The 60948-nt window shown below is 49.4% G+C and overlaps 7 protein-coding genes across 7 annotated transcripts; 4 read left to right on the forward strand and 3 right to left on the reverse strand.

Annotated features, from left to right (window-relative positions):
- Positions 1–501: 501 nt before the first annotated feature.
- EI90DRAFT_3130990 (uncharacterized protein) lies at positions 502–1209 on the reverse strand (the record flags this gene model as incomplete). The annotated part of the gene is made up of 3 exons (XM_039064355.1): positions 502–743; positions 796–1006; positions 1051–1209. The coding sequence occupies 3 exons, from the start codon at positions 1207–1209 to the stop codon at positions 502–504; spliced, it is 612 nt and encodes a 203-aa protein (XP_038910885.1).
- An 888-nt stretch (positions 1210–2097) lies between these two features.
- On the reverse strand, positions 2098–4840 carry EI90DRAFT_3249408 (uncharacterized protein; the record flags this gene model as incomplete). Its single annotated transcript, XM_039066574.1, has 5 exons — positions 2098–2556; positions 2605–2993; positions 3200–3481; positions 3532–3594; positions 3709–4840. The coding sequence occupies 5 exons, from the start codon at positions 4838–4840 to the stop codon at positions 2098–2100; spliced, it is 2325 nt and encodes a 774-aa protein (XP_038910886.1).
- An 18095-nt stretch (positions 4841–22935) lies between these two features.
- Positions 22936–23591, forward strand: EI90DRAFT_3130996 (uncharacterized protein; the record flags this gene model as incomplete). Its single annotated transcript, XM_039064356.1, has 4 exons — positions 22936–22977; positions 23030–23197; positions 23255–23308; positions 23376–23591. 4 exons carry the CDS (start codon positions 22936–22938, stop codon positions 23589–23591), a joined length of 480 nt encoding a protein of 159 aa, XP_038910887.1.
- Positions 23592–35676: 12085 nt separating this feature from the next.
- Positions 35677–36829, forward strand: EI90DRAFT_3020075 (uncharacterized protein; the record flags this gene model as incomplete). Its single annotated transcript, XM_039057469.1, has 7 exons — positions 35677–35702; positions 35752–35928; positions 35978–36112; positions 36155–36201; positions 36249–36329; positions 36476–36519; positions 36722–36829. The coding sequence occupies 7 exons, from the start codon at positions 35677–35679 to the stop codon at positions 36827–36829; spliced, it is 618 nt and encodes a 205-aa protein (XP_038910888.1).
- Positions 36830–38355: 1526 nt separating this feature from the next.
- EI90DRAFT_3020076 (uncharacterized protein) lies at positions 38356–38706 on the reverse strand (the record flags this gene model as incomplete). Its single annotated transcript, XM_039057470.1, has 2 exons — positions 38356–38435; positions 38484–38706. 2 exons carry the CDS (start codon positions 38704–38706, stop codon positions 38356–38358), a joined length of 303 nt encoding a protein of 100 aa, XP_038910889.1.
- A 2711-nt stretch (positions 38707–41417) lies between these two features.
- Positions 41418–41733, forward strand: EI90DRAFT_3077913 (uncharacterized protein). The gene has a single exon (XM_039061748.1). It carries the CDS (start codon positions 41434–41436, stop codon positions 41602–41604), a length of 171 nt encoding a protein of 56 aa, XP_038910890.1. The 5' UTR covers positions 41418–41433; the 3' UTR covers positions 41605–41733.
- Positions 41629–43033, forward strand: EI90DRAFT_3077915 (uncharacterized protein; the record flags this gene model as incomplete). The annotated part of the gene is made up of 5 exons (XM_039061749.1): positions 41629–41733; positions 41777–41989; positions 42039–42150; positions 42218–42435; positions 42473–43033. 5 exons carry the CDS (start codon positions 41632–41634, stop codon positions 42809–42811), a joined length of 984 nt encoding a protein of 327 aa, XP_038910891.1. The 3' UTR covers positions 42812–43033.
- Positions 43034–60948: the final 17915 nt, after the last annotated feature.

Genomic DNA, 60948 nt, shown 5'->3' on the forward strand with positions numbered 1-60948 from the left:
CATGCGTTTAATTTGGCGTGTTATACTGAAGACCGACGACTGCACTTGTGGTTTGCAGGCTGAACATTTGTGACTTAATGGAGGTACGAGATTACATGGGACTTTTGTTCCGCGGAAGCCGGATTTTAGCGTTCCATGGCTAATTGGGTCAGGATGAAGAGCCTGTATATTGACTCATCCTCGGCCTCATCGGTCTCAGGTCAGTTTGCCGCTCATGCACAGCCCTACGCGCGCCGCTTCTTATAGTCCATTCCCCTTCAGGGCCGTGTTGTGAATGTATCGGTCTTGCAGTGGGTGGAGGTACTTGCGTCCTTCAGCTGAATCTGAATATGCCAAATACACACTTATGTGAGTCTGGGTCCTGAGGCTGAAGAATCAGTTCGTTCAATTAGGTGTGTCCCATGTCGCAGCACTGCTCTTAGCCATACATGGTTGCGCAAGCAGGCTGACATCCCTGGAATCCCACCTCGCTCTGTGGGAACTATGCCTCCGACAGGGCTCTTATATCCAAAAGATTGACTTAAAGACAAATGGAGGACTCATCAAATCTATCCCAGGACTAAGTCCGCCCAACACACCTCGTATGCAGTTGGATCCTAACAGTTGTTCGTCAGTTTTATTACGATCTGAAACGAACGGCCTCATTTTTTCTTCGGGCCCAAGGGGTGCTTCCAAATCGGTAAGGTTCGGAGTGATTGGGAGTGAAACGTTCCATTTATCGTACAGCTCCATTGAAATATCGACTGCAGACAAGTGAGGAGTTTGGCCATAAAATACAAAGTCACAAAGACCTACCCGGATCCTCATGCTTCCTCTTTCCGTCATGAGGCAATTGGACGATGAGATGGAGATGCCTTTTCTCGGGATCTTCCTGCCAGTATTTGGATATCCTGTCTTCAGGGTCGAGAATCTGCACGGGGCCGTTTCCCTCCAGTGCCACGTCGCATTCAGGATCAGGGAACTCATCCTTTGACGGAAAGCTATTTTTTCGGCTCCTGTAACCTCCCTTGGTATCGGCGATGAGAGCTTCCACAAAACCAGCTGGTTTACATCCAGATGATCCAGTTGGTGGGCTAATTTAGACTTGATACTGTCGCAAAGGAAGTCAACAGATTCGCGAGGCGACACATCCAGAGAAAAAAACACGGCACCGAGATGGTTTCTTCCACCGTCAACCGCCAAGCAAGTAAGAGTAATGGAAGTGGCCATGGGCAACTATTCTCGGAAAACCGGCAACAGCCGTTGTGATGGTACTTTTAGTAAACTGTGCCAACTTCACATAATCATCACAGAGCCGATGAATGCTGACGTCACAATAAATGACTCAATCGGCTTGCACGAGGCGCGAGGATGCCGATTACCATCATCTCAAACTAATCTCTCACGCCAGGAAGACCGCACCTGCAGAAATAGATCCATTCTCCCAGCCCAATCACACTAGTACGATTTCTGACCATGAATATTTTTGCGTTGTGCCGGGATATGAGTTTGCCCAACGACCATGGCAACCTGTTCCGTGGGCCGATTGGTGGCACGAAATCAAACAAGATGCCTGAGCTGCATGAAGTGTTATGGCTTCTTTCACTCAGTGGGCATCCGTGAGCACTGGATGGTGTTGTGCTATACATTCCATGTTACGCTGACAATATCTCTGTGACCCAGCCGGCTGCAGGCCTCGCTCGTGTTGCTGTGAATTTTCGTAAAACAGATTTTTCGCGCTGTTTAACTTCGACCGTAGGCTTGTTGGGTTACCCAGCACTGGTGCCGTCGAACCATCATCAAAGCAAGATTACCAACGCAGCGCAGGGCTCGACACCAGTGCAGGGAAAGTGAGGAGAAACCGATTGCAAACACTCCATCATATTTGGCGAAACTAATGAAAATTCGCGGTTTTCGAGCAACGGTGGAATGTGTACGTGCGATTCCCATAGACATTGACAGCCTGTTTCCAAGGCGATCATAACTCGCCCCTGCTTTAAGTAATAAGTCTGCTTGAGCGCTCACATGAGCGCTGACAGCTCATGCATTATTCATGTAGAATGGGTAATCTTCCTCTAAACACAGTGAGGATCACAGAAATACAATCCGAGTCTTTATTTAAACACATGATAAGGATGCAGCCTGGATGTGCTGGTAATGCTCCTTTATAATTTGGACAAAGTCTGCAACCCCACGGTAGGCTAACAGGTCAAATTGTACCAAGCGCAGAGTCTCTTGAAATTCATCCTGGGAGGATTCGGAGTATAAATCCAACTGCGAAAGCTTCTTTGACCAATCATCGAGAACAGGGAGCATTCCAATGGTGATCGGAGTGTATGTTGGACGAGGTCTGAGACGGTCACGCAGAAGGGAAGCCACACTGACATCACGATCAATCCTCCGTAGGCCATTACGGATAGGGTTTTCATCCTTGGAATGGCCTTTGTTGATATTCCACATGGTCGCCCACACCGCAACAAAGAAAAACGAATGTATGTCATCCACTGGAGTGTGGAGGTACTTGGCATCCCTGATTATGGCATCACGGACGCGAGGGGACATAAACTCATAGGTCCCCTGGAGAATGTTCAGTGCATTGCACAGTAGGCTCAACATGTGACTTACTGAGATCGACTCTGCAGTGACTGTCCTGGTCAAGTAGCTGGGCATGTACGATGCAAGATCCCCATCTGAAATAATGGCCTGGCACTCCATCATATCGGCAAAGAGCCCGAGTTCCGCAATCTCCCTCTCCAGAGCCTCGGCAGCGGACATCACCTCCTTAACTGCATCCTTCAAAGCTGGTCCTGAATGTCCTTCCAATGCCTTGACTTTGTCTCTCACGGGCTTGCTGAGTCCCTCCATATTTGTATTGACGCCCATGATAACGTCATGAAAGTCTTTCAATTTGTTGATGTTGAACGGTGCCATTTGTGTAGGTTGCACCAGCTTGAGAACATTCCCAATACTGACGTCTCGTTGCAAGTACCCACATTGATACGTCGAAAGCCACCCTACAAAGATCAGCATGGTCCTGGATAAAGGAGAAGCGAACCACAATACGAACCGAGCATGGCATGCAGAAGACAAATGCACAAATCCCAGGGGGTATCGCAGCACTCAAGGCTGCGGCCTCGATCTCGAAGAAGTGTCACCGTCAAACTACGATAATCCGGGATACTTGGACAGGGTAAACCGATATCTTTTAAGTGAAACTCACTCGCCTCCGACTTGGGACTTGGAAGGAAGTACGAATTGGTCGATTTATAACCTCTAGAATTGAACGGCTCATACGACGAGAGGAGAGTCGCAGTTCCAAATTCACCCTTTGAATGTCGGTACATGTTGCACTCCACATCTTTCTTCTCATGAGGAGGCCAAGAACCTTTCAGGATTAATGAAGAATTTGATACCTTTTCGTACATCCTTTGCTTTCGAGTCGCCTGGTGGTCATGGAATCGAATACCGAATGAACCACTGAAGTCGTATGGGGATGGGAATACTAAATTGTGTTGATCACGTTTTGCCTAGTATAAATAACAGTTCTCTCACTTGAATCGTGCATATCGTTGTTCTTGTCGTTGGGGACTTGCCCCAATTTGGGTTTCTTCGACCCTATCATTGACAAGGTTAGGACGTCATTCACCAAAGATTAATTAATTCGCCTTGCCCGACAGAGATTCTTCCTCGACCCCCCGCTTCGCGACTGCGCTTGTTTGATCGGTGGACAAGCGTCAATGGGAGCCGGTATTTGACTCTTGGGTGGCTTGCCCGTTCCTGACACCAAAGGAGTTTGGGGAACTGCTTTGTTGTTCGACGGGGAAAGCTGCATCAATGCCACGAAAGTGTTACGGCCACGGGACGATGGACGATTGTAGAGGACTTCCTGGTGAATCGCTTCGACGGTGTCGTCCTCCCCAGAGGGGAAAATGAACTTCTTCCCATCCGTGAACTCTGGAAACCCGGCATCACCAGGTGTCTGCCAGAGCAACATGCTCAGCAAGATCTTCATGAACTTGCGAATATCATGGGCTTCCCCATCTTTCGTCATGAGCCTCAATTCCTTACTTGCAGAGAGGCCACCACGGTGGAAGATGAGGACACGAAGGGTTTCGGTAGCGTGATTGACGGCGATGGTCACAGTGAATGAACGTAACGGAGTGTCGTTAAATTGAGCACGACCATAAGTACCGCTCTGGAGCAGCAAGTCCTTCCAGCGATCCTTTACTTCCACTGCCACAGCGATCCTCTGAAGATCCCGTTCGCAGGATTTGGGTGGTTTGCTCCAGCAGGCAATGAAGTCCCCAGATGGTGTGTCTTCAATGACCAATCCAACGATGTCTGGTTTCAAAGGTGCGGCGTTTTGCACCTTGTCGAAGGTTGGCTTATGGTATTTAACGAACCGGAGGGCAGGCCAAAAGGCTTTGCTGAATTCCTGCAAATTGAATTCCGATGCCTGGAGATCCGTCTGAATCGACTGATATGTGTCAGTGCAAAGCTTAACACACTCGTTGAGGAATTTGGTGATATTATCGTAGTTCTTCGCTTCTTCTTGATGAAATGGGCTGGGTTTTGGCATATTTTTGAACAACTTCCGCATGGCAGACTCAATGCGAGGGTGATCAATGAGGATATCGAAGTGACAGAGCTCCAGTAAACCGCCATTTTCAGGTTCATGTTTAAGAATCTTGGGGGACAGCATGCGAGCGATATCATCTGGACCGGACTCCCATGCATGACCAGAAAGCTCTTCTTCAACGTGTTTCTTCAGATCATGTTGAAAGACCTCTGGAGGAGGTGTCATTGTCGTTTGGACGCTGGGATGACTCTTCTTCTGCGGACTAGAGTGGGTTGCCGACATGGCATGCAGCAGTAGGACTCAGGCGAAAGTAGGAAGGTTGACTGGTGGTGTCGGAGAACCCTGCTCGAACAACACCACAGAGTTAGATACATAATGGCAAATGTGAAAACATGTGTTGGTCTTCACATTTTCAAAGCTGGCAAGCTTGAGTCAATGACTCTGAGTCCCACGGAATGATAGTCAGTTGGTTCCAGCGTCGAGTTCTGGCAGAAGCATGATGCCGCAAAATTGGAGGCAAATCATTGCTAACCTCTTGGTGCTAAGAGCATGAGAACGGACTTGAGGGATCAAAAGCATCTGAGCCCACCTTGGACAACCACTATGTGAGCCTTTATAGGGGGGACCTCAGGATGCTAATCAGTTCTGACCAACTTAGTGGACATGGCCCATGATGCAACGTGGGCCAGCGCAAAATGGGATTGCAAGAAAAGAAAAAATAAATATTACAACGGAGACAACAGAACCAGTCACAAAGGTGGAGTTGGGGAAGGTGGAGGGTAGGCAGAAGAGAGAGCAGCGCAAGCGAGGTTGGAACAAGAGCTGAGAGCAGCAATCACGATAAAGAAAACAAGAGAGAAAGATATGCTTACAGAGAACAGTAAGAAGGAAGCGGAAATGCAATAACTATGCAATAACCAGAGGGGGTACTGGCAAGCGAGCATGAGTTACAAGCTCTGCTGCGCTGGGGGAAACATACCAGTAACTCCGAGCACAAGTGTGAAGGCAAGCGAGCAGGTGGGGGAAAGGAGCAAACCTCCCCCTTCCTCAGCAACCCTCAGCCATGCTTGAGGCAAGTTAGGACCCAGGCAGTTGGTCACCCATCACGATCCATCAGCACTGTGGCAGCGCAGAACGAAATGGACTGCTCCAGGTCGCATGTGCCCGGCCCCGATTAGTCCCATGAAATAGGATATTAAACTGGAATTTGCATGGGGCCTAAAAGGCCTTTTTCACTATAACGTCCTAGGACATCCTGGCCATTCAGTTTTATTCATTTATTGCAAATGTCCTCAGATGTCCTAATTCAGTTTGATTCAATGGTTGCAAATGTCCTCAGATGTCCTAATTCAGTTTGATTCAATGGTTGCAAATTGTCCCGGAATGCCATGCTCGTCCATCTCATGCATGGTCTGTGCACATGCTGACCACTGTCTAGAGGGATGTCAAGACTGTTTCCCATGGTCTGAATGCACTTTACATAGTTGAATAGCCCCTTTAAATAGCTTCCAGAATATATATTTTGAGACTGAATTGACCAATAAACTATTGAGAAAAATACAAAATACTTTTTTGGACGCGAGTCTTTTGATGGTGGCTGTCCAACTTAATGTCTGTGCACAATGCTGGTCACTGTCTGAAGGGGTGTCAGCACTGTTTCCCATGGCCCCAACACACTTTACACAGATAGATAGCCCCTTTGAATAGCTTCCAGAATATATATTTTGAGACTGAATTGACCAATAAATCATCGAGAAAAACACAAAATACTTTTTTGGACACGAGTCTTTGGGTTAGTGTGGCTGTCCACCTTGCACAGTGCCAGCCACTGTCTGGAGGGGTGTCCAGACTGTTTCCCACGGTGTCAACACACTTTGTGTAGTTGGATAGCCCCTTCAAATAGCTTCCAGAATATATAATTTGAGACTAAATTGACAAGCAAGTTATTGAGAAAATGCAAAATACTTTTTTGGACACGAGTCTTTGGGATATCAGTGACATATAGTAAGAAACTGAATGGGTCAGGTGACAAAATGAAACAAAAGGAACAGAATAAGGGCCGGCATCTGGGTCAGAATGCATGGTTGTGACACTCCGGAATCCCGTTTGCATCTCTGTCTCGGAACTCCAGTCTTAGCTCCAACCTCGGACTTTGACCCCACCTCCGTTTATACCCATTGTATTGGTTAGCTGATTCCCTTTGCCAATTTAACTTCCAAGTTTGGACTTTCCGGACTTACTTCAGACCTTGCAACTATTGCATTGTCCCATTTCCGCTATTCTCCCTCATTCCTATTTGGGCTGCTGCTTCCTTTCTATTCAGTCAGCTAGCCATTCCTGACTCCCAACCTCCTTCCTTCCTCCTTGGGCCTTGGCCCTTCACTCCTCCTTTGGGAAATCAAACCCTTGACCCTCGGTGTTGTTCCTCCTTCCAGCTCCCTTGGTCTCTTTTCATCCTACCCTTGCTCCATTTGATTTCGGACCCCTCCTTATATACAATGTACCTAGTAACTTGTAATCTCAGTCCAAAATCAACTTGATTCCCCCTAAGAGACTTCCCCTCTGCTAGATCCAAAATTAGGGACCCCCAGGACAACCAGCAATGGCACAGCGCTCCACATGAGTGGCTGAGGCTGAGGTCCTTCCATGCAAAGTCTCCGATTCTACTCCGGAGTTGTCCGAACTTGCCATATCTAACAGGGGGTGCCGAATATGGCATCGTATCTGTCGATGTTGATGACATTGAAGTAATGTTTCTCAATGTGGTTGTTGATCTTGATGCCCACGTTCATTCCAAACAAGATTTTTAATCTTGTTCCTTTTGTCCCCATTTGGAGGATGACCAGATTCTCCAACTGGAGAATTGGGGTGTGGACTGCATGGATGAAATCCGGTGATATTGTCAGGACATGGTGAGGAGGGAGCAGCATGCCTGGACCTTTCCCCGGAAGGAAGGCCAGAGGTAGAGGACGGGCAGAAGGGCTGTGGCCTCAGCGACTCGGAGGGGAGTGTTGTGCCTATGTTTGGCATGAACTCTGGGGGAATAGTCGTTATTGTTGATTTTGCACTCAGGTGCCATCAACTACAGTACAGGACTTATATACATTATACAAGACAAATGGGAACAAAGTGAAAACCCAAGATGGACTTACCCACTTGCCAGGTTGGTGATCTCATGAGAAAATTGCCTTATCAAGCATTGTGGAGTGAGTAGATGAAGGGTGGAATTAGTGACAGCTATTGGAAAGTGGGAAAACCTTTGTGGGGTTGATGGAGGTCCTAGGAGGTCTGTAGTAATATTGGGTAGGTAGAAATATTAATAAACATCTAAGATGAGGATAAGAGGTACTGGAGAAGGTACCAGAGATTGGAGGTGGAGGTGGACTGGAGGTATACTGGAGGGTATGGTGGAGGTGATGGAGGTGATGGACCGGAGGTGGACTGGAATGGTGGCGGAGTAGGTTGGAGGTTAGGCGGAGTTGGTATGGATATGACAGATATCACATCCGTTTTGGCCCCACTGTCAAACAGCAGGTAGGCTTTTATGCCTGCTATTTTGATGTGGGCCGTCAGCATTCTCTTACTGGAGAGCGGTCTGTTTGCAGGATATTTCCCCACATCTTTTGAGATGCAAATTTTCGCATCGAATAAGGGGGTTTGGGTTTCGTCAGACTTCTGGTCCTTCTTCCCTTTCCCCTTGTTCTTCTTGGGTTCCTTGGCATAGGTTCCCAAGGCATCTTTCTTTGGTGTTTCTACCAAAGCCTCTGTGACTTTCTTGTCTGCAGATTCTTCTAACTGGTGTGTTACTGCCAGTTTGACTCTGTAATTGATCTCATTGTGGTCAACGGCGGGCATTGGGCCCATTCTTATGGTCCCAATATTAACTTCCTCACCCTCTGAATCGGGTGAGTATTGAGGTCCCACATATGGGTCCTCGACTTCGAAGCTTGACACTTCAGAGTCACCAGAGTTATTCTCTGGTTTACCTTCCGATGAGTCCTCCAACTCTTCTTCTGATAGTTGGAAAACTTCCATGGCAGCTATGCGCCTTGGTTTCTTGTCGCTTATTGTGTGATGTTTAGGGCAATCTTTTGTTTTCCCTAATTTGCCACACTTGCTGCAAATTGAAACTGATTTTTGGTCAGTTTTCCTCGAATATTTCAATGATGAGTCCTCTTTCCATCTGGGTTTGGGCTCCTCAGCCCTTTTCCCTGATGAAGGGTTCTACCACAGCTTGTGGTTGCTGTGGTAGTTGTTTGGGTGTAGTAACCTGATTTGTATGCTGAAGACATCCTCAGCCCATCAATTATCTCATCTACATGAGATATTGCTTTTATCATCTCCTCATTTGAGGAGAAGTCCACTCTGATTCTGTCATGAGTGATCATTTCCCTCTTCCATTTGAGGGGAATGTTATTTAGGAACCTGGCATTGAAGGACGCCTGGTCTGGCAGCATCACAATTTGGGATGCTGCTTTTGACAGTTCTAAGTAGAACTGTTTTAAGCCTTTGCCCACCTCATATTTTATGTTGTGGTACTTCTTTGTCACGTTTAACACAGCAGATGCTTTTATGAAAGTTCTCATCAGTATGTTGAGAACTTCGAGGAACATGCCCTTGCCTCCTCTGAGGAGAGTTTCATCTTGGAGTCTTATTCTGAGGTCGAATGTGGGTCCCCCTAGTCCATGAATTAGGCAGTCCAAATGAACTTTGTTGAACTGGGGGCCTTTGCATCCTCACGAGGTGAGGAATCCCAATAGTTCCGTGAACCATTGCCAGAATGACTCCATGTCATTCTCCCCTGACCATTTCTTGTCAGGGAAAGCCACGCCATTCTTCAGGGCCTCCGGCTTTACTCCCTCCAGGTATGGAGTGAGTATTTGTATTCTTACTTTATGGCCTTTTTGTACCATTTTTCCAGGTACTCCTCTTGTTCCCCTGCCTTAGCAGGGTCACTGTCCAATGGAGATTTCTCCTTTGGGGGGTTTTTCGCTGGGAGAGACTGTTCTCTCAGCAGTTCTTTTGTTTTGGGTGGTTGTACCTAGGCTGGATATCAATTCTCTCATTCTTTTGAGAGAGCAGTGTAGGAGAAATAATGGTCACCCTATGAAAACTCATCATGGAAATATTACCTTGCTTGCAAGGTCTCTTTCACATACACAATTCATGGGAACTTTTACTTTCCCACATGTTGATATTGGACCACATATGCTATCTGTTCCCCTGCTCCTCCGAGATAATAAACATATGTAATTTGTCATAAATTGTGAACAACAACAGCATCATTGATCCAATAGGAATTTTCCCCACCTCCTACGTCTAGTTGCAAAGTAGTGCCATGTCATGTGCAAGCAAGGTCATGGTTGCAAAGCAACCTTTCTAGTGCCAGATACATCACAAAAACCCCCATACAACAAGTAGAAATGATCTGAGACCCGATATTTCGCCTGTTTTGGGGTGTCTGTGACCACCACCCCTACACCACCCCCATTGCGGGCAAGTGCTTTGCCCCCCCCCCCCCTCTCCCCATACACGGATCCGGAGCTGGTGCGTTTGACCCTCTTTGTTATGAGGATGGGGAGAATTCTCCCCTTCTCGATCCGTTCTTATATAGGGATGAAGATCATTGTATCTAGTCTGTACCATAATGGGATGTGTAATCGATGAGTGTTCCCAGTCTTGCATGAGAACAGACGATTGAATTCCCATCGATCGTAGTTCGTGATGGAGTGAGCTATTAAGGAATTGATGGTGTGTAGTCGGAGACAACAGGATGGATGGGTCAGCCATGGGTACTTGGCACTCAATGGAGCGTACTGTGTGCATGGTCGTGACTCGTAAGCTAGGTGAAGATTTTGTATCATTGCCATCAGTTACTTGGCGTTCGTGGTGCGAACATACCGGTAGTGGGTTGTTAACAGGAGTGTACAGTAGGGAACGACTAGTGGGGCCTTCGGTGACTTGGCATTCCCAAAGGGAATGTACCATTGGTGAGGATGTACAGTGACCAGTGTTGGGCAGACATGGTCCCAAATGGTCGCATGGTCCGAAGTCCGAAGGTCTGATTCAGTAGACAACGTCTTTCCCATGGTCCGAATTGTCCCATCAGTTGTCTATCGGCTAAAGCTGGGACCTCGCTAGTTCAATGTCGGCAGTGTCGGCAACGAGTTTTGCGGAAATAGCCACAAGGTGATCACATGAGGCTCGGGTTATCCCTCATCTGGTTGGAAATTGGCTACTTCCGTATTTCGGACCTTGAGACAATGGACCCTTGTCGGAAGCACAATCAGACCAAAAATGGTCTGATTGGTGGTCTGATCGTGTCAATGCCAACACTGCTGACAAGGGAGGGAACAGACAATGGATGGGCGGCTACTTGGCGCTTGCGTAGTGAGCATACTGGCATCACAGGAATATGGGCCTCAGAGTATTCACGATCTCCATGATCGTTGTATGATGTTGTCCGTTGGGCACTGGAGGGAGAGTTGAGTGATGAAGTCCCGTAGGATATAGGTTCCATAGGATGATACACAAGTTGAGAGTCTTCGACTCATGACTTCGAGTTCCCATGGCGAGAACTGCTAGAGAACTCGATATAACCAGACTTATAGGACATGTTGTGAGTTGTACAATCACACAGGTTCAGCTGAGTCACAGGAAGGGGTTGTTACAAGGGACGGTACACAAGACAGTTGTAGAGAGTAGTTGTAGTTAGCGGGAACCGCCTTCGGTGGTTTCCATACATGATGTGTGACTATCTACAAATGGAAAGGTCGCAGGGAATCCCGCAAAATACAAACAACCTCGGCCAGCACCAAAACCCCAATGGGGAAAGCTTTGCATGAGGAGGGGGAATGGAGTAGAACGGGTAAAGATAGTAGGGTATCGGGATAGAGAGTAAAAGAGAGAGAGAGAGGGAGAGAGCAATGGAAAAGGGAGGTCTTTGACCATGTGACGGATATGGTCATGGGAGACTCTATATCCATAACACTCTTCTTACCTTATTGCCTCTGCCGACATTCTGTCAGGGCACACCTGCCTGACTGTCAGGGTCGTGCGTGCTCGCAACAAAGGATGCCCCCAAAACCAAGTTGATAGCAAAGCTGGGGGACATGCCCATGCCAGCAAAGGATATATATGTACACGGTAGAGATGGTAACTAGCCAACTCACTAATAACCGGTAGAAGCAGATCAAAGATGATAGAAGATCACATGGCATCATAACCAATACCATGTGACCAGATCAAATAGAAGATCAGAAGCGGAAAAGAAGAAGAACCTGATGGGGATACAGGCCATGTGGTGCTGCGCTACTTACGCTAGCGACCCGAAGACGTGCCCTGACACTGACCCAGCTCCACCTGGCCCCACCTGACCCAGTACCCCACTGTCCACCCTTCCTCACCTCCTCCCTCTTTTCCTTTCTCTCTCCTCATTCCTGCTTCCCCTCTCTTCCTATTTCACCTCCTCTTTATTCTCTCTTTATTTTACATGGATGACCTTTCTTTGTACCAATGTACCATTGACCCATGACACACCTGATCTGGGCACCCTGGGTGGCTTCCCACTGTGCCCAGCACACGTGCTCGCACCGGATGCCCTTGGGATCTCCCATGGAGACACCCGGGTGGTTACAGCTGTGTGTGAGGGTGATGTGGCATCTGTCATGTGACCCAAGCCGCATGTATATAAACATACCTGAAGTGGGAACCGAAGAAGTAGCCTTCTTCTCATCTTTCCACTTCAGTCTAAGTGGCCAGGGACTGTTGTCCCACATCGGGCCTGTCAGTATGCATGCCCGATCTGCCCTCTGCCAGGCTCTCAGCACCAGACACTACACCCTGGCTTCCTTGACCCTGGACAAGTCCCTGACACGTTCTGATGTTCTGATGTCTACTCATCAGACTTGACTTATGTGCAGTGAAATTTCTCAATATCGGCAGTGTTCATTGCTCACCTCTCTGCTCGCTTTGACACAGCCTGCCCAATTCCCCCTTCATTGTCGCTTCCACTGGCCAATATAGTTGTGATGAAATCACCACATGTCAGCAGCGTTCATCTCACCTCTTTTCTCGCTCCACACACCAGCCTCCATCCCATCATCTTGGCTCCATGCACCTTTGGTGGCTCTCACCACCTGCCCATCCTGGCACACCTCGCTTCCAACACCCTCATTTTTGCGAGCTCCTCCCAACATCATCATTTCTGCCAGCGGTCCCAGTCTTTTTTTTCTCATGTACAATATTAATATTCAACACTCCCTAAATACAATTGAAACAAAAGTCAATGTGGGTTTGAGAAGAAAAAGAAATGGAATGAAAAAATTTTTCAGTGAACCTCATTGTGTATGTGTAAGAGCGATCACAAGGACTGGGTGCGTAAATTCAAGAGAAATATTGTATGAACGGTATTCAACAATCCCAATTCCATGAGCCTGTTATTTGTAAAAGAAATAATCAATATGTGCGTTGTACATTATTGTCAGGGCACACCCGCCTGACCTGCCTCCACCCGGGCCCACCTCACCCGGTTCCCCTTCTCCCACCCTGCACCCCTCCTTCATACCCCTTCCCCCTCTATCCCTCTCCCACTTCCACTTCTATTTCCATTTCTATTTCTATTTCTATTTCTACTTCACACAGACGACCTTTCCCTTATATCCATGTATTATTGACCCGCCCACAATGCACACACGACGTGCCTAGCCCCGGACGACCCCGGATGGCTCTAGGGCGCAACCTAGTGCGCACGCGTGCAGCATACGCCCTCAGGATCCCCCACAGGGACACCCAGGTGACTGCGGCTGTATGCGGGGTGACGTGGCGGACCTCATGTGACCCAAGCCGCATGTATATAAACACACCTGGGGTGGGAACCGAAGAAGTAACCTTCTTCTCAACATTCCCACTTCAGGTAAGTAGCATAGCTCCCCTTTTAATAACAATTCAACATTCCCACTTCAGGGATCGCCGTCCCACATCGGGGCTGCCAGTACGCACGCCCGATCCACCCCCCGTGAGGTCCTCAGCACCGGACGCTACGCCCGGACCGCCTCGACCGCGGATGCGACCCTGACAGCAGAAGAAGGTTTCAACTACCCTTCCTCTACCTCCTCCCCTGCCATGGTGTCAGAAGAGCAGTATGACAACCTGTTGGCCCGGTTTGAAGAACTACAGGCCATTGTCGAAAGTCACACCCTGAACCGGGCCGCACCTGCACCCGCCCCCATACCCGCTCCTGCCCCCCCACCTATGCCAACACCCGCGCCCAGACCCAAGGGCCCCAAGGTTGCCCCTCCTACCCCCTTCTTGGGAGCCAGCGAGGATCTCGACCGCTTCAAAGCCGAATGTGGTATCTACTTCCACGTCCGCGCGGCCGAGTTCCCCAGCGCCCTCTCACAGATCCTCTTCGTGCTCTCCTATATGAAGGGAGGGACCGCAGGAGCGTGGGCCACGCAACGCACCATCACGTTGCTGATGGCCGGCTCACCCGCACTCACCATGGACGAGTTCAACACAGAACTCGATGCCATGTTCCAGGATCCGAACCGGGAAGCCACAGCCCGGCAGAAACTGGCAAACATCCGACAAGGGAGCGACTCCGTGGATAAAGTCATCCAGGAGTTTGAAATACTAGGACCTGCCTCGCGGCTAGGTGACGTTGGGCTAGTCGACCGCTTCGAGCAAGCAATCAACGCCTGGCTCTGCGAGAGCATTTACCGCCTCCGCCCCATGCCCACCACTTTGGGCTGAATGGAAACGCGAAGCCACCCTCCTAGATAACCAATGGCGACGTTTCCAGGCAACACAGCCCCGCACACCCCCACTCCCGCCAGGACGACCCCTACCAACTACCACCCCCTCTCACCCACGCCCCACGCCCGCACCCGTACCCCTACCCCCCGACTCCTATAGCCCGCCATGCGAGTGGAGCAGGCCCGCAGCCAATGGACCTCGATCGCTCAAGAATCGACCAGAGGAGGAACGGGCTGTGTTACAACTGTAATGCCCCAGGGCATGTTGCCCGGGAGTGCCAGCACCCCAAAGTCCATCGGGTACGACGCCTCCACCCTGAAGACCTCCGGGCGCTGATGGAAGGACTGAAGAGCCAGTTGATGGGAGAGCCAGAGACGGAGCAGAGAGGGCCGGAGGAAGGTCCCCAAGAGGATTTTCAGGAGGGCGACCGGTGAGGGATGCGTCCCGGCCGCCTGTAGCGGACAACTCGTGTAGATACTGCAGCACGTGTAAGCCAACACCAATGCAGAAGTTCCACCGAGTTATCGCAAAGAAAAAGAGGAAAAACGCATCCTCAGCCCGTGAAAGCAAGAGAGACTCAAGGGTAGCACCCGAAGTAGCGGTATCCCCACCCGCTATCTACGTCCTCTCGAAGCAGTCCCCCAGGTCACTCAACCTTACCGTGAAGCTGACCACCCTGACCTCCCTCGCCTCTGTATCTGTGTCCGCCCTCCTAGACTCCGGGGCCACCGGGAACTTCGTGAGCCCCGAGTTCATTCGGAAGCACAAGCTCGAGACGACCCCGCTCCCACAGCCCATCCCCGTCCGTAATGTTGACGGGACCCCAAATGAGAATGGAGCTATAACTGAGGAGCTAGAAGCCCTCCTAACATTCGGGAGACACACAGAGCGGGCCCGTTTTGCTGTTGCGAACCTAGGACGACAATCCCTCATCATTGGGCACTTGTGGCTACTACACCACAACCCGGAAGTGGACTGGGTGCGACAGAGGGTTATCATGTCCCGCTGCCCATCATCCTGCCAGTCACCACGGGTGCCGGACGACCAGGACCCCCTGATAGAACCCGGGGACGGGATCTATGCTGCGATCATCCCCTTGGGGTGGGGCCATGACTTAAGGGCGACTACAACGCCCTCCCAGCGAATGGCCCAAGAGGCTCGTGAGCCGGACGCAGAGCCCGCATCGTTCGAGGAGTTAGTGCCAGGTCATTACCAAGACTTCCGGGACGTGTTTTCGAAAGAGGCTTTCGACCGACTACCCCCCCAGAAGCCTTGGGACCATGCCATAGACCTGGTGCCAGACGCTAAACTGCCCAGAGGGAAAACTTTCCCCCTCTCACGCCCTGAACAGAAAGAACTAGACGAGTTCTTATGCGAGAATCTGCAGAACGGGCGCATACGGCCGTCCAAGTCTCCGATGGGAGCCCCGGTCTTCTTTGTCAAAAAGAAGGATGGGTCGCTACGGCTGGTCCAAGACTATCGAAAACTGAACGAAATCACGGTAAAGAACTCGTACCCCCTCCCACTCATCTCAGACGTTCTCGCCCGCCTCCGCAAGGCCAAGTACTTCTCGGCCCTAGACCTACGCTGGGGGTTCAACAACGTCCGGATCAAAGATGGTGACGAGTGGAAGGCAGCGTTCGTGACCAACTGGGGGCTATTCGAGCCCATGGTGATGTTCTTTGGCTTGTGCAACTCCCCCGCAACCTTCCAAACGATGATGAACGACATCCTCCGGGACTTCATCGACCGGGAGGTTGTCATCTGTTATATGGATGACATACTCATCTTCACTTCCACCCTGGAGGAACACCGGAAGGTCGTCCGGGAGGTCCTAGAGACGTTGCGGATGCAAAAGCTCTTCCTGAAGCCGGAAAAGTGCAAGTTCGAGCGGACCCGGATCGAGTACCTCGGTCTCGTCATTTCTGAGGGCAGCGTTGCAATGGACCCGGTGAAGGTCCGTGGAGTTCTTGACTGGCCGACCCCAACCAAGGTGAAGGAGGTACAATCTTTCTTAGGGTTCGTGAACTTCTACCATCGATTCATCAGAGACTTCTCCGAAAAGGCACAACCCCTCCACGCGCTGACCCGGAAGACCAAGGCCTGGAGTTGGGGGCCGGACGAAGACAATGCCTTCCACGCCCTTAAAGAAGCCGTCACCTCTGCCCCCGTCCTTTCCTTCCCCACAGATTCGGGCCCTCTCAGGCTCGAATGTGACACCTCCAACTTCGCAACTGGTGCGGTCCTCTCCCAGCTCCAGTCGGATGGAGAGTTCCACCCGGTAGCCTTTATGTCCAAGAGCTTTACGGACGTAGAGCGGAACTATGAGGTGTACGACAAGGAAATGCTCGCGATCGTCCGGGCCCTCGAAGAATGGTGGCACTTCCTAGAGGGTGCCGAGGAGAAGGTCGAGGTTTACACTGACCACTGCAACTTGGGGTACTTCTGCACGGCCCAGAGACTTAACCGATGTCAAGCACGCTGGTCCCTCTTCCTCTCCCGCTTCTACTTCACCCTCGTCCATCGCCCAGGGAAGCTCATGGGGAAACCGGACGTGCTCTCCCGCCGTCCTGACCACCCGAAGGGAAGGGATGACAATGAGGGGCTGACACTCCTCCAACCAGCCTGGTTCGAGGCCCGCGCGACGGAGGCAGTCTCAGTAGAGGGCGAGGAGGCGGATATCCTGAGGAGGATAGGAGAAGCGAAGGATCAGGATGAGCAGGTGGTGAAAGCCATGAGAGAACTAGGGGAGGGGACGCTGAGGTCGGACGAGTGGGAGAGACAAGGAGAACTAGTCCTCTACCGGGGAAGGGTGTACGTCCCGAAAGACCTGCAACTCCGCCATGATCTGGTACGGCTCCACCACGACGCGCAGGCGACGGGGCACCCGGGATGATGGAAAACCCTGGAACTCGTCTCCCGCGACTACTGGTGGCCTCGGATGGCAGAGTACGTCGAGCGGTACGTACGCAGATGCGACACCTGTAACCGTGTCAAGTCCTTCCCCACACGGAAAGTTGGAAAACTTACCCCAAACAAAGTCCCCACCCATCGCTGGCAGGTGATCTCAGTGGACATGGTGGGAGAGCTCCCAGACTCGAAAGGCTACAATGCCATCCTGGTCGTAGTGGACCGCCTGTCGAAACGTATCCATGCGGTCCCCACTGTGACGTCCGTAGACTCAGCTGGGATCGCCCGGCTCTTCCTGGAGCACGTCTGGAGACATCATGGGCTCCCTGAAGAGATCCTCAGTGACAGGGGAAGCGCCTTCATCTCGCGCTTCTCAAAAGAACTCGCAGACCTCCTGGGAGTCAAGCTAACCCCTTCCACACCCTACCACCCCCAGACGGACGGACAAACAGAGCGGGTCAACCAAGAGATCGAAGCCTACCTCCGGGTATTCGTCAACCACCGCCAAGACGACTGGGCGGATTGGCTCCCGCTAGCAGAGTTCGCTTACAACAACCGAGTCCACTCCTCCACCCGCCGGACTCCCTTCGAACTCGACACTGGACAGCACCCCAGGATTGGGACAGAGCCCACACGCACGTCCGAGGTGGAAGCCGCTGACGCCTTCTCATCTAGGATGATGAAGATGCAAGAGGAGGCGAAAGCAGCACTGGAACATGCAGCGGACGAGATGGCCCGCTACTACGACCGGGGTCGCGAGGCAGCCCCTAAGTACCAAGAGGGCGACCGGGTCTGGCTCAATGCCCAGAACTACACGACAGACCGCCCGACCAAAAAGCTGGACCATAAATGGCTAGGCCCCTTCAAAATCGTCAAAGTCGTCTCCCCGGCCGCTGTCAAGCTCCAGCTTACCGCCTGACAGAAGGGGATACACCCAGTCGTGTCCGTGACGAACGTAAGGCCCCACCACCCAGATGAAATCCCAGAACGACCCCCTGACCCCTGCCCAGGCCCAGAACTCGTAGATGGAGAAGAGGAATATGAGGTGGAGAAAATATTAAACTCTAAGTGGTTACGCCGGAAACTCTGGTATTTGGTAAAGTTCTCTGGCTGGCCGAACTCCGAAAACGAATGGCTCCCCCAGAACCGGCTGACACATGCCCCTGACCGAATCGAAGAGTTCCACCAGGCGCACCCCCAAGCCCCAGGGAGAGAGAGGGAAAACCCCCTGGCCGCTTCGAGGCGAAGCGGCTTAAGGAGGGGGTGATGTCAGGGCACACCCGCCTGACCTGCCTCCACCTGGGCCCACCTCACCCGGTTCCCCTTCTCCCACCCTGCACCCCTCCTTCATACCCCTTCCCCCTCTATCCCTCTCCCACTTCCACTTCTATTTCCATTTCTATTTCCATTTCTATTTCCATTTCTATTTCTACTTCACACGGACGACCTTTCCCTTATATCCATGTATTATTGACCCGCCCGCGACGCACACACGACGTGCCTAGCCCCGGACGACCCCGGACGACCCCGGACGGCTCTAGGGCGCAACCTAGTGCGCGCGCGTGCAGCATACACCCTCGGGATCCCCCACAGGGACACCCGGGTGACTGCGGCTGTATGCGGGGTGACGTGGCAGACCTCATGTGACCCAAGCCGCATGTATATAAACACACCTGGGGTGGGAACCGAAGAAGTAACCTTCTTCTCAACATTCCCACTTCAGGTAAGTAGCATAGCTCCCCTTTTAATAACAATTCAACATTCCCACTTCAGGGATCGCCGTCCCACATCGGGGCTGCCAGTACGCACGCCCGATCCACCCCCCGTGAGGTCCTCAGCACCGGACACTACGCCCGGACCGCCTCTACCACAGACACGACCCTGACAATTATGGTGCGAATATTCAATAATATCAATTCAGTGAACCCTAGTTGTCCCAATTGTGAGACGTTGATGGCAGAAAACTTTGGCTTGCTTACCTGGAGAGAGAGTGGTTGATTTTTGGCTGGAAGACAGCAGCCTAGGTGGTGTGATCCTATCTCTGTCAGAGTCAGCCCCAAATATGCCACATTCAAGCCTATGGACAGTGTGCAAGAATAAACTCAATACAATAGCTGGACAGGGGCACGACTATTTGGGCGTAAGAAATTCATGTCAATTTTTGGCTGCCTGATAATTTACAGGAGGATGCAAGGTAGGAATATCTATCCTACATAATCGGTCTGCAAGGAATTGCATGGCCCCATGTCCTCAATAGAAGTGATAAGTACATATAAGTATTGTATAAGTGGATTATAAGCATCGATAGAAGGCCAATAGAAGGAGGATTTAATAATACATTCAAACAAATCAATGGCAGATTATTTGGGGGGAAAAAGAAAAGGTGGAAAGAACTATCGGACATTGCCAGGTTTGTCGCTCAACAACTCTCTGTGTTACAAAAATGGGGCCAGAGGTGCCCATTTTCGTCTGTTCGAGGCACAGGGAAAGGGAAAGGGGAGGGGAGGTGGTTCATTAGAGTTTACAGATGTTAGCACAGCGGGTTTTTTGGTTGTAATTGATTGGTTAAACTATATTACTATATAAATCACATGATACAGAACCCATAAGAGTCTAAAATGGGAAATTCCCATTTCCATAACACTCTGCCATGTGGCTGTCGTGCTATGGTCTCATTGTCTTGCATGCCCCAGCAACCATGCAACTCTGGGCTTGAGGAATCAGTCGTATCACTGTAAGGGGTTGGTGTAGGTTCCAACCCCAGTTCTCCTCAATCCTCAGGTTGTCAATAAAGTTGAGCTGTATGGAGCTTTAATTATCAATGATGGGGAGGAAAAGGAGTTCAGTTCCTTTTCCCAAATTCCCACATTATTGTATATACATTGTTTATACATGTTTAAATCGAGACAAATATACAATAAGATAATGAATGAAGGGTGGGGTTACCACACCTTACAATCACCCTGAACCATTTTCTCTCCACTTCACGATGTCCATCACACCTTCCTTGCTTCCCTAGTACTAGTGAGCGAATTTCAGCCAGATCGAGCATCTCCAAACAAAGCCTGGGCCAAGCTTTCTGGGTTGCCAGCACAAGAACTCACCTGCTGTGAAAGGCCTTCGGCTATGCACTCCAATGGAGACTGTGGGTTGGCCACAATATTTGGGTCACCATGACCAACCTCCATCCAATTCCCACTGTCCTGTTATGGGAGTGTCTGGCATTGTATCGAGCAGGCACTGTCTTAGCCCTCTGTCAGGGCACACCCACCTGACCCGGCCCCACCTGGCCCAACCTGACCCGATACCCCACTGTCCACCCCTCCTCAGCTCCTCCCCCCTTTTCCTTCATCTATGTTTTCTCACTTTCCTCCTATCTTACTTCTTCTTTTATTCTACACGGACGACCTTCTTTGTATCAATGTACCATTGACCCATCTGCAGCATGCCCACCATACACCCAACCCAGGCACCTTGGGCGACTTCCTGCTGTGCCCAGTATGCACGCCTGCACCGGATGCCCTCAGGATCTCCCACAGAGACACCCAGGTGGTTAGGGCTGTGTGCAAGGGTGACGTGGCACCTGTCATGTGATCTAAGCTGCATGTATATAAACAAACCTGAAGTGGGAACCGAAGAAGTAGCCTTCTTCTCAACTTTCCACTTCAGGTAAGTAGTACAGTATCCCTCCTTTAATGACAATACCAACTTTCCACTTCAGTCTAAGTGGCCAGGGACCGCTGTCCCACATCGGGCCTGCCAGTACACATGCCCGATCTGCCCCCGCCAGGCTGTCAGCCCCGGACGCTACACCTGGGCTCCCTCGACCCTGGATGAGTCCCTGACACCCTCCAACATGAAACATATTTGCAGATATGCTCGAAATGGAAGGGACTTCTCAGGTGGGGCACACAGTGCACATGGTCCTAACGGGATACCTGGAGAGGCTGACATGATTGCTGCTTGTTTCGTCGCTGTTGTCCAAGCAGAGGGGGCATCACTCCGTCCCAACCCTATCGACTTCTCCACACATGTAGCTGGCCCTTACCCTGTGAGTCACTGATGAATGTTTTTGGGATATTGATGTCATAGCCGAGTCTGTGCTAACCCCTATCCCCAACTCTTTTCACCTTGTTCATAGTTCATCCCCATGTCTGAGACCCCTCTCATCTTATTTGGCCTGCTTGAACAATATACCCCCACTACAAGGAGCAGAAAATCGCTTGCCAAGGCCACAAAATAATACCCTCATTAAATGTAAGTGTTTGTGTGTTAAGTTACATTTGACACCTGTTGAGAAAGTCCACCAGTTTGACGAATCCAATTCTGAAGATGCTTACATGTGTTTTCATCAACAAGATGTCAAGTCAGTCCATAAGTGTTACGAGGATGGGGAGAATTCCTCCCTTCTCGACCCATTCTTATAGTGGGATGGCGATCATTGTATCTAGTCTGTACCATAACGGGATGTGTAATCGATGAGCGTTCCCAGTCTTGCATGAGAGCAGACAATCAAATTCCCATCGATCGTAGTTCGTGATGGAGTGAGCTATTATGGGATTGATTGTGTATAGTCGGAGACAACAGGATGGATGGGTCAGCCATGGGTACTTGGCGCTCCTCAATGGAGCGTACTGTGTGTGTGGTGGCGAGTTGTAAGATGTGTGAAGATTCCGTATTGTTGCTATTGGTTACTTGGCATTCGCAGTGCAAACATACCGGTAATGGGTTGTTAACATGAGTGTACAGTGAGGAATGACTAGTGGGGCCTTCAGTGACTTGGCATTCCTAAAGGGAACGTACTGTTGGTGAGGAGGTATGATGACTGATGAGGGAGGGACCAGACGATGGATGGGCAGCTACTTGGTGCTCATGTAACGAGCATACCGGCATCACGGGAGTATGGGCCTCAGAGTATTCACGATCTCTAAGATTGTAGTATGTCATCATCCGTCGGGTGCCAGGGGGAGAGCTGAGTGATGATGTCCCGTAGGATACAGGTTCCATAGGATGGTACTCAAGTCGAGAGTCTTCGACTCGCGACTTCGAGTTCTCACGGCAAGGACCGTCAGAGGACTCGATATAACCAGACATATAGGACATGTTGAGAGTTGTACAAGCACACAGATTCAGTTGAGTCACAAGAGGGGTTGTTACAAGGGATGGTGCACAAGACAGTTGTAGAGTGTTGTAGTAGTTAGCAGGAACTGCCTTCAGTGGTTTCCATACATGACGCATGACTATCTACAAATGGAAAGGTCATGGGAAATCCCGAAAAATACAAACAACCTCGGCCAGCACCAAAACCCCGATGGGGAAAGCTTTGCACAAGGGGGGGGGGGAATGGAGTAGAATGGGTAAAGATAGTAGGGTATCGGGATAGAGAGTAAAGGAGAGAGAGAGAGGGAGAGAGCGATGGAAAAGGGAGGTCTTTGACCATGTGACGGATATGGTCGTTGGAGACTCTATATCTGTAACAGTAAGACCCATCGGACGGATACAATGCCTACTGAAAAGGTCTCATGGCTATGGCAGGAGCTTATCAAGGTGAAAGATCTTGCTAACTTAACCATTTCGTGTGAGGTCAAGAAGTTGGAGCTCAATAAGGATGCACATAGCGTTCTCGAAGCAAGGATCAGGTTTATCGAATTGAAGAGGAAGCATCCACAGTTCTTGTTGAGCACAGATGACCAACTACTTGTGGACCCCAAATGCGTGTTGGCCAAGTGGCTGAAGATGATGTTGGAGCAGAAGTAAGTCGACAAGGATGGAACTGAGGGTATTTAATTTGCTAACATGAAAAAGCGCTGTGTCGCTGAAAATACCGCGATGAAGGATCCTACAGACTTAAATTCACCCTATCTGGCCCTTGAAGAGCAAGTGCATCCATGTGAGCGTGCCGAGTTATTTGCTAAGGAGATCAAGTGCCAATGTGAGATGAGAAAGAACTTGGGCTGGGAGGATTATTTAGATGTCAGAGTCAAGATCCACATATTAATTGTCTTCTTTCTGATCGTCTGCCTATGTTAGCTCCCGACAGGTTTACCCATCTCAGCTCACTTTTTTCATGCTCTTTCCTTCACTGTATCACTTTCAAAGCCCTTGGTAGAGCACACAGGATGTTCACCATTCTCGATCCGAATACATACAGGCCGAGGTGGGCCCACCCCCAGTTCCACAATTATTTTCATCAACTCTCTCATCTGAGGGTGGACTTCCGTCCCACTCACTGAAAGAGTTGACTGTTAATATCAAGTCGGATGAGGGTGATGAAGGCTCTCATGATGAGCCAAAGGAAGAGTATGTGCAGAAGATCAATGAGCAGTGGAGGTTCGACGATGATGCAGTAGTGATGGAAGAGGAGTAATGGGTATTGGACTTTGATGCTCGGTATGGTGTTCATTTGCATGCATGGGTCTTTGGGACTCATCTGCCATGATAGGTATATTCCCTTGCATCTTTCTCTATTTGGGGAATCGGAGCTCATTGCGTTATCGGTGGACAAAGGCCACATCCACAACGCTGAACTGTATGCCAACACTAAACAGGAGTCTGGTCAATGGGCACTTATGGCAGCATGGCACCAGTACATCGCAATGAAGGGAATGGCGATTAAAGAATGGATGCATCAGCAACTTATAACAGCTGGGGCAGCATGGTGTTACTCCTAGTCAACCTGTTCCTAACGGCAATCTTCTTTCAAAACCGACACCGGACCAGATACAGAATGCGGTGCTCGCCATGTAAACATCAAGTCAACTCCTCATGAACACCTCTGCCCTGGCTGCAGTTACACAGCACTACAGCAATCCGGCATGATCCCCATGTATAACAGGCAGATGCCTCAGTCGGCAGCACATTGGAAAAGAAGCCTATGCTAGCACCACAGCAGTGAGCTGGATTTAACATTTCCTAACATTTCCCAAACCTCTCAAATGGCTGTTAATAGGAATTTTCCCACCTCCAACTCCAACAACCTCCAGACAACATCAGCTTCATCGCAGCCCCAAATCTCTGCAGGCCCAGCGCCTCCACAACCTACTCCATCATACAACCCCTCCCCTCATTTGTCCCCAACTTCCATGCGTCCACCCACTCCCTCTGTTTCACCCATAGATCTTAACTCAGGTCTTATGCAAACTCTCCTACATGTCCGCCTTCTCAGATCATGCAGTAGTCCCCCATGGTCATGCCTCAAATCACTGGCATGCCATTCCACAGTGCATTACCGTTCAACTATACACCGGGCCCCCAAGGTGTACCGCAATATCCCATCCCAACTTAATAGAAAGTATGCCTAAAAGAGTACAAGCTGTAATTAAGGCAAAGGGGGGGTATACCAAGTATTAATATAGTAGAATTATTGCCTGCAACAAAACTGTTCACATGCAATGGGTGACTTCATCTGACAATTACATTGCCATAAATGGGTATATGACCTTGGGCTGATGGAAGCAACATTTTGTGATGTCAGAGCATCTTCTATGAATTTCTCAGGAATTTCAGAATTTTTCCTAAGCCTGTATGAGTGTGTCTTTTCAAAACAGCAAAACATGTGAACAGTTTCGTTGCCCACTGTATCAATGAGTGTTTTGTTGTTGCCACTTTAAAGTGGGCGATTTTGTACATGTCGGTGAAGGAGAGAGAAAGGGTTTAAGGAATAAGTGAGTGTGGGCTGTCACTTTGAAGTGAACGGCGATACATGGGTATTGCAGGGAGAAAAGTAGTGGAGTTTGTTGAAAATGACTTTCGACCCAAAGGTTGTATGTCTTTGGTGTTCCTCACTTGTTCTGTGAGGGTTTGTGTGTAAGTGGTGTTTACACATGAGCGGTGGTGGATGTGGGTCTTTTGATGGAGTAGAGATTTCCACACTTGTTACTTGTGGTTCCTCGCATACAGTATTGTGTGCAGGGCCTTGAGTTGGGGGAAGGTGTTTTCACAGGCGCCTCGATGGCATATTACCGTGTCACTTTCCCTTTTCTCAAGGGTGGAGTCATTGCCCCAGAGGAGGGTTTTCCTCCGGGTTGTTCATCTGGACATCCGATTGCTGTGTCGGATGTGATGATGTAGCCTGGGCTACATTGTCGGGCTGTGGGCTCGACGAAGTGGGCGCTCCCTGGGTGGGAGCGGGTTGTTGTGTTCCTGAGCTACTTGGCTCAGTGTCAGGGACGCGTCCGGGGTGGAGGGGGCCCGGCTGTAGCGCCTGGCAGAGGGACCCTCTCGGGGGACGAAGCAGGCGCGCGTACTGACAGGCCCGATCTGGGACTATAGTCCCTGGCCACTTAGACTGAAGTGGAAAACGTGAATTGTTATTAAAAGGAAGAACTACACTACTTACCTGAAGTGGAAAACATGAGAAGAAGGTTACTTCTTCAGTTCCCACTTCAGGTACATTTATGTACATGCGGCTTGGGTCACGTGACGGGTGCCACGTCATCTGCGGAGAGGGCTGCAGCCATCCAGGTATCCCCGCGGGGGATCCCGAGGGCATCCGCGCATGCTGGGCGTAGCGGGAGGTCGCCCGGGGTGTCCGAGCCGGACGGGTCAACAGTACAATGATACAAGGGAAGGTGGTCCGTGTAAATAGAAAGAATAAACAGAAAGGGAGAGTGAAATAAAGGAGGAAGAGGAAAGAGGGAAGAGGGAGGAAAGGGGAAGAGGGAGGAAGGATGGGTAGCGGGGAGCGGGTGAGCAGGTGAGCGGGTGAGGTGGGCCCAGGTGGGCCCGGGTGGAACCGGGTCAGGCGGGTGTGCCCTGACACTCAGGTGTGGAGTACAGTAGGTCTACCGTTCTTCCCATGGGGAAGGGTGGTCATTGGGCTGGTTGTCCAGTGCGGAGACTTGCGTCTCTTTCCCAGTATTTGGAAGCTTTCGCTTCCCGTTCCGCAGTTCTTGCGGCATGTTCCTCAGGAGTCCTGAGTGGTTTGAACTGGGACTTTAGATAGGTGGCTTTGCCTAGACTTTCCCAGGAGATTTTTCCCTTGTTCTCTGGGGAATTATACTCCTCCATGAGTCTTGCAATACTCAGGAGTCCCAAGAAGTATTTCTCAGTTTCCTTCGCTTTTTTGCGAAGGACTCTGTGTACCTTGCCACTTTTGAAGGCAGCTTCGGCCTGTTCGTACCAGTGTACGAATTCTTTCCCACTCATGCTTGTCCACCAAGTGTATGTGGCGTCGTGTGCCGCTTCTGAACCCGCTATTCTCCTCATGGGGAAGTTGGGTTCAATTGTTATGTCGACTGGAGCTTTGACTTTGCCGAACTCGTTGAGTTTGGCAGTCTCGTATAGCATGTGGACACTTCCCTGCAGGGTAGCTTGCCCATAGGGTGCTGAGGTACTCAGCGGCCCGCCACCTCTGGCAGTGGTCCCCGTTTTAGGGTCTGCTGTCGGTTGCCTACTGCTCTCCCTCTTCCCCTCGACATGGGTTTGCCCTTCTGAGGGCGGGCCCTTATGCAACCCGGACAGGGTCGCCTGCCCATGGGGTGGTGGGATAGTCGGTGCCCCACCCCTTGATGCGCTAGTCCCCATGTGGGGTCGCACCTCATGAGGCCCGGAACCATATCCCCTCCCCCTGACCTGGGAGGCCCCCGTCATAATGGGTTTGGCAGCGAGGTCTGCCAGTGCGCGTGCCTCTCTGAGCTCGCATTTGAGTAATTTGATCTCCCTTTTTTGGAGATCGACCTCTCTCTCTGTGTCTTTCAGAGAGTCAAAGATGCCCTCGGCATCTCTTCATGCTCTATTGTATTCGCACCTCGAGTGGGCGCAATGGTCGCAGCGTCTTCTGATGCCCTCGAGTTATCAGACCGTGCCTGTTTGGATGGTCTGGATGAGGAGCCGCTGTCGCTCCCTCATCTCCCTCCTACAAGGGACTTCATCTCTTTCAGCTCCTCACGGAGCTGACCTGTCTGAGCAGCTACCACTGACACAATGGCTGATTCCCAGCCTGCGTTTGGCTGGGGTGTTGTTGGACCTGGGCCGAATTGGCCAATCCAGGGGTTGATCTGGCCAGGGAAGTTCCCTGGGGAGTATGCCTGGGGCTGCAGCAGCAAATGCTGCCCCTGGAATGGCGCTTGTTGCGCCATTGGTGCAGTTTGCACCGCATATGGTTGGAAGCCTCTTTGAGGAAGCTGGGGGTATGCGGTGCCTGTTGGCAACGCGGATGGTTGTTGGTTTGCAGCACTCATTTGTGCTGCGTGCATCGTGTAATCCATGGCACTTATCTGCGCCTGGTGTTGTTGTTGTTCCAGGGAGCCTTGCTCCCCGGGTTGTCGTATTTCGATATCCGGTGGTTTGTTTGGATCGAACCGAGGGTTGCCTCCCCCAGAGAATGACATTTCGTCGTTATGTTACTCATGGTGGTGGGAGGGGTTTTCGTTCTTGCGTGTTCTTTTGCACGTGAGCCTGTGGTTCACGTGGTCTAGGCGGGTTACTCGCCTAGCCCATGTGATTTCTCGTACATGGTGTGGCTGTCCGGGCGAGTTACTCGCCCAGAACTTTCCCACGCTCTTGGCTGTGGGCCATCGTCCCTCGGCTTTACTTCCTCCGCCTCCGTTTTTGGGGGCGTAGTGATGCCGAGAGTTCCCTGTCTTCTTTGATAGGGAGTTTTTCTGGTTCCCTTACATTTTGTAAGGTGAGGTACTCGTCCAGGTAGGCGAGGTCATTGCAATTTCCTAGGGGTTCCCATGTGGTGTCCCCTAGTTCCCATTTGACCTTAAACCAGAGTTCGTTGTGAACCCATGCGTGGTTTAAGATTTTGCGAACTACTGCTTCATGATCGGGGTCTTCCCCAAAATCGTAGAATATGTTTACTTCCCTATTTGGGAAGATTTCTTGGTCATTCAGCTTGTGAGGTACGAGCTGGGATACATGGAATCTTGGGTGGATTCCGCATTGTTCAAGTTGTGGTGGCAACTTGAGGACGTAGTTTGACGTCTCTGGAAATGTTTCCAGAATTTCGTAAGGCCCTATGTATAAGGGCTTTAGTTTTCCTGCCCTTCCTTTGGGTAGGTTCAGCTTATCCGTGGATAAGTATGCAAGCTTGCCTTTTCTCAAAGGCGGGTCCGGGTGTCTTTTCTTGTTTGCCTGGATTGTTTGAGCAGTGCGATTGTGTATTATCGCGTCGTGTGCTGCCATGAGGTTTTCCTTCGCTTTTTGGGTGAAGTCATTTACTCCTGGTAGTCCGAGAGTGGTGCTGTTAGGCACATCTTTGGCATATGGCCATAGATTAATTCAAATGGGGCAAATCCTGTCAATGTGTTCGAGCTCGCATTGATCGCGAATTCTGCCATCGACAGTTTCGCTGCCCAGTCGTGTTGATCTGGTCTAACCATCGCACATAGTATTTGTACTACTTTTTGTATCATTCTTTCCACTTGGCCGTCACCTTGCAGGTGGAATGCAGTTGTGAATTTCAACTGCACACCGAGTATTCGGTGTAGTTCACACCAAAATTTTGACGTGAATTTCGAGTCTCGATCTGATATGATCGAGTGTGGTAGACCATGGAGTCTTACAACTTCACAAAGAAATACGAATGCGAGTTCTCGTGCATTCATTGTTGTCTTTATTGGAATTAGGTGGACATTGGACGTCAACCTACAAATGATTACCCAGAGGTAATCATATCCCAAGTGTGTTGGGAATGGACCTGTGAAGTCCATAGCTATTGATGACCATGGTGTCTCCGGGGTCGGGAGTGGGTGAAGCATTCCGGGATTTCTCCTGGTGCTTTTCTTTGTTGTTTGACAAGTTCCACAAGACCTGCAGAACTTGTGGGTATCCTTCCTCATCAACTTCCACCAGAAGTGTCAATGGAGGGTTTCCACTGTTTTCTTGGATCCTAGGTGTCCAAGTGTTTCATGGATGTTTTCGAGGATTATTCCTCGAATGGACTTCCTTTCGTAGTTCCCTTTCGGGACTACTATTTGGGTCGTTCCTCCTTCTCCAAGTCGGGTTATCAGCCCATCTTTTACGGAGAAGTTTTTGAAGTTCCCTGGGTTCTCTAGGATTTCCCGGTGGATCTGGCTTTTCGAGTATCCAGATTTTATTGCCTCAATGAGGTCTTTCTCTTTGAATTGTTTTCGAAGGTTCTCTTCTGGAGTTATGATTTCTTCCAGATTTTGGGCGCTCCCCCCTAGAGTTTCCTCCAGGTTATCGCTCCCCCAGTATTTCTCGTGCATATCACTGCGAGTCTCTTTCTCTCTGAGTTTTTACTCAGGGTGCTGCTTAGTAGCAGTTCTTTGTATTCCTCGATTCTGTCGGGGATAATATCTTCTGCATTTTTGTCCAGATGGATGACCACTGACACATAGTCATCGAAATGCAGATCCTCGTCCATTGACGAGTCGTAGTACCGTGAGAGTGCATCTGCCACTTTGTTCTTGTGGCCTTCCACGTATTTTATTTCGCAATTGAAGCTTGCGAAGAAGGCTTGCCATCTCAGGTGTCACCTGAGTTGTGGTTTTTCGCTTAGAAATATTCCAAAGCTTTGTGGTCCGTGATTACTGTGAATTCATGGCCTCCCATGAGATCGTCTTGCCATCTCATGAGTGCTTCGAGGACACCCAGTGCCTCGAGCTCATAGGCAAAGTACCTACGTTGTGTGTTGGTGAACTTTTTGGACATGAATGCAGCCGGGCGGCAAGTCTGCCACTTTTCGCCTTGTCCAATTAATGCACCCATGCCTGCTGGGCATGCGTCTGTTATGACCCAGACATGGAGTTTGGTCCTCTCTTCTTCTGAGAGGCTTTCTGGTGGGTTCCACTGGATGGGCTTCAGGATCAGAGCCCTGCATGCTAGATGTTTGATCTCGTCGAAGCATTTCTGGTGGAGTGGTGTCCACCTGAATGTCTGCTTGTTTGAGCAGATTGTTTGCAGTGGTCCTGTGTAACCACTGATGTTTGGCATGAATATCGATAGATATTCTACCATTCCCAGGAATCTTAGGACTCCTGTGTGGTCTACTGGCTCTTGCCAGTTGCGGATTTTTTCCATTTTATCCGCTTGAGCGTGGATGCCCTGTTCATCCACACGGCTTCCTAGAACGTCTAGGATTGGGGCAAATGGCTGGAATTTTTTCCGGCTTATGTAGAATTTCGCCCCCTTTAGGCGAGTGAACAACCACAATAATGCTTTATTGTGGTTCTCCACCGAGCTTGTGCTGGTGAATATATTGTCGAACCAGATGTGTAGGCGTCTGCCTACTTCTCCTTGTAGTTCCCAGGTCAGTGCATGCTGGAAAGTGCAGGGAGCGTTGCAGTCTCCTTGCTGCATCGTGTTTGAGTTGTACATCCCATGGGGCATAGAGAATGTCGTCCTATGGACGTCATCTGGATCCACACATATTTGTTTGTATGCGTCCAACATATCGATCTTGGATCGGTATGTTGCTCTGGCGACTGATTCTTGGATCAGTCGCATGTCTGGCATTGGTGTGACGTCGAGGATCGTGTTTGAGTTACGATTCCTCGCATCTATTACCGTGTGCAGAGATCCATCTGCTTTGCGGATACACAGTAGTGGGCATGCTCGCTCGCTGTTCACGGGATACCACCATCCTGCTTTTACATAGCGATCTATTTTGGTCACTAGTGCTTCCTGCAGTGCTGCAGGACATCTCGGGGTGTTTTCCCGAAATTTTTTGTTCGGATCCTTCAACAGGATTCGATGGTTCACCTCCCTCAAGGGAGGCATTTCTAATGGCGCTGGCGCCATGATGGTTTCGAATTTCTCTCTCCACCACTCCCTGAGTATTTCGAACTCGGGGTTGTTCATGGAGAGACCTTCCAGATGTGGTACGTCTGGAAGTTCTAGTCCTTCCGGACTAGGATTGGGCCAACCTTCAGGGTACTTTCTTTTGATTACCCTGAGGTGTGTTTCAATCCTGCCTCCCTGTCAGGGGGGCCTCTTTTTTGGTTGTTCTCGAGCTCTTGCTCGAGTTTTCCATCTGTGTGATCTTGTCACACGGTCTTCGCTTATTCCAAGGGTATCTATGTTGCCCTTGTTCACCATTCTCACTTTGTGGGACCGGAAGTCTAAGCTTACCTGGTTTTTGTTTAACCAGGGGGCACCGAATATGGCGTCATATCTATCGATGTTAATCATGTCGAAGTAGTGTTTTTCCATGTGGCCGTTAATCTCAATGTCCACGTTTGTTCCGAACAGGATCTGTGATCTTGTTCCTTTCATCCCCATTTGAAGGATGACTGGGTTCTCCAATTGGAGAATTGGGATGTGGACTGCATGGACAAAGTCCGGTGATAAAGCGTCTGTTTCGGCTCCACTATCGAATAGCGCATAGGCTTTTGTGCCTGCTATTTTTATGTGGGCCGTGAGCGTTCTCTTTGTTGAGAGCGGTCTGTTTGCGGGGTATTTTCCTGCGTCTTTTGAGATGCGGAATTTCGCATCAAACAAGGGGGACTGGGTTTCGATGGACTTTTGGTCCTTCTTCCCTTTGTCCTTGTTTTCCTTGGGTACTTTGGTGTATTTCCCCAAGGCGTCTTTTCTTGGCACTTCCACCAAGGCTTTGGCAACTTTTTCGTCTGCCATGTTTTCTAACTGGCGTGCTACAGCCAGTTTGATTTTGTAATTTATGTCGTCATGATCGATGACTGACATTGGGCCCATCCTTATGGTCCCAACGTTGACTTCCTCACCCTCTGAGTTGGGTGAGTATTGAGGTCCTTTGTATGGGTCCTCTACTTCGAAGCTTGATGCTTCGGAGTTACCAGAGTTGTTCTCTGGTTTCTCATCTGATGAGTCTTTCGACTCTTCTTCCGTTGTGATCACGATCTCCATGGCAGCTATGCGCCTTGGTTTTTCATTGCTCGTTACATTGTGTCTTGGGCAATCTTTCGTTTGCCCTATTTTGCCGCATTTGCCGCAAATTGGAACTGACTTTTGGTCAGTTTTCCTCGAGTTTTTCGAGGATGTATCCTCTTTCCATCTGGGTTTCAGCTCTTCAGCCTTCTTTCCTGATGGGAGGGCTCTACCGTGGCTCGTGGTTGCCATGGTAGTTGTTTGGGTATAGTAACCTGATTTGTAGGCTGAAGACATCTTCAGCCCATCGATTATCTCATCTACATGAGATATTGCATTTAACATCTCCTCGTTTGAGGAGAAGTCTGCTCTGATTCTATCATGAGCAATCATTTCCCTCTTCCATTCGAGGGGAATGTAGTTTAGGAACCTGGCATTGAAGGACGCCTGGTCTGGCGGCGTCACCATCTGGGACGCTGCTTTGGACAGTTCTAGGTAGAACTGTTTTAGGCCTTTTTCCACGTTGTATTTGACGTTGCGGTACTTCTTTGTCGCGTTCAATGCGGCAGAGGCTTTAATGAAAGTTCTCATCAATATGTTGAGAACTTTGAGGAACATGCCCTCATCTCCTCTGAGGAGAGTTTCGTCTCGGAGTCTTATTCCAAGGTCGAACGCAGGCCCCCCTAATCCACGAATCAAGCAGTCCAGATGGACTTCATCGAATTGGGGACCTTTGCATCCTCGCGAAGTGAGGAATCCCAGTAGTTCTGTGAACCACTGCCAGAACGATTCTATGTCATTCTCCCCTGACCATTTCTTGTCAGGGAATGCCGGCCCATTTTTTAGGGCTTCAGGCTTCACTCCTTCTGGGTAGGGAGTGAGTATTCTCACTTCGGCCATTCTTATGGCCTTTTCATACCATTTCTCCAGGTACTCTTGCTCCCCTGCCTTTGCAGGGTCGCTATCCAATGGAGATCTCTCCTTTGGGGGGGTTTTCGCTGGGGGAAATCTTCCTTGCAGTGTTTCTTTGGTTTCAGGTGAATTCACCTGAAGTTGTATTTGGATTCTCTCATTGTTTTGAGAGAGTGTGTTTGAGTTACCTCTCTGTTCGAGAGGTCCGTCGTAAGTGGACGTTTGGCCAAACCTTTGGTATGTGCCAATTCTCCTCCTAATCACGATGCCTTCTTTCGGCATCGTCTTCTCCTATCCTTGGGAGAAGAATCTCCTTAGCATCTCTGTCGAGTCGCTGATGATATTCCAGTGTGCTTTCACTGGGGGTTCTTTTTGTGAATTTTTCACGAGTTCTATTTATGTCCTGGACCGTGGTCCAGGGGTGTTTATTTGTTTCCTCACTTTTTTGTGAGAAGTTTATTTCCTTCAGCAAGTCTGTCTGTTTGCTGATTTTTTCAGTCAACGCGTTGATTGTGTTGGCCATTCTTTCTAGAGTCATCTCTAGATGAGCTGTACTGTTGTGATTAGTTTCCTCGATCTTTTTTTGGATCGAGTTTATCGCGTTTATTATGCGCAATTCCTGGTTTTTGTCAGGGACTCATCCGGGGTCAAGAGGGCCTGGGTGTACCGTCCGGGGCTGAGAGCCTGGCGGGGGGCAGATCGGTGTGTACTGACAGGCCCGATGCGGGACAATGGTCCCTGGCCACTTAGACTGAAGTGGAAAGTTGAGAAGAAGGCTACTTCTTCGGTTCCCACTTCAGGTTCGTTTATATACATGCAGCTTAGATCACATGACAGGTGCCACATCACCCTCGCACATAGCCGTAACCACCCAGGTGTCTCCATGGGAGATCCTGAGGGCATCCGGTGCAGGCACGCGTACTGGGCACAGTGGGAAGTTGCCTGAGGTGCCCAGGCCAGGTACATGGTGGGCACACTGCAGATGGGTCAATGGTACATTGATACAAAGAAGGTCATCTGTGTAGAATAAAGAGAGAATAAAGAATAAGTAAGATAGGGAGAAAATGAGGAAGGAAGAATAAGGAGGAAAGAAGGGAAAGGGGGAGGAGGTAGGGAAGGGTGGACAGCGGGGTACCAGGTCAGGTTGGGCTGGGTGGAGCCGGGTCAGGCAGGTGTGCCCTGACAGTTTTCCACCAGGAAGTTTGGTTGGGCAAGCAGAGACTCTCCCCAGTTGACATTACCGCTTCTGGGGGTTCCAGAAGGGGTTCTTGGAGTGAACACTCCACACTTGCTTTGTTTAGGCGAGGCCATTGCGGAGGGTGCTTCCCTTTCATAGTGGGGTCTGTTCGCTGGTTTTTCCTTACTTTTCCGTAAGGCTTCCTCAGCAAACTCCCTCATTTCAGTTCGCCTCCTCTTCATTATCTCGGAGACCTCCTCCAAGGTTGGCGACCTTGCCTTGTCTGGCATGGCGTGTGGGAGTGTAAACAGCGGAAGTTCTTTTGGAGCTTCCGTGCTCTGGGAGATCCTGCTCTCAGGGTGTATCTTCACGCCTTCTTGGGCTTTCAGCCTGAGAAGAAGTTGGTCTTCGCTTTCCGTCCTCCATTCGGACGGAACCTGGAACAAGTCCAGTAGTTTTTCGGATAGCTGATGTGGGGGCTCTTCCCTTTGTTTCCCTTTGTCTGCCTTTGGGGCTTGACTTGGGGACGTAAGGGGGGACTCCAGGGGATAGTTGGGCCCTGGAGTTTCCTGCAACTCTATCCGATCAGCTTTTTGGGCTGATTGTTCGGCGCTTATGCGTTTATTGCGCAAGTCAATCACCTTGTGAGGAGGTGAGGGATCTTCCCCAGCTTGGGTTAGATCGGTATGTCGTGGAGTTCTAGGGGTATTAGGCCCTGCACTTACTCCACGTAAGTTTCTAAAACCTTCAGGGGCCAGCCCTGAGGTGGTTGCTAATGTCGGATTGTGTTGATCCTCGTCGTTGTCTGACGACAGCTTTTGATTTGAATCTCCCATGATGGGAGATTGCAGTTTCTTAATAAACTGCTTGTTTCTTTTTAGCGTCGCTGCAGATGCAACTTTGCCCTTGCAGGCGTGTTTAGGCACCATAGGCACTACCGAATCAGATGTTAAGATTTGATAGTTGTTGTGGGTTGTGTTGTAAAACACACCTCATACACTTAAAAAAGTGTGAGGTCTCTGGGGTAGCTCAGCACACAGAGCCGTAAGTGATACAAAGGTGTGTATTTTACGGTAGTGTGTAAGCAGTTACCCAGAGGTTCCCGCTTACCCACATGACTATATGTATCTAATTACATGTGGCTCGGGGTTCGGGGCTATTGCCCTGACAATGACCCCTCAAACGATGTATGCATCTACATCTTCTAAGGCATTAATATAACTTCCTTTATGCGTTTTTACCTGTTCTATAGCCTCAACTGACCTGGAATCCAACCACCCACCAAAACGAGCGTGTCCTGCAGTAAATACCACTCATATATCACCTCCTCAACGTCCTCACAATGCACCCTAGACATGCCCTACTCTTTCTGCTGTTGTAGAACAAAACAGCCCACAGTATACGCTCATTGGCATTGTTTCCGACCTGAAACACAGCCAATTCACTCATGGGACCCAAGATCGTATATGTGTTCACGTTCATCTGTATTCACTGGCTGATTTAGTCTCCCAAGCCTGGCTTGCCCTTAGTCTTTGTGACTTTAATGGGCAAGTGGTCGGTGACATTTGCAAGAAAAACCTGTGACTCTTCCCCAGATTGAAGGATGGAGATGTCCTATTCCTCATTGGCTGTCATGTAAGTGCATTGCATGTATCATAAAATTTCTCAACCTCATTACCTATAGACAATCAAATGCGAAGATGCCATGGCATTCCGTGCCCTCCCTGAACATTGCTGATATTTCTGTCCTCCATCGTGGTCAACCCAGCCTTCTCACTTATGGGCCATCCAATACCAGCTCCTGGCCATCCAGCAGTGCAGATGCAAATCCATTCTGCCTGCCAATAGAGGATGATATGCGGTACATGTACAGTCTTCTTGAGTCAACTCTCTCTATTTGTGTGGTGCAGATGTCCTTGCCACCTTGCTGTGAGGCATTACCTTGGGTGTTCCTTCAGTTATTCACTCTTCCTCAAGCATGTTCTCCATTTTTCATCTTCTGCCAATGTGGGGCCACAGCTTCAACTATTCCATTCAACCATCTTGTGGGTCAGTTTAGGGTCTGTCAGGTTGATGCTCACTTGCAGTTGGTGTCTTGTGCCATGGTGTTCTCATGTGTGCAATGCAGCCAACAGTGAGTATTTCCTCTGTTTTGGGTAATATTTACGATTATTGTTGTAGGCAACAAAGTGATAGCAATTCCACGTGTCAAGAACATCCACACTCTCAAACTTTGGTTAATGCCAGGGTGGAATTTAAGATGTGTGTATTATCAGTATCCGCTCACGTTTGTCTTTGGTTGTTTCCATTTGTTCTGTTGCATGGTTTCTTCTTATTGCTTGGAATTCCCTTGCACTTGTAGCGGATCACGCATGTCTGGTTATTTCTCTGAACTTTCTCATTTGCAGCTGTCTCGCTTGTTTTTATTGTTTGGGTTCCAGTGGCGGATCATGTGTGTCTTGCCACACTTGCTGCCAATCCATTCTGGGCCTCCTGGGCCGTCTCCCACTACAACCTCAGTTGAACCTGATTAGACTGCTTCTAACATTTATTCATATACTTTATGCATATCCGATGTTTCTAAAAATTCCTCAATAGAGATACTTCTGAGTACATTTTAACTAGTGCTAGTCCTCTATTACACATGTATTTAGCTGAGCAAATGGACAGGCACAAGACATGGTGACAGCCCCAAGTCAATCCCACACCTGCCTGTTTGCATCCATAACCAGCTGAGGGGCACCAGCTGGTTACAGATGTAAATGGGAGTTTCACAGCTGTCTAATCGAACTCGGCTTCCATCTGATCTTTCTAGCCAGCTCTGTCATTAGGTCTTGATTAAGGATGTCAATGCATGGGGCAATCAGGGACAATTGCATAGTAAGTCTTACTTATCTGGGCACACACTCACTATCAACAAACGACTTCATCGCCAGAGTCAGGCTCATGGGGGAGGACACAATGCAAATGCCACCACCAATGCTAACAACAGCTCTGAAGACGCTCTGGAATACCATCAGAAGACCCTACATCGGGTTTCCCAGCCTATGTTATGGCCCAAGGTCCGATTCATGGTGGAAAAGCCCACACATGCACCCATCAATTTCCCTTCCAGTTTGCCTCTCCCCCTCTGCCACCCTGCTGATTTCTCCCATGTTAGGAGCCAAAAAAACGCGATTAGAATTTGAAAGCGATGCACCAAGGGCCGATGCCATCTACGAACCCCCATGGTCATTAATATGGCAGCCCCACGACAGAAGAAAGCCTGAGCCGATGCTACCGATGAACCTGGCCTGTCTGGCCCATCTTGGAAGCCAAGGCCCCACCCAGTACCTCACAGTGTTGCACACAACAGTTGAAGTTTGCATCTGCTACTCAGTTTGTTTCTCAACTGTCATCTTTCTCTCAAACTCAGAACTTCTCATTTTTTGATTAGGTTGAGTAGTCTGTGGCTTGATCAACACTCGATTCCTCGATTACTTCTTGCCTGCTGCTCAACACGATTCGTTCTAATCTGATTATTCCTCACCTCTAATGAATAGTGTACAAATCTCAAGTATCAGGGAGGACTGTTTTGACATCCAAGCGGGTTTTTTCTTCTGCACTTTCATGGCTGCAAGGGCTTGTGGCCCAAATTTGATGTGCACTGCCACCAACCTAAGCAGGGTTTTCCCGTCCTAGTAGCTGACTTGTGTGAGTTGCTCTATGGGTATTTTTGCAAGTGGGTTTTAATATCTTATTTCAGGGACTAATTGGGGCCAGACACATGCAACCTGGAGCAGTCCGTTCTGCCACAGTGTGTCTGTTGGGAATTCAACGGTAAGCAACCATGGCATATGAGGATTGGCAACGCACACCATCCATACACCAAAAGTGCAAACCCAATTCCCTTGAGCGATTGACATTACCATGATGTCCAACCAAAGCAAGATTGTGACCCCAGTTAATGTTGATGGCATTCTCACACCCTAATCACAAACCGGTCCCTCTATCTGTTTGGGCCTCCATAATCTAGCCCTTTGCTGACGCTGTTCCCTGCCTAAATGATACTCGGTCTCACGAGTGTAAACACGAAGAGAACTGAGGGCATCAGCCAAGTAAATATTGAGTTTTTAAGTGTCGATTACTTGAATGTAATAAAAACAAATAAAAGAAAGTGAAGTGACCAACCAAATTTTGGCTACTTCCAAACTACAGCCATATCTTATTGTATAAATGAGAATTTGTCAAGTAAAGAGGAAAATGGGGTTGCGAGAGCACCATTCCACTGCATGTGTTGCAATGGTATTTATAGGATAGGTTCACCATCTTCTTCCACCCTGATCCTCTCAAGGATTTGGTATGATGCATAGGCATCAATCACCGCATCTGATATCAGTGATTAGTCGTTGAATCAGTGGATAATGATTGACTTACATTCCAGTTGCTTTTCGGATAGAACTGGTGCACTCCAGCCACTGTGAAAGTTGTTACTGTGCTTTTCTATCCACTGATCTAGATATACCACAGCCAGCTTCTGCATCCCAGGTTGTTGGTTGAGAGCCTTGGTCTGTTGCCACCTTTTCAGGTGTTCTTCAAGGGCGATGCTTCCAATGTCCATCGCATTCGAGACTCCCAGACCCCAAACCTCACATACCATATTTACATCAGCTATAGCGACCGCTGTTAGTTATTTTTTTTATAGTAAAATTATCAACTTGCACTGGATGCCAACTCTGAGTTTCATGATATCCTCTGCAAGGAGGATTTCCTTTACCTTCTGAGGGCCTTGAGGATATTAACATCCAATATAGGTTGGTGGCTAAAGAACTCACAAGTACGAGTGCATATTTGATACACTATTACCCCTGATGATTGGGCAATTTGAATGGTCCTGATGCATGGCGGCATCAGGCCAAAGAATTCCCATATCCATTGGAAAACACTGGCTTGCCAGCCCACTGGACCTTCCTCCTGTGTCCATTCTAGGTCCATAGATATCTGTCATATCCGTGCATACCCGACCCCGACCCGACTTCCGGACCTCCACCCTCTTCACCTCCGGAGTCATAACCTACTGCTGCCATTCCGATACTCACCTTTGGTCCTGGCAACACACCTCCTTACCACTCGCCACCCTCCTACTACTCCGCTCCCCCTTCACAACACCTCCACCCTCCCATTATCCCCCTACGCTTCCCCCGTCCGCTCCGATACTCACCTTCGGACCTGACTACTCTCCTTTCCGCCACCCCTTCTCCCCTTACCTGTCCCCTCTCTCCTCCCTCCGTTACTCCTCCGCCACCCTTCCGCCAAGTTACGACCTTCCACCGCTGTCCCGTACTTCGCACTCGGACACCGCTCGTACCTTACACCGAGCCTCCGTCATAGTCCCTACCTCGGACTTTGACTCCACCTCGGCCTTAGTCCATTGCATTGGTGACCTCATACTACGTCAACACCATTGCCAATATTCCTCGGACTTCCAACCCCGCCTCCGTAACCTCCGTAAGCTCCGCAACCCCCAAGCTTCGCGGACCGCCTTCGGCACTCTCGCCGCCTGTAATGTATTTCTCGCGTTTTCCCTTCATCCCTATTTGGACTACTGCTTCTTTCTATTCTAGCCAGTTGGTCATCATCCCCACTTCCCCTCATCCTCCTGCCCCTCTGGGCCTCGCCCTCCCTACCTCCTTTCAGACGTATCACAGGTCTTGCCCTATGACCTTCGGTACCGCTCCGCTCCCTCTACCCTTTGTTCCCGTTCGGACGTCTTCGTTCCGATTCGGTCACCCTTTGTTCTCTTTGTGCTTTTGCCCCTTCCATTATATATATATCGGCGCTTGTACATACTCGTCTTGGTTTTCAGTCCGAAATCGACCTGAAATGCCCCCAAGAGACTTCCTGCTCACCTACTGTGAAATTAAGGACCAAATGGACAAACAGCAATGGCACAGCGCTCCGCTTGAGTCGCTGAGGCCAAGGTCCCTCCACGCTAAGTCTCCGATTCCACTCCAGAGTCGTCCGTTTCCGCCCGTTCTAACAATATCTCACTGTTTTGGGTCATCAGTGCAGACACCCAGGTTGGGGTTTTTCTTACCTCTCATTCCCAAACAATCTTTGATATTCTTGCTCGAACTGGGCTTCACTTTGGCAGTAGGAAACTCCCAATGGGAGTTTGTAACTAGCCTTCAGCTTTTCTAGCTGGGTGAACCTTTCCCCTAATTCCTTTCCCATCTTCATTCGTAGCTGTTGGGCAGTTTGTTTCACATCTGCCAATCTTCTTGTCATTGCATGGACGTGTTGCCAATGGTCGAATGTGCTCTCTGATGCCATTCTTTTCAAGCATTCTTTGACAGAGTTTTTGAATTGTAGGAAGGCCATATATGATCCCAATGTGTCAAATCCGGATGCATTCTATATTTGATCCCGACACATCAATATAAAGCTTAAACATTAATTTCACAAATGTATTTGAGCCATTTTGCTCCCATATTGCTAATTCTTGATTGGGAAATCATTGATGCATGTTGCTTTGTATGGTTGGTAAAAATAAGACAACATTCCTCCATAGAGATACCTCTGAGTTAACGCTATTTGACATAACACCAACATAATTAGTTATATGATGAATTTTCCTCGTGTCCATTTGCAATCAATCCCAGTCATCGTAAGGCATGGTTGAGATAACTCCTTGTATGGTGAAACCAACAGGAGCGTCAGACATGTATAGACGTTCTAAAAATCAGTCATACTGTGACAAGTCATAATCCTGCCACAGTGCCAAATCTTCCATGTCTATATTCCAATCTTCTTCCTCATGTTGTGCCTTGCTGTGTTCCCCACCACATTCCTCACCACATTCCTCACCGCATTCCTTGCCATGTTCTTCTTGCAATTGGGCTTCAGTTGGTGATTGGGTCAGCAGGTGGTCAAGGGTTGGGTTGTCACCTTACCCCTCTTCTTGGTGTTGCTAGTTTTCTTCCTTTTCCTGGCACCAGTCCCCACCAAAGCCTTCCTTTTCTTCGACCCCTGTGTACTATAGTCAGTGCCCGATTGTGATTGATGAATGCTTAGCACTTATCAGGCTCCCCCTTGTTGTCCTCTATGGTTTCCTTGCTCTTTTTTTCACCTTGAAACACAGTTAGCTAGGGTATGCGTGTAGCCACATGATTACCTCCAATCTTCCCCCCAGGTACAGCCATCCTCCCTCTGCTAAACAGGCGATGCCATGCCTCTTTCACTCTCTCCTTGGCTCTTGCTTTCCCTTCTGCTATTTCTGCAGAGATAGATGCTTGGGAGCTGGACAGAGGCGTGTCTGTAGACATTGGGTGACAAGATGATGTCACGCATCATCTTGTCACCGTTATCCCTCCCATTCACCTCCATGATGCCAAGCATGGCCTATGACCTCTATAACCAGGTTGCACTTAACATTATGGGACGAATGAACCAGATTGAGGAGATTTTGGCCATTGAACACTTGGATCATGTAGACAACCTACACGAAGTGCTCACATGCCTCTGTGACAAACTCAATGTGAGTCCATTGCCATTTTGAGAGCATTTTCACAAAATTCCATAGACAATGGACCATCTCCTTGGTCCCTGCAATCAACATGAGGATGAGGGTGCGAGTGAGCAAGATGCACACGAGGACCAGCCCAGCACAAGTCATGCCCAACAGCCAGTGAGTTCTTTGTTACCTTTGATCCTTCTTTAACCATTTCTAGTTTGCATACAATATGGAACAAATGCAAGACTATGCTGTTAATGGCCCGATGCCAATCAATACCCTCCACGATGAAAATTGGTTTGTCACCAAGACACTTCTTTATTCCCTTAATGCAAAGAACAAATTGAAGCGGTGCAGTTTCTTGGAGATCAATTCGCTTTGTATGCGAATTGGGATAATGGGTATCCCTATGCTTGGTCAACATGAATGGGTGAGACATCACTCTCCATCCTCCTCCTTGATCTGAATTTGGTTGAAAGCGTTCTCTGTTTCAAGTCCCTACTGAGGCAGAGGCTACTTTTAATTCTGAAATCACGTCCATATTGGCCCAAGATGACCCATTGTCACAGTTTGACAAGATTGTCGAAGTGAGTCCCCTTCCCAACTTGCGATCCCTCTTGATCATTTTCCTACCTTTGAAGGAAATGTTTGCATCAAGGATTGCTTCAACGCTTTTCCCTTGATGTTTTAGAGTCTCTCCTCATACTTGTAGAGACAGCAGACTACATCACAAGGGAGGATTCTCACATGCCCATCTCACCTACATTCGAACATGTCCTGTGCTCGCATTTTTCTTCGGAAAACCCCCACAAGCATTCATATGACTCTTGCCAGGAGATTACGGCCACAACACATTGGCTTAATTCATATTTCTATGTCAGTAAGTTGCACAACTAATTGACATTCTCGTTAGTGGGGTCCTATTGTTGTCCTTGCACCACCCTTCCATATCACTCTCTATCGTAGTACAGGATTTTCGAAACGGTTTGGGAACCCTGAAATCGACATTTGGATTGCCTTGTGCAACCATGATGGATGCACACTTGTAGATGATCAAAACGCAGGTGCTATATATGTGCTCGAAAAGTTGATGCACTTGGCCTTTGACCGAGATGTTGCAAAATATGCTTGTGAATTGGCGATCAAACTCCACTCCTATGACCTCACTACTTGTGTTAAACGCCATCATGGATGTGACAGAAATGCTACTAACCAATGGGAGGCTGCTAACTGCCCAGCAGCATCAGGCTAGCTGCTTCATGCCGCTGCATTCGACAGACTCATTGCCTCATGTTGGACAACAAGCAGCGGTTTCAATGTCTTGCTGTGTTTCACCATTTCACCGCGCTGCTACATGTTTGCCCTTGTTATTAGCCCACTTATACTGCTTTACAATGTCTCCCTAAGTGTTTCAACACCTTGGATGTACACAGGTATCACGCATAAGACTCGTAGTTCTATCACACCTATGTCCATAAAACTTATACATGAATCATACTCGAGACAGTCCTCAGCATCATGTCGCATAAAGCTGTTTGGACCACAGTGTGTGTGTGTGTGTGTGTGTGAGTTCTGGATATTTAACATGTAGGCTGCCTGAATAGGGCACCAAGGGCACAGATCATGACAATCTGAAATTATGTACAAATCGAGAAATTAAAGCATGGTTAGTGTTGGAATTCTAGTGCTAGCTGTCTCTGAGGGTGAGTGTACAGGGGTGTAGTAGAAACAGATGCCAGCTCCTCGTATTGTTGGCCAGACAAATGCCTTCATGCCTCTTGATGCTTTGGAGTATCGTGGGGACAGGGAAACTGCACCTGAGAATGTTGGCCAGACCAACTCCTTCGTGCCTCTTGGTCTTTTGGAGAACCGCAGGAACGAAAAGGGAGCTGTTAGATGCCCACATGGGAGCCGTGTGTTTTAGAAACCACCCAACGTTATTGCAAATGGTGGAGAAGAAAGATGCCCAACTATTCGCTGGGAGCACGATGAAAGGAAAGTGAAAGATGGGTGGCACAGAAAGGCCAATGCAGCAGCAGTCCCATTGTGGGGTGAGCATTGTAGGTGGGATAATTGCCCACATGCAGAGCCGGCTTGGATACCTGCTTCCACAATTATAGAACCCCTTTCATTCATGCAACAACTCGATACGAATTTGGTACCTAAAAATAGGGCTAATTTCTACGACCCCAACGATACCAAGAACGCCCCAATCGGTGGAGATTTGACGGAGTTCTATGTTGGTCAAGTTAGGCATCAAGCATGTGTGGGCGTGGGAATCTCAAGCGGCAACCCAGAATTCCAGCCTCACTCATTCCCACAGCATCTAATAAATTGGTAAAAATGCTTATCGGCTGCGTGAAATTTATCTCAGGCTCCATTTCTAATTTCAGCTTTTAATTCCGTAAATCCGTTGAGAAATTGCTTATCTTCTTATATTTTCATATTTTGCCATCATTTCAGTTATTGATTGATATTCTTTTATTGTTACTGTTACCCTTTTTTTATTATTTCGCCTAATAAGGTATGCAGGTGCCATATGGCAACAATATTTCCCATTTATTGTTTCTAAAAATAATTATTAGATATAATCCTGTACATACTGGATTCTGGAATAGAAGTTCTCCCCTCCCCCAATTTCTCTAAGGTGCTAGAGTTGGAGAGAGTGAGTGGAAATCCAACAGTAGGAATAAGGGCAGTGATCTAGCTCACAAAGAGTGGGTAGTGGACGCTGAGCCCGGACCTTGCAGAAATCCTGGAGAACCCACCATGGAGTTAAGGATCGAGAGTGTAGTGAATTTAGTGGAGAAAGTAGAGTTTTGAGAGTTTGGCCCCCATGAGCTTAGTCGGCATAGAGAGCCGCAAGCCCTCTTACAGTGTCCCCAACCACTTAGTCTGATGTGGGAATGTGAGTTATCATTAAAAGGGAGGGCTACACTACTTGCCTGAAGTGGGAATGTGAGAAGAAGGCTACTTCTTTGGTTCCCACTCCAGCTGTTATTATATACATGCGGTGTCGGTCATGTGGGGTGTGCCATGTCATCCTTGCACACAGCCATGGCTCTCTGGGTGTTTCCATGGGAGATCCCGAAGGGTCCGCTGTAGGTGTTGTAGGAATATAAAAGTTACAACACTAAAACAACCAGAAACCATCACAGAAAATTTAGATAAAAATCATACAACCTCATGGACCAGAAATAAAAATAGTAATAAAATCATAACTCAGCAAAATGAATTGAAATAAAATATCGGAAAAATAGCGAAGAACAGAGTCGATGAATTGATTATCTATGTGAACTTTCAAGTCTAGAGATCAAAAGATGGTCCAGAAAATGAAGAAAAACAACAAATAAAGCCACATAAAAACATAAACAAGGTTTCCTGTATCAAATAAAATATTAGAAATTCGCGGTAACGTGGAAAAATAGCTTTACAAACATACGAAATGAATGACAAAGAGAAATCGGAAGAAAATCAAGGAATTCACATAATGAAAAATGGTCAGGTACAAGGAAAAGATAAAAGAATTGGGAATATTTATATGAAGAAAATAGGGAAAGATATTAATCTTTGTTGGTCTTAAAGAGTTGAAGTATAGGTCTGTAGATGAGAAGATTTCATGTCAAAATCTGAAGAATTGAGGGAGAAATGGATTTAACAAGATTAAAACATGCTTGCAGAGAAGACTGGCTCAAACATCCTGAGTTTGTGGTAGAAACTGATCAGTTAGAAATGAATAGTTCGAGTCCAGGAACAAGGCATAATTTATCCAGAATTGATTGGAAGAAAATGGATGAGTTAATGCCAAAGCAATCTGGAGAACCTCAAAATTAAATCTTGAGAAATTCATATAATCCTTGTAGTTTGTTTACTGTTATTTATACTGACAGAAAGCTACACCCTTAAGCTAACAAATAACCCTATGACATGTGACTTAGAGTAAAGTGAGTGGTGTTAGGCAGTGCAATCAGCTAATTCCCACACCAAAATTACTCAGCAATGTAAACAGTAAAGTGACATGTGAAAACAGAGCCCTTAGGAAAGGTATAAAAGACCGCATTTTCTGGTCTGACCCCTCTGTCAGGGGATGGATCCTGGGTCCCCATGACCCCTCTCCATGGCCCACAGCCTAACCTGTGAACAGCCCTGTCCAGGGCACAACTCTACTGTGGGTAAGAAAGTGTATGTGAAGAAGGCAAGTAAGATACACTTGCCTACTGTGGGTAAGTGAGAAGAAGGTTAACTTCTCACTTTCCCACCATGGCCACAATATCAGGAAAACTTCCAGGGATACCCGGAAGTCACAAGTGGGATAAGCTCCAGGGGCCAGAGCATGTGGCACGTGGATCATGCAGCGCAGTGAAGGAGCAGAGCTGGATCACCTTATGTAACCAGTTTCCTACGTCCAATAACAATATTAGAGTTTGTGCTGATTTGTGTACTGACCATGTTTTGGTTGCCAAATATATAATTGTTCACTGTCTAAACAACAATAGACACCCCCCAACGATCTCACCTGACGTATAGTCGTCTATGGATAAAATTCTATATTGACTTTACTATGATTTCTAGTCAATATTACACCTAGATATACTACTTTTCAGTAGGACGTGATTTTCCTGATAATTTACTGAAGGAAAACTACTAATAAAATAATTCCGCAATAAATACAGGAGTGACCAAACTGCTCTTTCTATCGCTTAGAGTGCGTGCTAGTTATCTAGCAGGTTCAGGATCGCTCACTTTTCTCCTGTGGTGTGATTGTTAGAGATGAGGCGCAGATTCAGACGACTCCGGAGTGGAATCGGAGACTTAGTGTGGAAGGACCTTGACCTCAGCGACTCAAGCGGAGTGCTGTGCCATTGCTGTTTGTCCATTTGGTCCTTAATTTCACAGTAGGCAAGCAGGAAGTCTCTAGGGGGCATTTCAGGTCGATTTCGGACTGAGGCCAAAACGAGTATGTACAAGCGCTGATATATATAATGGAGGGGGCAAAAGCACAAGGAAACAAAGGGGATCCGAATCGGAATGAAGACGTCCGAACAGGAACAAAGGGAAGACAGAAGCGGAGTGGTACCGAAGGTCATAAGGCAGAACCTGTGATATGTCCAAAAGGAGGTAAGAAGGGCGAGGCCCAGAGGGGCAGGAGGATGAGGAGAAGTGGGGATGATGACTAACTGGCTAGAATGGGAAGAAGCAGCAGTCCAAATAGGAATGAGGGGAAAATGCAAGAGATACTGTTACAGGAATGGGTTCTGGGGAACCCAACCTGAGCCGTTCGGCTCACTAATGGAGGTGGCTGCGTAGCCATCGGAGGGAGAGCGGAATAGGATGAGTGTACGGAAGTACCACCTGTGTGTTGGCCAACGGTAACTTGGCGCTCCTGGGAGCGTACTGGTAGCGAGTATGGTGTGGGCTCCTTGAGGGAGCCACCTGGCTGTCTGCTAACGGGGACTTGGCGCTCCTGGGAGCGTGCCGGTAGCGGGTATGCTGGGAGTGTTTGGCTAGCGGTAACTTGGCGCTCGATGGAGCGTACCGGTAGTGAGGGATACTGGGACTCCCAAAGGGAGTCACCCAGTTGGTGGCTATCGGTGACTTGGCGCTCATTGGAGCGTACCGGTAGCGGGAGTTGTTTGGGAAAGCGGGCTGGTGGACCAGTGCACGGTAGAGGGTGACCGTGGGAAGTGGGACCTGCGGGTGCGTGGCCAGGCATCCTGGAGCTGCCTGGACCATATCCTTCTCCTGAGGAGGTGGGATAGGCTACAGTTCCTGATAGGGAACTTCTGGTTGGATGGGAGTAACCACTCAACCACCCGGTGGACTGGTGGGAGTGGGCAGCAGGAGGTTGGGCATGGGAATGCCCTCCTCGTTGCGGTTTTGTCATGGAAAGGAGGAATAGGGAGGTGGACATGGTTCCAAGGTTACAGGTTGAGTTTACAGTGGTGGCACAATGGTGAAGACGTTACAATTGCGGTACAAGGTTTTTGGGTTATGTATTCGATAATGAGAAAACATCTCGGCAATTGCCATACATATCATATGACTTGTATCTATCTAATACAACTGTTATAATGGCCAAAGGAAGTCCTTTGGAAATCAACAAATCCCCCAGCCAGCACCAAAACCCAGTGGGAAAGCTTGGCATGGGGTTTGGCAGAGAATGAAGTGAGAAGAAGTAAGAAATATCTTACCTGTGTGCCTGGTCTATAGGAGTCTAGGCCCATTTCCCTAGCGAAGGGCCTCAAGGTCTGGTTGCCTGTCACGGACCATAAGATTCTCCATTTCCATAACAGATACATTACAAGCAGCGAAAGTGCCGAAGATGATCTGCGAAGCTCAGAGGTTGCAGAGCTTACAGAGGCAGGGTTGAAAGTCCGAGGAATATTGGCAATGGTGTTTATGTAGTATGAGGTCACCAATGCAATGGACTAAGACTGAGGTGGAGTCAAAGTCCAAGGTAGGGACTATGACGGAGGCTCAGAGCAAGGTACGAGCAGTGCCCGAGTACAAAGTACGGGACAGTGGTGGAAGGTCGTAACTTGGCAGGAGGTTGTCAGGGACTTGTCCAGGGTCGAGGGAGCCCAGGTGTAGCGTCTGGGGCTGAGAGCCTGGCGGGGGGCGGATCGGGTGTGTGTACTGACAGGCCCAATGCAGGACAGTGGTCCCTGGCCACTTAGACTGAAGTGGAAAGTTGAGAAGAAGGCTACTTCTTTGGTTCCCACTTCAGGTTCGTTTATATACATGCGGCTTAGATCACATGACAAGTGCCACATCACCCTCGCACACAGCCGTAACCACCCAGGTGTCTCCGTGGGAGATCCCGAGGCCATCCGGTGCATGCATGCATGCTGGGCACAGTGGGAAGTCACCTGAGGTGCCCAGGCCGGGTACATGGTGGGTGCGCAGCAGATGGGTCAATGGTACATTGATACAAAGAAGGTCGTCTGTGTAGCATAAAGAGAGAATAAAGAAGAAGTAAGATAGAAAGAAAGTGAGGAAGGGAGAATGAAGGGAGTAGAAGGGCAAGGGGGAGGAGGTGAGGAAGGGTGGACAGCGGGGTACCGGGTCAGGTTGGGCCGGGTGGAGCCGGGTCAGGCAGGTGTGCCCTGACAGAGGTCGGCGGAAGAGTACCAGAGGAAAGAGAGGAGAAAGGGAAGAGGGAAGGAGTGGCGGAAAGGAGAGTTGTCAGGTCCGAAGGTGAGTATCGGAGCAGATGGGAGAAGTGTAGGAGGATGATGGAAGGGTGGAGGTGTTGTGAGGGGGGAGCAGAGGAGTAGGAGGAGGAGTAGTAGGAGGGTGGCAGGAGGGGCAGTGTTTGGTCTGAGGTGAGTATCGGAGCGGACAGAGATAGGGGAGGAGAGGGAAGGAGGAGGTCCGGAAGTCAGGTCAGGATTGGGTATGCATGGATATGACAGTGATAACCAAGTATTGCTGAGAGATTATTCAATTAAGAAGTCCCTCCACCAAATTCTCACTATGACACTTTTGTTCAGCTGTGTCTAACTGACCCTAACTCACGCTTAGAGTGATGTGTTAGTTTTATATTAGCTAACAACTAATATTTGCTTTTATCTTTTGGAGCAAATGAATCAACCACTGGTGAGGAGAATTAAACTTATATTTCTACCTGAGGTTTGAGAGGGGGCAGAAGCGGCGGCCTTTTATGCTTTCAGAGGCCTCTCTACTCCCACGCCTCGCACTAGTTACATGTGCTACATTTGTATTATAGATAGTTCTACTTGGGCTGTGTAAGCTTAATAATGGACTTAGGACATGACTCAGCAATAAGTAATTCAGTTCTTTGTCTTTTGGGCCGATCTTAGCGGGGTCTTGTAGTGCTAAAGCTATGCTCCACACCGCCTTAATTACGAACGGTTATCTTTAGAAATGACTCAGCTATAAAGGAACTTTCTGGACTGTTCTCTAATTCACCCCTTTTTGTGAAGCTGCATCATTATTAATGTTCTAGAGCTTTCCCAATTAATTAACTGATCCGCGGACTTCTGAATCACTTTATGCTTATAATTCGAGATCCAGATCATCAATCATTCCTTTGTTCCGATTTTTTTTGAGCTTAAAATCAAAAGGTTTTGATGAATCATGGGAAAATATATGGGATCCGGTTTTGTAGCATTTTCTCCTCTTCTGATGCGATCAAAAACTGTCCGTCCGCGCCGGGGAATACTCTGCCATATGGTATTCGGTCCGCCAAACTTCCGGGCGTCAATATATTTCCCTTGAGTCACATTACTTTTTGTAAGAATTAGCAAACAAATATATATATGAATTATAAGGTGTTTTGCCGTTTGAGCGATATCTCCGTCAGTGTTGAAGCTTTTAGAATGAAACAAAACCGTGGATAAAGTTTAAAAACAGTCCTTTCAGATGGTAAATAGATTACAGTCAAAAGTTTACTGGTTCCTGAGATATTCACATTTCTTTCCCAATGTTCCTTCTTATTCTGCCATCTATGTGCTATTTTCTTGTTGTAGGGATATATTCTTTGAATATTACACCTATGCCAGGTTCTAGGCATGCTTGTAGTAGATTAAATCTCATGCTACATGGGTGTGGATAATTTATAATGATCTTCTAATGTCTGGCAAGTCTCATAAAGATCATGAGATCTGTTAAACATCTGAACTCGTCACCTGGTTGTTGACTATTCTGATAGATCATTGTTTTATTCTGTGAATATTATTTCTTCTACAGCGGAGGTGCATGCAGGAAGTGGAGCAGGTCCGGGCTAAGTCAGGGTATGTGCCCTGACACCCTCTTCCTTCTTTACTCCTCTCCCCTACATGCTCTGGCTCATAGGTCATAAGGTGTCCTAATAAAAATTAAGTTTTATTAGTATAAGTGTGCAGTTCAGATCACATCATAAAAGTGATCAACCCTCAGTAAAAAGTTAAGAAGTTAAGAAATAGTGATGTTGAGTCAAGTTGGTTGGAGTCGCTCTGAGTTAAAAGTGACAAGATGTCAGGGCACGCCCTGACATGCCCTGCCCGACCCCTGCTCTGCTTCCCCACTCCGCACCATGCCTTCTTCCCTTCCTCTTTCTTCCTTCCTTCTCTCTTCTTTCTTTCTCTCTTTCTCCCTCTTACATGGACCACCCTCCCCGCTGTTCAATGTATCACTGGCCCGCATGCCCATTTCCCCTCCTGTATCTTACCATCCATATATCACCATCACCACTGCCACACTCACCTCACACCTACAATGGACCCCCTCGGGATCTCCTGCAGAGACACCTGGAGAGCCATGGCTGTGTGTGAGGGTGATGTGGCACACCCCACATGATCAACCCTGCATGTATATAATAACAGCTGGAGTGGGAACTGAAGAAGTAGCCTTCTTCTCACATTCCCACTTCAGACCAAGTGGTTGGGGATGCTCACCCCATGATGGGACCACCACTACGCATAGCTGACACCTGTCCCACCAAGTCCCTCACACTGGGACTTCGCCACTTTCGGAGCCATCCCTGACAGCAGAGGAAGGCTTTAGCCTCATTTCCCCTGCCTCCCCTATCTCTCCTACCATGGTGACCAAAGAGCAGTATGACAAGCTGCTGTCCCGATTCCAAGAGCTCCAGGCCATCGTAGAGAGCCAAGCTCAGAACCAACCCCCAGCTGCACCCACGCCAGCGCTGCCACCCCCACCAGTGCCTGCACCCACCCCCAGACCCAAACCGCCTAAAGTCACCCCCCCCACCCCCTTCTCTGGAGCAACCGAAGACCTTGACCACTTCAAGGCTGAATGTGGCATATACTTCCACGTCTGGGCGGCGGAGTTCCCTGCTGCCCTCTGCCAAATCCTCTTCGTCCTGTCCTACATGAAAGGAGGGACTGCTGGGGCGTGGGCGACGCAGCGCACCATCACACTGCTGACAATGGGCTCCCCCAGGCTCACCATGGATGAGTTCAACACAGAACTCGATGCCATGTTCCAAGACCTGAACCACGAAGCCACGGCCAGGCAGAAGCTGGCCACCCTGCGGCAAGGTACCGACTCTGTGGACAAGGTCATCCAAGAGTTTGAGATCCTTGGCCCTGCCTCACGGCTAGGAGATGTAGGGCTGGTAGACTGCTTCGAACAGGTGATCAACTCCCGACTCCAGGAGAGCATCTACCACCTCTGCCCCATGCTGACGACCTGGGCCAAGTGGAAGCGTGAGGCCACCCTCCTCGACAACCAGTGGCAACGCTTCCAGGCAATGCAGCCCCGCTTGCCCCTGGTCAGACCCCTATTCCTGCCCGTACAACCTCCACCCACCGTGACACCCCCTCATGCATGCCCTGCACTCACACCACCACAACTCCCAGCCACCCCTGCACCCCCTGTGGCCTGCCCCACAGCAGGAGCGGGACCACAACCCATGGACCTTGACCAGTTGAGAACGGACCAAAGGTGGAATGGGCTGTGTTACAACTGTAACGCACCAGGGCACATCACGTGAGACTGCCCGCAACCAAAAACCCACCAAGTCAGACAGATGCACCCAGAGGACCTTAGGGCACTCATGGAAGGGCTGAAAAGACAGCTGGTGGATGAGCCACGGATGGATGAGGGAGAAGGGCAGGAGGCAGAGGCCCAAGGGGATTTTCAGGAAGGCGACCAGTGAGGGACGCGTCCTGGCCACCCATAGGTGATAGGACCAACTCGTGTAGATACCATGAAGTGTGCAGGTCAGCACCAACACCTGAATTCCACCAAGTTATCGCCAAGAAACAGAGGAAAACCGTGTCCTCGATCAGTAGGGCTAGACAAGCCCCAGAAGCAGCACTGGTGGTAGCGGTCACACCGCCCGCCATCTACGTGCTGTCCAAGCAATCCCCAGGTCCCTCAACCTCGCTGTGAAGCTAACCACCCTAACCTCCCTCACTACCATCTCTGTGTCAGCGCTCCTAGATTCTGGAGCCACAGGGAACTTCGTAAGCCCCGAGTTTGTCAGAAAACATGGGCTCAAGACGACCCCACTTCCCCAGCCCATCCCTGTATGCAACATCGATGGAACCCCAAATGAGAACGGAGCCATAACCGAGGAGCTAGAGGCCCTCTTGACATTCAGGCGACACACAGAGTGGGCTCGCTTCACCGTCATGAACCTTGGGAGGCAGTCCCTCATTATAGGACACTCATGGCTGCTGCACCACAACCTGGAAGTGGATTGGACACAGCAGAAAGTCACCATGTCCCACTGCCTGACATCCTGCCAGTCGATTGTCAGGGCACACACCTGACCCCGCGCCGCGCTGCCCTACTCCACTCCCCCGCTATCACTCCCTGTGTCTCCTTTCCCCTTTTCCTTCTTTCTTTCTATTTCCGTTCCATGGTCGACTTCCCCTTCTCTATGTATTACTACACACTTAACCCTGCTCCCCCGATCGCTGTGCCTGCCGCGCGCATTCCCGCTCACAGAGTGGCACACCTCCGGGATCTCCCACGGAGATACCCAGGGGAGTGTGGCTGTGTGCGGGGATGATGTGGCTCCTCCCACATGACCTCAGCCGCATGTATATAATAGCACCTGGGGTGGGAACAGAAGAAGCAGCCTTCTTCTCAACTTCCCACTTCAGGTAAGTACTGTAGCTTCCCCTTTTAATGATAATTCAACTTCCCACTTCAGACTAAGTGGTCGGGGATGCTCACCCCACAACGGGACTGCCGCTATGCATAGCCGACATCTGTCCCATCGAGTCCCTCACGCCGGGACCTCGCCGCTTTCGGAGCTGTCCCTGACATCGATACAAGCGCAAGCTGATTCAGACCCTGCGATAGAGCCCGGGGGCGAGATCTACGCCGCTATCATCCCCCTGGGGTGGGGACATGAGCTAAGAGCAACTACAATGCCATTGCAGTGGATGGCCCAGGAGGCCCGTGAGCCGGAGGCAGAACCCGCACAGTTTGAGGCACTGGTGCCAGAGCAGTACCAGGACTTCCGAGATGTGTTCTTGAAGGAGGCTTTCGACCAGCTACCTCTGCAGAAGCCTTGGGACCACACAATAGACCTGGCACCGGAGGCCAAACTCCCGAGAGGGAGGACCTTCCCCCTGTCAAGGCCAGAGCAGAAGGAACCAGACAAGTTCCTCTGGGAGAACCTGCAGAACGGACGCATATGGCCATCCAAGTCCCCAATGGGGGCACCAGTCTTCTTCGTCAAAAAGATGGATGGATCATTACGCCTGGTCCAGGACTACCGCAAGCTCAATGAGATCACAGTGAAGAACTCATACCCCCTCCCCCTCATCTCGGATGTCCTTGCACACCTCCGAAATGCCAAGTACTTCTCGGCGCTAGACCTCCACTGGGGGTTCAATAATGTCCGCATCAAGGACGGTGTAAGTGGGGTAGTGAAGCACAAGGAGGGGAAATTGGGGAGAAGGGATAGGGAATGGATGTGCAGCACAGCGGCACATCAACCTACCACCACGATCACCACAAACTCAACCTCAACTACTCCACACCACACCTACTCCCACCCAGCAGGATGAGAAACGAAAAAGGGGGGCCAGCAAGTGGCTTCCTTGGACAGAATCAAGACTGAACTGAAAACTCAACTGGGACTCGGCATCCTATAACTCGGTGTGGATCTCCCTGAGGACACTGTGAGGCTTCCTTGCCTCCCTCAAGACTACTGCACTCGACCACGCCTCCAGCACACTTCACTTCGTGACCAGATCTAAACGTAGCAGAGAGGAAATCTCTGTTACAAAATGTAACTAGCTAATATTATATACAAACGACCCTTCAAACGCGTCTGCGAGCTTCCAGCATGTTCCATATGACTCATCTGGTCACGTCGCAAGAGAAAATAGAATAGGAAACACAATATCACAAGCAACAAAATATTAAACAATAGAAAGTGGCCACGGAAAACCCAACCTGCATCTCCAGCCCAAACCACTCGACACAACTGCACTCCCTTCATGTCAACCAACTCGCCTAAACTACAGCTATCCAACACAACAAACCGCATCCAATTTGATGGAGAATTGAGTGAGATAGCGTTGAGGTGGGGAATATCCGGCACATTTTTCCTAACTTTCCAACCACATGTCGCCATGGTCCCAGAATTGGCACATCCTCCCGACCAGTTATACCATGAACAATGGATATTTATCCCTATTTTTCTGAAGCCTGAGGGATGCCAGGGACCATCTGTGCACCCCATTTCCCACGCGTGCACAATGAACATGTGACATGCATCGCGATACACAACTGGAATCTGCATATCTCTGTGAATACCTCACCGATTCTCCTTGCGTAACGTGCGTCGGAATTGCCTCGATGCCCTCTACCATCCATACTATAACCTTGTCACCTAATTCCTAGCCAACTTTCCACTGTAGGGTTTTCTAACATTTTATCCTCCATGTGAGACCCGATATATCACCTGTTCTGGGGTGTCTGTGACCACCACCCCTACAATGGTGATGAATGGAAAGCGGCGTTCTCGACCAACTGAGGGTTGTTTGAGCCTACGTCATGTTCTTTGGCCTATGCAACTCCCCAGCAACGTTCCAGACCATGATGAATGACATACTCCGAGACTTCATCGACCAGGAGGTCGCCATCTGTTACATGGATGACATCCTGGTCTTCACCACCACCCTGAAAGAACACCGGAAGGTCATCTGCAAGGTTCTGGAAACGCTGCGAAGAAGGAAACTCTTCCTGAAGCTGGAGAAGTGCAAGTTCGAGTGGACCCAAATCGAATATCTCGGCCTTATCATCACTGAGGGAAGTGTCATGATGGATCCCGTGAAAATCTGCGGAGTCCTTGACTGGCCAACCCCAACCAAGGTCAAAGAGGTGCAGTCCTTCCTAGGTCAACTTCTATCGCCAGTTCATCAAAGATTTCTCCAAGACAGCCTGCCCCCTCCACGCATTAACCTGCAAGACAAAGGCATGGGTCTGGGGACCGGATGAGGACCGCACGTTCCATGCCCTCAAGAACGCCATCACCTCCGCTCCTGTCCTCGCCTTCCCTGCTGACACAGGCCACTTCAAACTCAAGTGCAACGCTTCCAACTTCACGACTGGCACAGTCCTCTCTCAGCTCCAGATGGATGGAGAGTTCCACCTGGTGGCCTTCATGTCAAAAAGCTTCACAGATGTGGAACGCAACTATGAGGTGTATGACAAGGAGATGCTTGCGATAGTGTGCGCCCTCGAGGAATGGCGGCATTTCCTGCAAGGAGCAGAGGAGTGTCAGGGTTCAGCACCCTGCCTTAGGGTGCCCCGGACTCCCCACCTACTTTACCCCCTTTTATTCTTTGACTGTTGCCTTGTTGTTGCCTTTGTGTATTGTGTACACGCGTGTGCATGGGATAGCATGGGAACTTTCTGAGCAAGCAGCTTGCCCAGAATGTTCCCACGGGTCACAGCCACAGTTCTGGGCAAGCAACTCGCCCAGAACGTTCCCACGCTTACTGGGCACTGCCACCTGGATGTTCCCTCCAGGTCACACTACACAACTCTAGGAGCTGTATAGTTGTGGGCATGTGACCCATTCCTTTATATAGCAACCATGCGGGGAGATGAGACCTTTACCCTTCTTCTCATCTCATGCCCCATATAGGCAAGTGTATATATTATCTTTCCTTTTACTATACATCTCATGCCCCATATAGTGTGAGGACAGGCCAGATGGGGGTTGAGGTCAGGGAGCCTCCGAGTCCGAGGCTGGGCCCTGACAAGGAGAAGGTCGATGTCTACACTGACCACCGTAACCTAGGGTACTTCCACACCATGCAGCGCCTGAACCGGCACCAAGCATGGTGGTCACTCTTCCTCTCTCAGTTCCACTTTACCCTCATCCACCACCCAGGAAAGCTCATGGGGAAACCAGACACACTCTCACACCGCGCTGACCACCTGAGGGGTAAGGATGACAATGAGGGGCTGACACTCCTCCAACCAACTTGGTTTGAAACCCATGCAATGGAGGCGATCTCCGTAGAAGGAGAAGAGATGACTATCCTTGAGAGGATCCATGGAGCAAGAGACCTGGATGAGAGCGTGGTGAAGGTGATGTGAGAACTAGGAGAAGGGACGGTTAGGTCAGATGAATGGGAGAAGCAAGGGGAGCTAGTCCTATACAGGGGGAGAATATACGTCCTCAAGGACCCACAACTCCACCATGACCTGGTGCAGTTACACCATGACACGTGGGCAACAGGGCACCCAGGGCGATGGAAGACCCTGGAACCCATCTCCCGTGACTACTGGTGGCCCCGGATGGCAGAGTATGTAGGATGGTATGTGCGCAGGTGCAACAGCTGTAACCACATCAAGTCCTTCCCCTCCCATAAGGTTGGAAAGCTCATCCCAAACAAGGTCCCCGCATGCCACTGGCAAGTGATCTCTGTCGACATGGTAGGGGAGCTTCCTGAGTCAAAGGGATACAATGCCATTCTCCTCATAGTGGACTGCCTGTCCAAGCACATCCATGTGGTCCCTACAGTGATGACGGTGGACTCAGTGGGAATCGCATGGCTCTTCCTCGAACATGTCTGGAGACACCATGGCCTACCTGAAGAGATCCTCAGCGATGGAGGAAGCACCTTCATCTCCTGCTTCTCAAAGGAACTCGCAGACCTCCTCGGAGTCAAGCTCACCCCCTCAACACCCTACCACCCCCAGATGGATGGACAAACTGAGCGGGTAAACCAGGAGATAGAAGCCTACCTTCGAGTGTTCATCAACCACTGCCAAGATGACTGGGCGGACTGGCTCCTGCTAGCGGAGTTCACCTATGTTAGAATCGGCGGACTCGGACGACTCCGGAATGGAATCGGAGACTTAGCATGGAAGGACCTTGGCCTCAGCGACTCAGGTGGAGCGCTGTGCCATTGCTGGTTGTCCTGGGGGTCCCTAATTTCGGATCTAGCAGAGGGAAAGTCTCTTGGGGGAATTCAAGTCGATTTCGGACTGAGGTTACAAGTTACTAGGTACATTGTATATAAGGAGGGGTCCGGAATCAAAAGGAACAAGGGTAGGGCAAAAGAAGACAAAGGGAGATGGAAAGAGGAACAACACCGAGGGTCAAGTGTTTGACTCAATGGTGTTTCCCAAAGGAGGAATGAAGGGCCAAGACCCAAGAAGGAAGGAAGGAGGATGGGAGTCGGGAATGGCTAGCTGACTGAATAGAAAGGAAGCAGCAGCCCAAATAGGAATGAGGGAGAATAGCGGAATTGAAATGGACAATGCAATAGTTGCAAGGTCCGGAGTAAGTCCGGAAAGTCCGAACTCGGAGGTTAAACTCCGGAATATTGGCAAAGGTAATTAAATGGAATGAGCTAACCAATACAATGGGTATAAGCGGAGGTGGGGTCAAAGTCCGAGGTCGGAACTAAGACCGGAGGTTCCGGAGACGAGACGTGAACGGGATACCGGAGCGGAGGTCCGGAGTCGGGAGCATAGGTTTTGCATACTCATCTGGAAGGTGTCGAGGTTGGGGTCGGACCCGGAATGTTCCGGAGTCGGACCGAAGGTGGTGTCCGAGCCGGAGGTGGGATAACCTCTTGGGAGTCGGCAAGGAGAAGGTGACGGAAGGGAAGTAGGGCTCCGGAAGTCGGAGTTCGGAGTTCCGGGAGCCCGGAGCGGAGGTCGGGATTGTATGGATATGACAACCTACAACAACTGCATCCACTCTGCTACCTGCCGAACCCCCTTCAAGCTCGACACTGGGCAACACCCCAGGATGGGGACAAAGCCTACATGCACGTCTGAGGTGGAAGCTGCAGATGTGTTCTCCTTGAGAATGATGAAAATGCAAGAGGAGGTGAAGGCGGCACTGGAGCACGCTGTAGGAGGGCACAGCAAGTACCACACAAACAAGGCCAGAACCACGTTTTCGAGGCTCCAACGAGCGCCCTCAAGCTTCCGACATAGTCCCAATGCCCACAGAACATTTCCACATTTTTTCCATTTTTTCCATGCTTTTTTCTCAAGACTCATGTTGCCACTTCCCCAAAATCCACGGTTATCTACCATTTTCCCCATATCTCCCCCAAATCTCTACCAATTCACACGATTTTGAGCTCTATGGACAGCGACAAATCAGGAGAAGAGGACGAAATAATGGGACAGGAGTTGAGACGATGGATATGTGGTGGAGAAGCGAGATTGATGGTCAATATTGACTTCATGGGTTCATTTATTAATTTCATTGTCACCTTGTGGTCACCATTGTTCTTTAGCCGAGATGCTAACATTCTTCCTGTTCCCATTGTCACCATCTATCGCCTATTTTTCTTGTTTTTTGTTCTGATTTCCCTTTTTTTTAATATAAATATGCCCAGTTTATCTTGTACTTGGGTTGTTGGACCCCTCTTCTGTGCTACAAAGAATGTGGTGTTGAGAGATCCCTCCATACGTTAAAGTAGCTTCCTCATGACTGTCCAAGAAGGACCAGGAGTGAGTACAGATTTAGTGAGATTTTATTGATTGATTGTCTAGCACCCAGACCACGGCACAGTATTGGCGCTGTTGCCACCATCCATCCTTTCCCTCCTTCTGACCCGACTCAGACACTACCCCCATGTCCCTACACTCTCTCCTGGGCAGCCTTTTTGCCTGGTTACAACGCAGTGGATGAGATGGCCTGCTACTACAACCGCAATCGTGGGGCAGCCCCTACATACCAAGAAGGCGACCAGGTCTGGCTAAGCACCCAGAACTACATGACTGACTGTCTGACCAAGAAGCTAGACCACAAGTGGATCGGCCCCTTCAGGATCACCAAAGTCATCTCCCCCACTGCCCTCAAACTCCGACTCACTGCACAACAGAAGGGAATCCACCTGGTTGTGTCCGTGATGAACATCAGGCCACACCGCCCCGATGAGATCATGGAATGCCCTGCCGACCCCCACCTGGGCACAGACCTCGTAGACAGGGAAGAAGAGTACAAGGTCAAAAAAATTCTGGACTCCAGATGGTGGCCCCGAAAACTCTGGTACTTGGTAAAGTATACAGGCTGGCCAAACTCAGAGAACCAGTGGCTCGTGCACGACCACTTGACCCATGCCCCCAACCTAGTGGAAGATTTCCATCAGATGCACCCTCACACCCCAGGGAGAGAAAGAGAAGACCACCCAGCCACTTCGAGGCGAAGCGGCTTAAGGAGGGGGTGATGTCAGGGCATGCCCTGACATGCCCCGCCTGACCCCTGCTCCGCTTCCCCGCTCCACACCACACCTTCTTCCCTTCCTCTTTCTTCCTTCCTTCTCTCTTCTTTCTTTCTCTCTTTCTCTCTTACATGGACCACCCTCCCTGCTGTTCAATGTATCACCGGCCTGCATGCCCATTTCCCCTCCTGTATCTTACCATCCCTATATCACCATCACTGCTGCTGTGCTCACCTCATGCCTACAATGGACCCCCTCAGGATCTCCCACGGAGACACCCAGAGAGCCATGGCTGTGTGCAAGGGTGATGTGGCACACCCCACATGATCGACCCCACATGTATATAATAACAGCTGGAGTGGGAACCGAAGAAGTAGCCTTCTTCTCACATTCCCACTTCAGACCAAGTGGTCGGGGATGCTCACCCCATGATGGGACCGCCGCTACACATAGCCGACACCTGTCCCACTGAGTCCCTCATGCTGGGACTTTGCCACTTTTGGAGCTGTCCCTGACACAAGACAGAGGTGAAATGACTAAAAATACTAGGTCTATAGCGTGATTTTCGTGTGGAACAATCAGGTAGACAAGTGAATTGAACCCTGAGAGTTACATACACACACAAACAATTAGTAACACATACAAATATCAATACACAAAGCAACCAAAACGCTGCAGTGGTTGAGTTAAAGTACCAATACTAACATATAAGTACATATCAGAAGAAAGAACAGCCTTTTATAGGATTTCTGTTCTCCTCCAGCATGAGGTGGGTGCAGTGGCAGTGATGGCAATATAGAGATGGTAGATACAGGAGGGGGCATGTGGTGTGCACCAGTGATACATTGAACCATGGGAAAGGTGGTCCATGTAGAAGAAAGAAAGAAAGAAGGAAAGAAGAAGAGAAGGAAAGAGCAGTGTGGTGCAGAGTGGGGGGGTGTCATATCCATACCAACTCCACCCAACCTCTGACCTACTCCACCACTGTTCCAGTTCACTTCCAGTTCATCCTCCCCCTCACCTCCACCATTCCCTCCAGTCTACCTCTGGTCCACCTCCACCTCCAACCTCCGGTACCTTTTCCGGTACCCCTTATCCTCATCATAGAAGACTATTAATATTTCTACCTACCCAACATTACTACGGACCTCCTAGGACCCTGCAAAGGCTTTCCCATTACCCGATAGCTGTCGCTAATCCCACCCTTCACTTACTGTGAGGTCTTTGGGTAGCTCAGCACACAAAGCCGTAA

Source organism: Cantharellus anzutake (assembly GCF_015039405.1).
Source record: "Cantharellus anzutake strain C23 chromosome Unknown EI90scaffold_71, whole genome shotgun sequence".
Taxonomy (NCBI): domain Eukaryota; kingdom Fungi; phylum Basidiomycota; class Agaricomycetes; order Cantharellales; family Hydnaceae; genus Cantharellus; species Cantharellus anzutake.

Coding starts and splice junctions, on each gene's coding strand:
- EI90DRAFT_3077913 (XM_039061748.1), top strand. CDS start 41,434: ATGCCAAGCATGGCCTATGACCTCTATAACCAGGTTGCACTTAACATT.